Source organism: Coptis chinensis, chromosome 7, assembly GCF_015680905.1.
Source record: "Coptis chinensis isolate HL-2020 chromosome 7, ASM1568090v1, whole genome shotgun sequence".
In the NCBI taxonomy this organism is placed as follows: Eukaryota; Viridiplantae; Streptophyta; class Magnoliopsida; order Ranunculales; family Ranunculaceae; genus Coptis; species Coptis chinensis.
In genome coordinates, this window is record NC_141462.1 from 85,700,873 (window position 1) to 85,772,440 (window position 71,568).

General features: G+C 36.0%; 6 protein-coding genes and 2 long non-coding RNA genes across 15 annotated transcripts in view; 4 read left to right on the forward strand and 4 right to left on the reverse strand.

Annotated features, from left to right (window-relative positions):
* Window positions 1-1,655: 1,655 nt before the first annotated feature.
* On the forward strand, window positions 1,656-15,848 carry LOC147489555 (histidine-containing phosphotransfer protein 1-like). Of its 2 annotated transcripts, none has more exons than XM_086572981.1 (6): window positions 1,656-1,870; window positions 2,214-2,344; window positions 2,447-2,515; window positions 3,827-3,898; window positions 4,541-4,613; window positions 15,605-15,848. In XM_086572981.1, the coding sequence occupies exons 1-6, from the start codon at window positions 1,808-1,810 to the stop codon at window positions 15,698-15,700; spliced, it is 504 nt and encodes a 167-aa protein (XP_086429107.1). In that variant the 5' UTR covers window positions 1,656-1,807; the 3' UTR covers window positions 15,701-15,848. The 2 variants fall into 2 exon arrangements, with proteins under 2 accessions (XP_086429107.1, XP_086429108.1); XM_086572982.1 differs by having other exon boundaries at window positions 1,664-1,870; window positions 2,453-2,515.
* A 2,089-nt stretch (window positions 15,849-17,937) lies between these two features.
* LOC147489556 (uncharacterized) lies at window positions 17,938-18,420 on the reverse strand. Its single transcript, XR_015202168.1, has 2 exons — window positions 18,318-18,420; window positions 17,938-18,163 (listed from the first exon to the last, which is right to left on the reverse strand). It is a non-coding gene; the product is annotated as an uncharacterized LOC147489556 (long non-coding RNA).
* Window positions 18,421-19,220: 800 nt separating this feature from the next.
* On the reverse strand, window positions 19,221-30,979 carry LOC147489557 (uncharacterized). Its single transcript, XM_086574679.1, is given in 16 exon segments — window positions 19,221-19,674; window positions 20,065-20,184; window positions 20,279-20,317; window positions 20,424-20,582; window positions 20,686-20,870; window positions 22,319-22,345; window positions 22,347-22,397; window positions 23,243-23,419; window positions 25,316-25,393; window positions 25,797-25,916; window positions 26,009-26,182; window positions 28,925-28,984; window positions 29,066-29,344; window positions 29,836-29,899; window positions 29,990-30,204; window positions 30,680-30,979. Coding segments are annotated over 16 exon segments (2,139 nt in total). The 3' UTR covers window positions 19,221-19,583.
* A 2,363-nt stretch (window positions 30,980-33,342) lies between these two features.
* On the forward strand, window positions 33,343-40,509 carry LOC147489558 (uncharacterized). Of its 4 annotated transcripts, none has more exons than XM_086570747.1 (6): window positions 33,343-33,683; window positions 35,391-35,463; window positions 35,602-35,697; window positions 35,805-35,903; window positions 37,979-38,048; window positions 39,843-40,509. In XM_086570747.1, the coding sequence occupies exons 1-6, from the start codon at window positions 33,511-33,513 to the stop codon at window positions 40,178-40,180; spliced, it is 849 nt and encodes a 282-aa protein (XP_086426873.1). In that variant the 5' UTR covers window positions 33,343-33,510; the 3' UTR covers window positions 40,181-40,509. The 4 variants fall into 4 exon arrangements, with proteins under 4 accessions (XP_086426873.1, XP_086426876.1, XP_086426875.1 ...); XM_086570750.1 differs by lacking the exon at window positions 33,343-33,683 and adding an exon at window positions 34,622-34,705; XM_086570749.1 differs by lacking the exon at window positions 33,343-33,683 and adding an exon at window positions 34,629-34,748.
* Window positions 40,510-42,811: 2,302 nt separating this feature from the next.
* LOC147489559 (uncharacterized) lies at window positions 42,812-43,516 on the reverse strand. The gene has a single exon (XM_086574680.1). It carries the CDS (start codon window positions 43,514-43,516, stop codon window positions 42,812-42,814), a length of 705 nt encoding a protein of 234 aa, XP_086430806.1.
* Window positions 43,517-45,053: 1,537 nt separating this feature from the next.
* On the forward strand, window positions 45,054-53,549 carry LOC147489560 (uncharacterized). Of its 4 annotated transcripts, XM_086570754.1 has the most exons (6): window positions 45,250-45,392; window positions 46,023-46,067; window positions 46,138-46,233; window positions 46,349-46,447; window positions 49,376-49,469; window positions 52,911-53,549. In XM_086570754.1, the coding sequence occupies exons 2-6, from the start codon at window positions 46,041-46,043 to the stop codon at window positions 53,246-53,248; spliced, it is 654 nt and encodes a 217-aa protein (XP_086426880.1). In that variant the 5' UTR covers window positions 45,250-45,392; window positions 46,023-46,040; the 3' UTR covers window positions 53,249-53,549. The 4 variants fall into 4 exon arrangements, with proteins under 4 accessions (XP_086426879.1, XP_086426877.1, XP_086426880.1 ...); XM_086570753.1 differs by having other exon boundaries at window positions 45,054-45,278; window positions 46,023-46,233; XM_086570751.1 differs by having other exon boundaries at window positions 45,208-45,392; window positions 46,023-46,233.
* Window positions 53,550-55,735: 2,186 nt separating this feature from the next.
* On the forward strand, window positions 55,736-58,174 carry LOC147489561 (uncharacterized). The gene is made up of 2 exons (XR_015201752.1): window positions 55,736-57,059; window positions 57,703-58,174. It is a non-coding gene; the product is annotated as an uncharacterized LOC147489561 (long non-coding RNA).
* A 6,448-nt stretch (window positions 58,175-64,622) lies between these two features.
* LOC147489562 (uncharacterized) overlaps window positions 64,623-71,568 on the reverse strand; it is an 8,457-nt gene continuing 1,511 nt past the window's right edge. The window contains exons 2-9 of the mRNA XM_086574682.1: window positions 70,346-70,683; window positions 70,050-70,265; window positions 66,377-66,469; window positions 66,118-66,237; window positions 65,616-66,014; window positions 65,206-65,247; window positions 64,992-65,075; window positions 64,623-64,859 (exon numbers count right to left, since the gene is read on the reverse strand). Of these exons, the coding sequence (XP_086430808.1) occupies window positions 64,623-64,859; window positions 64,992-65,075; window positions 65,206-65,247; window positions 65,616-66,014; window positions 66,118-66,237; window positions 66,377-66,469; window positions 70,050-70,265; window positions 70,346-70,683 (1,529 nt within the window). The remainder of the gene's footprint in view (window positions 64,860-64,991; window positions 65,076-65,205; window positions 65,248-65,615; window positions 66,015-66,117; window positions 66,238-66,376; window positions 66,470-70,049; window positions 70,266-70,345; window positions 70,684-71,568) is intronic.

Consider the following 71,568-nt stretch of genomic DNA (forward strand, 5'->3'; position numbering starts at 1 on the left):
ATATTCTAGATCACAGTACTTCTTAACATACAATTATAAGGAAAACAATAACAATTTTAGGCAGGTAACTGGATTTTCCTATAGAATGTGACCAATGAATTTGTAGAGTGGTGGTCACAAATAAATATATGAGGCATCTCTAGGTGAAATCTAAATTAGGGACCCATAAATTCACAGATAAAACAAAAGTTGTTGAAGTAGATCATGTATTTTTTTTTAAATATTTTAATTTTCTATTAGAAAAGAGGGATCCGCCATTTGTTTAATTATCATTAAAACCATACCTTTCAAACTCTCCTAAAACAATTGAGTTGGGTTTACTAAAAAGTATGTGGCATAGTCCACACGACAACTCATGTGTAGCCTGACTCTCTTTCTATTGTGCAGGGCCCACACAACACTCACATTGTCGTGCCACATCCACAAAGTTTGGTATAGTAGCATATTTATGACCAATCCGGTTACCAAGCAGTGGATGTGACAATTCAACTATCTCATGTTTCAAAACCTAGGCCTTTCCCTTCCCCTCAAAACATAAGCTGGGCTAGGCCAGCCCTCAAATTTATAAGGGCTTGAATTTGAGAGCTTTTTCATCAGCGTATTGGCCGAGATGGCAGGGCGACCTTAGGGCTTTTTTTACATCCCATCTACCCATAAGCCCATGCATCCCACTAGTAATTAGTTAGAGGTGTTGTTGGTGATTGATGTAGCTATCGTATTATTCACTAAAACCACTTGTGTCATGATTTCTGGTGAAAATCTCACACCTAGACTTGATTTGAATCGGACACATCAAGGGGACATCTGATGCAGTTTATCATTAGAGACCTTTATGAATTTTATTGTTATTGTTATTTATTTTTATTTTTGTAATTAATGAGAATAACAAATATGCATAGTCTTTTAGTCGTTTTCTGTCTTGCTACATTTGTCTGGAGAATGTCAAAACTGCCCAATTATTATTTTTCCAAAGTACTTGCTAACTGCTAACTGTAATGATGAATTTGTCATTTTGTACAGCGCAAGGTGCGCTTGTCCTCTACATTTGTATTGCTCATTCCAGATACTAAAAAATGATTTATTCAAGAAATAAATCAGACAATTTATTGGCAATCCGCTATTTATTCTATTCTTATCTATTTTTTCTACCTACTTATTACTGATGATTGTTGATTTGTTTCGAAACACATGAACACGTGTATCTCAAATGCAAATCATCGTTATCCAAGTATGAAGTAGAAAAAAATAGGGTGCGTATGGAAGTGCTCGATCATCTTTAACTGCTTTAAATTAACACCCCATAAATTGTACAACATTAATAGTGTTCTAATCCTTGGATTCATAAATATAGAGAACTCTTTAGATTATGAGAAACACCCACAACACAATCTAAATGCCAATCCATAATTTTCTTTTCTTTTTTGAACGCGAGTTCCACCCGCTCAAAAGGGCAAGCTTACTCCGCTGGTCCTGAGACTATAAACACATTTTAATTTGTTCCTTGTTTACTTATTAGATGTACCTAGAGATATACACAGAGAAAGATCTTGTGGTGTGAACGAGATATCATTAAAAAACTTCCAAACAAACGGTCGAGGGAGTACTGGATAATGAGCTAGCACATTAAAGTGATTAAACTGACAAAATAATGACAAGTGTTTAACTCTGCCTCCGAGTGTTTTTTCCCTATAAATGGCGACCACACTCTCCCTTCAACTCACTCTCGTTTTCATCGTCTTCTTCTTTTTGCTTTCAATCTTGTTGGCTTTTCTTCTTTCTTCGTTCTTGTTTCGATTTTTCAAGAAAAATGGATCCTGTTATAGTTATCAAAAGGCAACTCAGGGAGCTCCTTCACTCAATGCGTGATGAAGTAATCCTTCTTATTTTTCTTGTTCTTTGCCTGAATATAGCTTTTGTGATTGTTTACTAGTTCGTTTTAAGGTTTTATAAAGTTTTCTTCGAATCTCATTGATAGAGTATGTTGGTGAACTTTGATTCATTTTAAGTTATAGAGACATTGTTAAACTAGAAAAAGCTGGCAAATTTTGGTTTGAACCTTTTTTTTGGATATTTCATGATTGAACATGAAGTACGAGTATGTAACTTTATTTAAGATCATAAACTAAAAAGTTAAAATTTATTTTAATTTGATCTTGGATTCTGCTAAGAACAAATTTACTTGTCTATAAATCATGTGGTTTTGTACCATGCAGGGATTAATTGATCACATGTATGAAGAACTTCAAGCGGCTCAAGACCACGAGGACCCTCTTTTTGTTGCAGATACAATCCTTTCATTTTGCAGGAAGCTTGAAGAGTATCTACCTACCCTCGGATTATACATGTATGTCGTAAATTCCCATTCCGCGCTTATGCTTGTTTTGTTTGTGTCTGGTATAAAACTTATGTGTTTTATTTTCTCTTTGTTTTGTTTCATTTTTGGCAGCGACAGATATATCAATGATGAACGTAAAATGGCCATTCTTATGAGCGATATCAAAGGAAGCATACAAGTGTAAGATGGTTTGATTTTTTGTAAATCTTGAGTTGCATATAAAACTGAATTGAATTTTGTGATTAGCTAGCTCAACCCGTCCCCCTCCCAAAAATTGAATGTCTTGCTTTAAGAGTTTGCCTATGTGGCTATGTACCTTATATATCACTTCTTTTTCTTTCTTTTTTTTTGTTTTTTTTTTAAGTGAAAATTTTATTGATACTGATAACAAATTTTACAAATAATTAGGACAAGCTTGCAACAATTTACGCCGCAAATCCTTTCTGAATAGAAAATCCTATCATTCTAAAAACAAACTCATTAGAACACTTACGAAAATGAAAGGGGTTTTATATCTAGCATGTCTGCATGTGAAAGATTCGTCTATGACACTTGGCAAGACCTTAACTCCAGCATCCAAGTCTGACTTATTCACGTATATTTTTCGATCTCTCAGGATATTCTCTTTTGTTTAAAAGAATGTTGAGGATTGAATCTTTTAACAATTAATCTGGATTTGTGTATGGTCCTGGATATTATCGAGTTGAAGACCGCCCCGTTTTTTCGTCTTGTACAGTTGTACCACAGGGGGCTGGGTCTGGGGATGCATCTTATACAGACTATTTAAATGCTTATCTATTTGCCGAAAAACTTAGTTTTGCTTCGGACAACACGTTCTCAGTTTTCTCTCTGATTTAATTTTATTCTTTTATAAAGAGTCCTCTGCTTTTGGAAATAAACTCATTGAACTTTTGCTGGTCAAGTCGTTGATTCGAGACAATCAATTAGTAGTGCGTGTCAATGTTGTCTAGGAAGGGTAGTATAGAACTTTTATGCTCGCCGACCCTTTGAGCTAACTAAGAGTGTATGACTGCATGTAAATGGAAGCTAGGGAATAAAATTACTTGGTACAGGATTTCCACGTATGTTATTTGATGTGGAGAATCTATCCTAGCTACCGGTAACTTAAGAGATGTGACAGAAAATCAAAACCATATTTATCATGTATTATTGTTATGTATGCTGTTTATCAAGATCCTCCAAGTACAGGGATCCTTTTAGGTCATGAACACAATGGGTAACACTAACTATTTAAATTCACTAGAGAATAGGTGTTGGTGTTTCAGAATGCTTTAGTTCTTCTTATTGAATTCCTTTCCTCTTTGTAGTCTAAGAAAACATATTACGTACATCTCTGCTATTCTGGTCACTCCAATGATGACTTGGACTCTGCTCACACATAGTAAACTAGCTGGTTTTCTACTTTCTACACTCTTATTATTGAATCAAATTTTCGGTTTCGGTTTACTGTTTTTGTAATTGGTGTTGCAGTGTCGGGGCATCTAAGGTGTTAGATGCGTGCTTGGAACTTCGAACTGCTGTGGAAGAAAAGGACAGGGTCAGGTGAGAAATAATTCACTTACTAATTAGTCATACTATGATGCTATCATGTCAGCCATGTTGCTTTAAAAAATAATTATTATCAGCCATGTTTAAGGTTTGAATGTTTTTGCTCATATGATGTTTATGAAGAGCATTTCTTTAGTCTCTATCCTTCCTCTGTTTGATATGCTTATGAAGGGAACGATGCATTGTCATATTCATCAATATTGGCTTTGGAAGGAATAGATTTGCTCAGGTCGATCTAGTAGATATTTCTCTGATCTTAAGACTTGCAGTAATTGCTATGTCTCACTAATCATTTTAGGAAACTTCTTTAGTAGAATATATACAAGGTATCAAAAACACGTACAGCTTGCAACTCTTCTACGGACAAATGGTGTCTAGCTATCATACCAATTAGATATGTTAGCTTTGAGTCAAGTAATCTTAATATAATGTCATGATAAATACTGATAACGACAGGATTTTGAATGTGTTTTCTTTGAACCATTTTCTGTATAGACAGTTTTGTCTACATATTTAAGGCATTGAAGGTTATTTTCTCCTGACACTGCGACACTTATTTGAGTTTATGAACTTTTTAGTTTAAATTTCATCTTTTCTACGGAAATCTGACTCTATGATGAATATGTTTGCCCTTAGGTGCATGCAGTCTATAGAAAGAATGAAGTATGAATTTCAATTCGTTAGAGGCAGATTTGAAGCCATTGCAGAGGTATTATTTGATCTGAGAACAAGTCTCTTTTGAAATATTCTTTAGGAACATATCTGTCCATTTCTCACAGTTTTTATGATATACAAGAAGTAGACTCTGTGAGACCCACGGTGATGAACTAAGTTCATTTATTTTAATTTAAAAAAGTAGTAATGGTGTAATGCACAAGAAAATCACCTACCAATGCACACGTGCAACTGGTGCAAGAAAATATGTATACATGAACTTCCCCAATTTTAGTACTAAATCTCGGTCAATCCAATCGAATTGATGGTCATACTCTATGGCCTTTTCTCTTCTCTGTTCTTAACCAAACACTGGATATAGATTCTAATTGGTCTAACCTACAATGAGCTCCTACTTACTAGTTCTACTTTACACGAGAGTTATGTTGTAAATTTGAGTTCGGTTCTTCTTATAGAAGCATGGAAATTACAGAAGGATGGACGTATAAGAGAACTGAACTGTATGTCTGTATGTAATGGAAATATGGAATATACCGTGATAGTCCTGCCTAAGACTTCTTAAACTAATCCATGCATTTGACAGACCATTGAAATTTATGTCGATAATTTGTGAAGTATTCTCACAACAATTACCGTTAAAATACACTCATCAATATAACTCTTACAGACTACTTATAGTGACTCCAATTTCGTTCAATCCAGCTTTTGCAATTACTCTGTTTTATTGAAAACAATAACTTAAAGTTGATGTTTGTTGTGAATAATACAATGTGGAAACAACGTTACCCACAACAAATAGATCAATCCTACACAAAGATCAATTTTACATACTAGACAAGACTTCAACACCCTCCAAAGTAATCCCAACACTTCTCAATGTCAAACAAACAAGCATATAAAGTAAAACAATTAATGCTAAAGAAGAACAAATCACATGACGAGATATATCGTGGTTCGGCAATTTGCCTACGTCCTCTTTGCAAGTTTCAAGCTTTACTAGATATCCGGAGTAACAGATTACAAGTCTCTCAATTCACTCACAAAGAATGAACACTCAACTCACAAAGAATTGTTCTCTTATAATCTCTCTCTTTCTTGATTTTGGTTAAGTTAGGTTTCAACAGAAAAAACCTATTTTTTATCTTGTTTGAAAAAACTTCCAAAAACGGTTGAATCTTTGCCGTCTGATTGGGCGGGGGGGCGCTTCGATGCAGTGCAAAAAAAGAGGCGGGGGCTTCAATCGCTGGAGGTCGATTAAGGCATGGCATGGTGGCGCCTCTTGTCAAGGCAAAAGTGAGGTCGGGGCCCGCCTTACACGTGAAAGAGAAAAAACACCTTTTTCTCTACATTCTCCACCTCGGTGAGGTTTTAACACATAAAATCGAGCCGAACACATCCAACAAGAACACATCCAGTAGGAGCACATCCAACAAGAACACATCCAGTAGGAACACATCCAGCAAAGAAAACTCCCAGTCAACTGCCCCGAAGGGTGCCTACAAAGGGCTCTTTCAAGCATGTAGGATTTGGAGCAAGTCCAAACAGTGTTGGAACTTAACTCCGGTGACAACTTTCGTCAGCATATCAGCAGGATTGTCATGGGTGTCCACTTTCTCAAGTGCTACATCACCATCCTCAACAACATCCCGTATAAAGTGATAACGAACATCAATATGCTTAGTCTGAGCATGATGAACCTGGTTCTTCGCCAAATGAATAGCACTCTGACTATCACAATACAAATCAACATTGTTATGTTCAATACACATATCATCTAGAATACCTCGAAGCCATAATGCCTCTTTCACTGTCTTTGCCACTGCCATATACTCTGCCTCAGTAGTAGATAGAACAATTGTAGCCTGTAGCATAAACCTCCAACTAACCGATGCACCATGCATCATAAACACATAACCAATAGTCGATCGTCGTCTATCTAGATCACCTGCATAATTTGAATCCACATACCCACTGACATAACAAGTGCCTTCACCATAAACTAATCTCACATCCAAGGTACCCCTCAAGTACCTTAGTACCCATTTCACTGCCTCCCAATGTTGTTTTTCAGGATTTGCCATATACCTGCTTACAACACTAACTGCCTGTGAAATGTCTAGGTGTGAGCACACCATAGCATACATCAAACTGCCCACGACACTTGCATAAGGAACATTAGCCATATGTTTTTGTTCCTCCACCGAACTGGGAGAGAACTTAGCTGAAAGCCTAAAATGTCCAGCTCAAGGTGTAGAAACCGATTTTGCATTCTCCATACCAAAATGAGAAATTATTTTTGAAGATATTTCTTCTGAGATACAACTATCCGTCATTTCTTCCTATCTCTGTCAATCTCCATGCCCAATATCTTCTTGGCTCTACCTAAGTCTTTCATCTCAAACTCAGAGCTAAATTGAGATTTCAACTTGTCTATCTCCACCATGCTTTTGGAAGCAATAAAAATGCCATCCACATAAAGCAGGAGATAGATGGAGTCATTACCCCGAAGTCTACGAAAGTAAACACAACAGTCATACTTACTTCGGGTGTACTCATGTTGCATTATGAATGTGTCAAAGCGCTTGTACCATTGTCTGGGCGATTGCTTTAACCCATGTAGTGACCGATTCAATTTGGATACATGATCTTCTTTCTCAGCAACAACAAACCCTTCAGGTTGTCTCATATAGATCTCTTCCTCCAAGTCCTCATATAAGAAAGCAGTTTTCACATCAAATTGCTCTAACTCCAAGTTGAAGTGAGCAACTAAACTCAATAACACACGAATGGAAGTATGTTTGACTACCGGGGAAAATGCCTCATTGTAGTCGACTATTTTCTTCTGTAAGAAACCCTTTGCTACCACTATTGCCTTGTATCCAGTACTGTCGGACTCAGGAAGGATCTCTTTCTTTCTGAACACCCATTTACTGCCGATAGTCATTTTGCCCTTCGGCAATAAAACTAGGTCCCATGTGTGATTTTTATCAAGAGACTCCATCTTTTCTTGCATAGCAACCAACCAATCTCTGTAATGAGCATCTCCAACGGCTTCCTTGAAGCTATCTAGCTCATCATCTTCGATATTCAGTGTATATGCAACTAAATCCACCTGACCATAGTGTTTCACCGGCTTCTCGTGCCCATACTTGTGCACTTCTTTAACTTGTCTCTTTGGCCTAGGGTCAGCCACTACAAGTTGCGGATGCTCTTGCTCTTCTTCCTGTTGATGTGTGGTTTCATGATTTGGTACCTCATCATGAACCAACCATCATCTCTTTGCATCGGATAACTTTCAAGCTCGGTGGCTTGAACCCATATAGACTCACCATTCTCGCCCGACTCCCGGGCTTACTAAAAGATAACACGGAAGTCTCATCAAACGTAACATTTCTGCTGACCAGGAACTTGTGGTCTTCTTAACACCACAATCTGTATCTCTTTACCCCATTTGCGAAGCCTAAGAATATGGTTTTCTTAGTTCTATGATCTAGCTTGCTCTCCCACACATGGTAGTAAGTAGTTGATCCAAACACTCGCAAAATACTATAATCAGCTGGGTTACCTGACCACACCTCATAAGGTGTCTTGCAATCTATAGCTGGAACTGGTGACCTATTATACAGGTAACACGCCATAAACACTACATCTGCCCTATATTCTTTGCCTAGACTGGCATTAGACAACAAACATCTCGCTTTTTCAAGCAAGGTTCTATTCATCCTCTCTGCCATTCCATTATCTTTGGCGTGCCCCTCGATCAAATTGTCCGGCAATTCCCTCACAGGCACAAAATTCTTGGAAAGGCCCATAGGTATACTCAATACCATTGTCAGACCGTAGTGTCTTTACCTTCTTATCTGTGCAATTTTCAACCCTTGCCTTCCACTTCTTAAATATCTCAAACAGTTCATCTTTCGTTTTCATCATATATACCCACACAAAGCGGGTATGATCATCAATGAATGAGACGTAGTAGCGGTTACCTCCTTTAGAAGCCACTCTGGAGGGTCCCAAACATCCGTATGCACATAGTCAAGGATGCCTGTTGTCGTGTGTTTGCTTGATTTGAACTTGACTCTGCACTGCTTTCCATAGACGCAATGCTCACAGAACCCCATACTTGGCTTCTTCAAGTCCTTCAAGAACCCTCGCTTGCACAACTCAGACAAACCCTTTTCACTCATATGCCCTAGTCGCATATGCGACATCTTAGTGCATTCAGAATCATCACTATATGCACCCACTGCTACATCACCTATCACCGTACTACCCATCAAAGTATACAAGGTTCCATGTCTTTGACCTTTCATAACAGTTAAAGAGCCACTGACAATCTTTAGGACTCCACCTTCGCCCACAAACTTGTGGTCTTTGGAATCCAAGGTATCAAGAGAAATAAGGTTTTTCTTTAGCGGGGAACATGTCTCACATCGGTTAAAGTCCTCACTATACCATCATGCATCTTGACCCGTATAATTCCAATTCCTACCGTTTTACAAGCAACGTCATTACCTAGCAAAACGGAACCACCATTAATACTCTCATAAGAAGTAAACTACTTTCTATTCGGGCACATATGGTAGCAGCATCCGAAATCAAGAATCCACCTTTCGGCCATATAGTCTTGTGTAGACACACATAGACTCAACTTGTCCCCTTCAGAGCCTGAAGCATAATTTGCCTCAATGTTTGCCTTATCTTTCTTCTTACCATCTCTCTTGTTCTCTTTCTTCGGGTGAGGACAATTACTTGTGTAATGTCCCTTTTCATCGCAATTGTAGCACTTCACATATGTCAAAGGCTTCTTTGACTTGGACCTAGACTTCTCATTGCTTGTAGAAGCCTTTTCATACGACCTTCCTCTTGCCACTAGCCCCTAACCTGCATCAATATTATTCTCTACACGTGTCTTCTTCATCAACTTATAAAAAAAAAAATGCATTCTGAATTTCGTCAAGATCAACGTCTTCTCTGTTCATAAATGTAGTCGTTAGATGCTCATAGCTTTCTCGCAAGAAGAATATTAAACATGTCGCTTGTTCTTCATCATCCATCTTCATGCCAACATTCAAATAATCCGTTAGACGTCGACGGAACTCACTAACGTGTTCTTGCATCGTTGAACAATCGACCATCATGTACCGATAAAGACGCTTCTTAAAGTACATTTTGTTCGTCATGCTCTTAGTCATATACATAGACTCTAGCTTTAGCCAAATACCAGCAGCGGTATTTTCTCTCATCACACTATACATGACCTCATTAGCAAGACACAACTGGATTGATGAACAAGCCTAAAAATCAAACTCTTTCCAATCATCTTTAGATATATATTATAGTTGTACCCTCTTGGCTCTATTTTTTGAGCATTTACAAAGTCTCCAATATTTGTAAAACTTTTTGACTAATTACTAAAAAATAGGAGACTAATATGAAAAATCAGACAATTGGAGCACTAGACTCCAGTTTTTTCTAAATTCTATTACTAATTAGTAAAAAAATATGATATAAAGAAGTAAACAATCCCATCTAGATTTTCATAGATTCTCCAACTTTTTCTGAACACTATAGCTAATTATGAAAAAATATGAGACAAAAAATTAAATTGTTAAAAACAATAATTTCCACCGAAAACGATTTTCCTAAAACCCTTACGCCACGAAGAATAGTTTACACACTAATCTTAGGTGAAGTTTAACATAACAAAGTTTTTTTTTTAGAAAAATACAATGAAATAACGAAGGAAAAAATAAATTGAGTTGCCTGAACATTTACTTTTTACATTTGTTAACCACACATGTGACTGGGACAAAAAGGAAAAATAAAAGTCAATTAATCATAAAATAAATAACAATGTACACTCAAAACTAAGCGGACAACAAATAAAATTGTATTGTATGCACTATATGTCTATATGGGCCTAAATAAATAAAGTTTGATAGATTTAATGTATCATTCACTTTGGGATTTAGACATTTAGTCATCGTTAAGGATTTCAAAAACCACAGTAATTATGACATATTCCAATTAAATTTTTGAATTTATAATTTTTTTTTCAATACTATAATGTAATTTCTAATTTTATATATATATATATATATATATATATATCCAAACCAAAACAAATTACATTGGAAAAATAAATTATATAAAAAATAACATCACAAAATATATAATAGAAAATTTTGCATTCATTCTAATGCAAGCTCACATGTATAAAAAAAAATTAAAAAAAAAATAACGGCAAACCAATAATGACAAATATTTTAAAATATATATAATACTACATGAAACTAAGCTCAAAGAACAATTAATAGAAAACCGAAAAATAGATGCAAATGCATCGAACTAACCTCAAATAATATTTAACGGAAAATTAGAAACTTGATGCAAATGAAAACATTAAACTAATCTTAAAAAGTAATTAATGGGAAATCGGACTATGGATACAACTGCATTAAACTAACCTCAAAGAATAATTAACGGAAAATCAAAACTTTGATGCAAATACATCGAATTAACATAAAAATAATAATTATTGTGAAATCGAAAGCTGGTTGGAAATGTATTAAACTAACCCTCAATGATTAAATTAATGGGAAATCAGAAACTGGATGCAACTGCATTGAACTAACATCAAAGAAAAATTAACTATAAATTGGGAACAAGATGCAAATGCGTAGAACTAATTTTAAATAATAATTAATGGGAAATCGGAAACCGGATGCAACTGTATTAAACTAATCTCAAAAAATAAATTGGATGCAAATGTATTGAACTAATCTCAAGAAATTATTAACGGAAAATCGAAAACTTGATGCAAATTCATTGAACTAACCTCAAACGATAATTAACGGGAAATCTGAAACTAAATGCAAATGCAACCTTATCGAATAATAAACGAGAAATCAAAAACTAGATGCAAATGCATTAAAATAATCTCAAAGAATAATTAACGAAAAATCGGAAATTGGATGCAAATTCATTGAACTGACTTCAAAGAACAATTAATAGGAAATTTGATGCAAATGCATTGAACTAACTGCATTGAACTAACTTCAAAAAATAAATAACGGGAAATCAAAAATTAAATGCAACTGCATTGAACTAACATCAAAAAATAAATAATGGGATTGAAAATCAAAAACTGGATGCAAATGTATTAAACTAACCTTTTGTTTTTGCTCGTTAAGTGTAAATTGAATTAAGGAAAGAAACGAAATAAAAGAACTGTACAGGAGTGGTAGAACCTACATGCTATACAATGTAGGTTCAAGATATTCTAAAATAGCAACCATGTGGAACCTCCCATTCATATAGCCATGGGGGTCTGCCATTTGATACAAAAGCCTCATTCTCAGCTAAGAAATATCCAAATTTTGCCGCCTGGTTTGCGGCTAGGTTAGCCTCTTTCCAGTTGTGCTACACATTCAAGCTTTGCACCTTCGTCGTGCAAATTTTCCATCTACATAAGAGTTGCCAAGGGATGCCCCATGAGTTAAAAGCTGTGACAGCTACTGCCAAATCTGATTCCACCCAGAGATTGCTTCATCCTTTTGAAAGGGCAAGCTCCACACTCTCCCATATAACCATGCACTCGGCTGTATAGTTGTCTGTAATTTCGATACCCCTTGCTCAAGAGTAAGACAAAATCACCATGAACATTTCTAAAGGATCCACCCAACCTAGCTAGACCTGGGTTCCCTCTAGAATCCCCATCTATGTTAATCTTAATTTGATCACCAATTGAAGGAATCATTAAACTAACCTCAAAACATAGTTGTGTTATATGTTATAGGAATGTCTCGATAAGTATAGTTTTGCATTTAAAATAGTGTTTATCTTATCTCTTTTCGTATGATTGGGAACGTCTTGCTATTCAAGTAACTTCAATATGAACTTCACCTTATTAGGCAATCTCACAAAACTTTAATCAAACTTCTATTATTAAACAACAAAATAAAATTGAAGGGTTTTTATCAAGGGTGAGTTCTTTTTTTTTAATGGATAGTGAGGTTTTCACGTCATAAGAAATTTGGATGAGTGATCAATATAATATTCATATATAATAGTTCTGCATATATAGTTGCAAATATTTTTCAGAATAATTAATATAACATCACACATTCGTAGATAATCTTTGAAGATCCCACATAGTGAGTCATGTATAATTTAAAGAATAATTAACTGGAAATCGTGAACTAGATAATTTTTTATAATCCCACATAGTAAATCAAACATAATTTATTTTTATGTCCTGTTTGAAGTTGATATTACACACCACATTGGATAATTAAAAGAAAATCAGAAAGTGGATTCAAATACATTGAACTGAGCTCAAAGAGTAATTAAAAGGAAATCGGAAACTTTATGTAAATACAATAAACCAGACTCAAAAAGTAATTAACTAAAAATCAGAAATTGGATGTAACTGCATTAAACTAACGTCAAAAAATAACTAACGATAAATTAGAAATTCAAATAATAATTAACGGGAAATCGAAAACTAGATGCAAATGCATTGAACTAATCTAAAAAAATAATTAATAAAAAATCAAAAATCGAATGCAACTGCGTTGAACTAACCTCATAGAATAATTGGCGGGAAATCAGAAACTAGATGCAAATGCATTGAAATAACATCAAAGAATAGTTAACAAAAAATCAGAAACCGGTTGTAATTGCATCAAACTAACCTCAAAGCATAAATAATAAAAAACTATATATATATATTGATGGTTGATGCATATATATTAAATTAACCTCAAAGAGTTATTAACGGGGAAGTCAGAAACTGTATGCAAATGCACTGAACTATAACGAAACATTGAAAAATGAATGCAACTGTATTGAACTAATCTCAATGAATAATTAACATGAAAGCATAAATTTGATGCAATACATTGAACTAATCTCAAAAAATAATTAACAGAAAATCGGAAACTTGATATTGAACTAACCTCAAAGAACAATTAACTATAAATCGAAAATTGGATGCTACTACATTGAGCTAACCTCAAAGAATAATTAATAGAAAATCAGAAACTTGATGCAATTGCATAAAACTAAAATCAGAGATTAACTAATGGTAAATCAGAAATTGGATGCAATATCTTGAGGAATATTTAACAGAAAATCAAAAACTTGATACAAATGCATTGAAATAACCTTAAAGAATAGTTAACTAGAAATCAGAAATCGGATGTAACTGGTCGAACTAACTTCAAAGCATAAATAACCAGAAATTTAAAACTATATGCAAATGCATTGAACATCGAACTAACCTCTAAAAATAATTAATTGGAAATCAGAAACTGGATGCAGATGCATTGAACTAATATGAAAGAGTAATTAATGAGAAATTGGAACCTAGATGGAAATGCAATGAACTAATCTCAAAAACTAATTAACGAAACATAAAAAACTGGATGCAACTGTACTAAATTAACCTTAATGAATAACTAACGAGAAATCATAAACTTGATGCAAATGCATTGAACTAACCTCGAAACATAATTGTATTATTTGTAGGGAGAATATAATGTCTCAACAAGTATAGTTTTGCATTTTAAATAGTGTTTATCGTAATTCTTTTATTATGATTGAGAGTGTCTTACTATTCAAGTAGTTTCAATATCATCTTCGCCACATTGAGCATTCTCATAAAACTTCAATCAAACTTCAATCAAACTTCAATTGTTAAACCTAACAGCTAAAAGAAGTCAATAGGTTTTATCAAGGTTTGGTGTTTTCTTTTTATTGAGAGTAGTGCAAGAAATTTGAATGAGTGATTAATATAATTATCATATATATCTCATAGCTATGTATAATTAATAATATTTTTTAGAATAATTTAATATAATGGCACCCGTTCGTAAGATGAGTTCGAAAACTAGTCATTACTCATATTCGCAACATTTGAGTTAATCCCTTTTAAAGCCTTATGCAAACCTTGTTGGATGAGGATGTCCCTAACTTCGATCCTCCAAATTCCAAAATTATTCTTCTCATTAAACTTCTCTACTTCAAACTTAACATTTTACATATTGGAAGCCATCTTTCAAGTTACACACAATAACCCAAAAAATAATTTCATTTCGGAATTTTATCGAACACCTTGTCTACACAAATTTCGAGCACTATGGTTCTTCACTAAAACTCAAAATCCTAGGTCGTAAACCTACGCTTTGATACCAATTATTGTGAATAATACAATGCGGAAACAACATTACCCATAACAAATAGATCAATCATACACACTAGACAAGACTTCAACACCCTCCAAAGTAATCCCAACACTTCTCAATGTCAAAAAAATAAGCATATAAAGTAAAACAATTAATGCTAAAGAATAACAAACCACAAGACGAGATATATCGTGGTTCGGCAATTTACCTACGTCCACACTGCGAGTTCCAAGCTTTACTAGATGTCCAGAGTAACAAATTATAAGTCTCTCAATTCACTCACAAAGAATGAACACTCAACTCACAAAGAATTGCTCTCTTATAATCTCTCTCTTTCTTGGTTTTGGTTAAATTAGGTTTCTACAGGAAAAACCTATTTTTACATTGTTTCATAAAAAACTTCCGAAACAGTTGAATCCTTGATGCAATACGGTAGGGTGCGGGCGCGCTCGATACCAGGCAAAAGAGAGGGCGGGGTGCGTTCAATCGCCTGGAGGTCGACTAAGGCATAAGCGCGGGGCGTGCCCTTGTCAAGGCAAAAATGAGGGCAAGGCGCGCCTTACACGTGAAAGAGAAAAAACATTTTTTTCTCTACAATGTTGTTTATAAGATTAAAGGTTTTCTGAAGGCCATGAATCTATTAAATGTTGGCTTCAAATTAACTTTTACAATGATTTCCAGTTTAGACCGATAAAAGAGGTTTTGACAATCTATCTATATATGTCGGTTATATATGTCCGAGGACCTTTTTGCATTGTGTTTTCTTGTTTTCTTCTTTGTTTTTTGCAGTCCCGACCTAATTTGTGTTTTTATAATGATGAATTTTGAGCTGCAGCACCAAATTAGAATACATGCCATTCTGATGGAGCGACGGAGGCAGTCCCAAGGGAGATTCCCAGCAGCTTCTTCCAGTGACCATAGGAAGCTTTGAGGCAATTCCTGTAGTGTTTGGTTTATCATGTGTACTGTGTTCAATTTTAATGGCTCTGAATTTAATGCGGGTTAATCAACTATTCTAGTTACTGTATATTTCTGAGATTTGGCGATTGTCTCAAATGCCAGTTTCGTTCTGGACCAAATCAGTGTGTTAAACTGCATTATTTTGGCGATTGTGTTAAACATGAGTAAAGTAGTAAACAACATGAGAAAACAAGTGACATTGAAAAGACAAGGAAACGCACCGGCCTGTCCTTGTGTCGCCACCCAATTGAACGTCAAACAGTCTGCGATTTATTACCAAATTTAAAGCATCTAAGAGCATCTCTAGGTGGTAGTATCACTTTCTAATTTCTCTAAATTTGCTTTGAAAACTCATAATTTTGCGGAAATCCAACTCTAGTTGGAAGTAAATTTGGTCGCATTACCTGTCTAGCCGCATCCGTGGAAGTAAATTTGGGATTTCGGATGCGGATGTGGCGCGACAATGGTAAAGCCGCGCTATTGCAAATGTCATCCCAAATGTTTTTTTGACTTTGACCAGCACTCCACGCCATTACTAATGTCATGTGCCATTGCCACTGTCACGTGCTCCAACGGGGAAAAAAAAAATAAGCAAAAAACGGTCAGAATTCTACATCCATATATACTCATTTCCTTATTCATTTTACATAGAGGTGCAAGTGGATATCCAAATATTCGAATCCAATTTGAATTCGTATTCGAAAAATTGGATATTATCTGAAAATTTCGGATTCGGATAATTTTTTATGTCCAAACTGGTTTCGGATATGGATTCGGATACTGCCATATCCACATCCGAAAATATCCGATCCGATTTAAAAAATTAATAGTTATTATATATTATTTATTTATTTATTTATTATTGTATAAAATATTATATAAAATTGTAAACTAATCACTACTAAAAGAAGGGCTTTCTGTGTCACTTTTTAAGTGACACAAGAAGTCACTTGTGTCACTTTTGAAACTAATTCTGAAGTGACCTATAAGCCCCCGACACATAAAGTTTTACCAAAAGTGACACAAAAGCCTTACTAAATGTGTCACTTTTTGTTAATAAAAGTGACACTTAAGAATAGCCTCTTGTGTCACTTTTAAGAAAGAGTGTCACAGTGCTTGTCTCAAAAGTGACACTAGTTGTATCCGTTTAGGACCAGAGTGGGACATAATTTAAGTTAAAAGTGACACATTAAGTATACTAGTCAAGTCACTTTTGGACCGAAGTGAGAGACATAAATGCGTCAAAAGTGACACATTAAATATCTTGGTTATTGTCACTTTTAGAAAATCAGATGAGACATAAATCGTCAAAAGTGACACATTAAATATATTAGTTGTGTCACTTTTGGACAAGAGTGAGACATAAATCGTCAAAAGTGACACATTAAGATATAGTTAGTTGTATCACTTTGGACGAGAAGTGAGACATAAATCGTCAAAAGTGACACATTAAATTATACTAGTTGTGTCACTTTTTAGACCGATGAATCAAAAGACATAAGTACGTCAAAAGTGACACATTAAATTATACTAGTTGTGTCACTTTTTAGAACTAGAAGTGAGTGAACATACATAAATCACGTCAAAAGTGACACATTAAGTATACTAGTTGTGTCACTTTTTGTTGAGATGATGAACATAAATCGTCAAAAGTGACACATTAAAGTATACTAGTTGTGTCACTTTTGGGAGAAGATGAGACATAAATGCGTCAAAGTGACACATTAAATTATCTTAGTTGTGTCACTTTTTGGATGAGTGAATGAGACATATAAGTACGTCAAAAGTGACACATTAAATATACTAGTTGTGTCACTTTTGGATTAAGAGTGAGACATGAAATCGTCAAAAGTGACACAAATGCCCCTTACTACTTCTTGTGTCACTTTTGGGAGTCAACTCCATATAACTCGTATGAAAAAGAAAGCGACACATAAGAGTAGTCAGTTGTGTCACTTTTAATAGATATTATGTCACTTTTTCCAAAAGTGAGACAAATGAAAATAATTTTTTTAAAAAACATTTTCTCATTTTTGTATTCGATCGTATTCATTTCTCAACCTGCATCCTATACGTCATAAACAAAATCCCATTAACCTGTTTTATGACAAACAACATCCACATACATTTATCAAAACATCACAACCAAAATAACTTTAACCTGCTTTATGATACAGAAACAACATCCACTCGAGAAGAAAGAAACAATATTCAAAACAATTAACTTCTATTGATTTCATCGATCAAACCAAGTATTTATCATCTAGTTTGACTCCCAACAAAAGAAGCCATTCCAATACCAAAAGAATCACAATTAAAAAAAAAAAACTACATAACGCCAATACTATCCTAGCAATATCTTAGCTTGTTCAGGCGACTTCCAACACCAAAAACCTAGCTGCAATCTATTCATATGTTAATCGATCCATGACACCTACATCATATCATGAAGTCGTCATTCCACTATGATTAGTATATAAAATTAAAAAGCAAGTGAATCAAAAAGAGTATATTGTACAAGTAAAAAAAAAAAACGATAAGAAAAGTATATATACATAAACAAAGGGAAAATATGGAAGCCCACTTACCCAAATTAACTACTCGATAAATTGTTGGATAAAAGTCGATGAATTCAAAGCGAAGTTCATCTATTTCAATGGTGTAACTCTTCTTGCTAGAGAACTCCAATACTGTTAAACGAAAAATATATTATAAATATTATGAAAATGAATAAATGCAGGCAATGCATTGCCTACCATATTTACAAATGCACCAATTTATAACTACCTCGAACTATACTCCAAAGGAGGTGCATGGTCTTCATCATTGGACTTGTGTCTAACTGGGAATTAACTCGAACAAAATGCAATCAAATGTGATGATAGTAATAATGTGGACAATCAAAATTCACCACCTATTTCACATGTAAAAATGGAAAATAGGCATATCGTTAGGGAGTTGGAAACAATCCGGCTCCATCTTCAATTCATCTCAAGTTGCAATAGCTCGGGCCTTCTATTTGTTCATTATCTTTGCGACAAGTCAAGCATAAAGACTACAACAAGTCTTATAACCAAAATTTACATAAACGTAATCAAATGGTCAATGCAAAAATGAGGCAACTTACATTGCAGACTCAAAGTTTCGGACCGAAACTCAAACTTTACTTGTATTCAAGGAACACCAGCCATACGAGAAGTGAGTCAAGTGACAGAAGGTGTAGTTTTATTATTGATTTAGCAAACAGTTACAATCAAAAAGTGACTTCCATAAAGGGACGCACGGTTAGCTCAAATCTAGGCTTCTGGAGAGGACCACATTTAATGTAACGTGTTCATGCACGCGCTTAAAAACCGGTTTCAACCTTTTAATAAGTCAACTGAAGAAAACATAGAAATTTTTTGTCCACTTAAGCACCTAAGCTTAAAGGCACTTTTATTATTACTCTATCAAAATTCAAAAGTATGGACGTATGATGTTTGCTTCTTCTCTTTTCTTTTGTTTCACCACAGGTTATTGGTTCTTAGTTACGCACCCCAAATGATAATTTTAGCTCTATAAATAATTATGAAATTACATTCCGTGATTCTTGATACAATATGAATGAAGAAAATAGGAATGTTAAAACATACTGCTTTTCTTGATACAAATAGGATTGCTAAAAGCTACACTTGAAGCAATAAGTGTAATTCAGCTAGTCCTTGGTGCATGCATAATACCACTGCCACATTGCGTTCGGTGACTACAATACAAGTTAAGACAGATGGGTCGATGCGTCGTGTGTCAATCATAATGTAAGTAGAAGACACCATTGTCTAAGCAACAACACCAATAACCATATTCGAACCATCTGTCTAAACATCTTCAGCAAATAAATGCATTTCCCCCCACAATTCCTTAACGCTCATTTGAAAAGATATGCTGGTTTTAGCGGTTTCCATCAATCTGATTAAGAATATATAAGTAGATATGAAAGAGAGATATTCATTTTACCTATAGTAATTAAGCTAACGTTTTTTTTTTAAAGAAAAACTCATATTTTCCACAAAGCTTTGCTTATATATAATCTATTGTCTACCAAACATTTGCTGTGCATATACTGAGAAAATTGATTGAAAGGTGAGATATCAAAATCATCAGATAGACTGCAGACTCTCAGCCGCTTAAAAGATGAAAGGAAAGTTGAAGAAATGGATTGGGCTATGAATTATGATACAAGTCAAGGTAAGTTTTTGCACCAATTACAAGATAATAAGTAACACAAGGGAGTCCTGAAATCAACTATAAAAGCATCATGATATATTCATTAGTGTCAAATAACTAACTGTAACTTACAAGATAGCGTTGATCTGGGGACAGAGATGTATCCGTAACAGTCCACCGCAAGCTTTTTGCAAGAATATCCTTCTGAACTTTCCAGTCCTTCTCCACATTGTAAATCTTAGTATGACTTCCCTATATATATATATATAAAAGGGAGTGAGAATACATAGTCGATATTAAGTTGAATACAAAATGAATAACAGCAAGAATGAATTAAATTCAGTACCTGTGAACCAGCAACAAGAAGTGAACCATCAGCAGAGAACTGAGAAACATAAGCTCGAAAGTATTAAACCTATCAATCTCCCAAGCTGTCTGACTTTTCTGACACAGACATATAAATGAAATAAAATGTATGGCAAAAGGTCTACCTATACGCCGGAGAGAAGTAACAACGTATGAGAGTACGCAAGACAGAGTGGCCTCTGTATGTGGATAAAGACTGATCACAAGGATGCTTCATATTTCTTGCCCTAGGTGGGTACTCCATCCATCTGTAATCCCATTCATAGTTTCTAAATTGCATACCACTGTCAATAGAGCAAAAGTATGTTAGCAAAGAAGATAAGATCAGCAAGCAAAGTATTATTTTTATCTTTTTATAATAAGTTTACTACTAGAAGATGCACATACCTACTACTACTACTACTAGCATTAGATGGCATTTTCCTGATGTCCCAAAGTTTGATGGTCTGATCTTTTCCATTTGATATAAAATAACGACCATCTCCACGACTATCAATAAATGTAATGCCTTCTAAATGCCCCATCAAGACCCCTGCTGGCTTTCCTTTTCCTATACAACGCCTGTCCCACACCTGAAAGTGACAGTAAGATTCTCAGTCCCTTAAGGAAATAAGGATCTAATGAACTTAACTTGCTTGGGAAAAACCACTTCACATAAATCAGTCATCTACACTGACCAGTGACATAAATCAATCAATTAGCATATACACGGTAACATAATATGGATCAAACACCTTCTACTTTTCTTATCAGTATAAAATGAGGCTCCAGTATTGATATGGCTCCTACAACATCCCATAAGGTGTTCATGTCTATGAGATGGTATGAACGATTGACAATATATATATATATATATATATATATATATATATATATATATATATATATATATATATATATATATATATATATATATATTACTAAGTAAGTTCCTTCTATTAATTGCAATAAAGTATGTCGCTCCTAGGAGGGAACCTATCCAAATGGTGATCTAAAATACAGTCCCCTAGCCATGTGTATGAACAAAGACAACACTGAAAATATGAGAAACTATGTCTCAGTTCACCAATAATAACAACCTTATTACATCCCTATGTAACATGAACTCACCATATTTCAAAACAATCCATGTCGGATATGTATCCACGTGTCCGTGTCTGCCACATATTGTATGTGATATACCTCAATTGTTTGACATTTTAGCCATGTCGGACACGGACACACCTATCTGTGTCAATGTAATTTAGTTATATACAGGTCAATCCTCATAAGGACCAACTTTTACCCTTCCCCATTTCTATGTTCTTGTTTATTAGACATAACCATGCCTTTCGTTATCCAGGAATATTCTGCTCTAGTCAGTATATGTACAATTAATCCCTAATGAAGTAACAGTGTTCAATAAAAGCAGCGGAGTGACATGTTTCATACACTGTATGTGCTACTTATGTAGGGACCTTGCTCTCTGATCCAATGGCTTCATCCACAGCAAGGACTACTTGTGCAGGGACCTTGCTGTTTGATCCAATGTTTACTGTATATTCATCCAGCTCATTTAAATTTTTCAATGTGAGGAATAATATATGCTGCATCTATTCCTCAGTTTACTTTAGAATGGCTAGCTACAATCTTGTCAATATGTGATTTGTATCTAAGAGTACACAAAGAGTGTGTCCGAAATCTTCACATGTAAGGTTGTCATCATCATTTACTTTCGGTGTCGTGTCTGTGTGTAGAAGAGTGTTAAATTGTGGTCAAAGCTCTATTTGAGACAGACAATTAGATAACTTGCAAACAGCTGTTTACAATAAAAATAAATCGAAGGCAAACACTATTTTTGTCGCAAAGAATGCAAATGATCGTAACAGTAGAAACACTCTTCTACAGATTATCTTTGCTTGAAAGTTAATGTGTAAACAAGACGGTAATAGGCTTTTTCACAGCTAGCACACCACATGGAGAGAACTGTAGAGTACTTCCTACTCTATAGCTTTAAACATGATGAGGTATTGTACATTACCTTGCAAAGATTATCATCACTTCCAGAATAAAATGAGATGGCCAGTTTCATCAGCAAAGCACACTGTATTAACGTCAGACTGCAAAGAAAACAAAATTAATATTCAGCTACTTCTGCACAGCTATTTCAAAGATATCACTGATATGCACTTCATCTTTAAGAATGGAAAAACTCTTACAGAACACCAATCCACCATACTTTCAAGCACCATTGATTAAACAAAAGTAGTTGAGATCGAACCACCGAAAACAGGATCACGTTATATACAAAAAACCAGAATAACTTAATTTGTTGAGCATAGTTACAACTGACAAAAAATCCACCTAAGACAACCCCACAGTGAGATCATGTAAGGCAATGTAACACGAAATGGGCCATTGCAGTTTCTACAGTCTGCATGGCATCAGGACATCAGGTTTTATAAATCCTAAGTTTTCGGTTTTCTTTTTTTTATTTACTTCTACAAGGGTAGGTTCGTATTCGGACAGTATTTTCTTACCAGGCATATGGTATACAAAACTTGGGTAGGTCATGAAAATTTACATTTTTTGCAAAAAAAAAAAATAATAAGGTATATGCACCAATTGTCCAGGTAAGACAAGAATTTCGTCCTGGAATTAAATTTGCAAGGCAGCCAATGAAATATGAAAAGAACCATCACACAAGCAGATTGGAGGGTTCCACAAGTCAAGTGGACAACTTGGTATATGGAATCAAGAACAATATCACTGCAGTATAGTTGATTAATATAATCACCAACTAGAACCAACTTCACCCCTTTGATTTATCAAAGGATGCATGTCCATGACTTCTCTTCTTTCGATTTTAAATCCTTCAAACCCCACCAGGCCTCACCTCACTGATGTCATAATTAACAGCAAAATTGAATTTAAAAATAATTTAATTAAAAATTAGATTGGGTACCGAGTGGGCCGCAATTCGCAGTGTAAGCTTATTCGAAACAAGATCATAAACATATATTGAATCGTCACTACTTCCAGCTACAAGCTCTCGCCCATCAGTTGAAAATTTCACAGAGAATATCCCAAAAGAGTATTCCCCGTCTCCATCAGCAGAGAAGTCCAAACCATCGTGAATTTCCTGCATGTGGGAGGTCCAATGTTAAACACTACTTGTGTTTGGCAAAGAGAAACACTTCAGAATCTGCTCAAAGGGCTCAAAGAAACAAATATGGATGCTCTGCGTGATGCACTTGAAAACAAACAACTTGGGTATCTGTGCGAGATAAATTTCAACATTTTTTATTTAAAGTAATCAGTATGCAGATGTAGTATTTGTATATTTTTATCATTATGTGAAGGTGATACTTGCTCTAATTCTAGCTCATGAATTTTTTTTTGTAAAGTTTGCAGGACGTTATCAAGTAGTTGACACCTGTTAGCAGTGTTATTGTAGAAATCAGCTAAACAACTAATACTAACGTTATGGTCATGTACATTCATTTAGATACCTAAAAATTCAACAGTGTCTGTGTGCTGCGCAGTGACAGAAATGGGAAAGGTTGGTCTGCACTTAGGGGTGTTAAATAGTGTCACTTGTCAAAGATAACAATCCCAGGCTCAACACCCTATCCTGTTTGGACATAGAAGTCCTCAATATTTTAAGACTGAATCAGGTTACAAAAGCCACACAACAGTACGAACAACACCCAACACTTTCAACATGATTCCATCACAGATGGGATGCATGTGAAATCAAATTTGTACTTCTATTCGGACTGGAAAAGCAAAATCAAGTTGATAGCTTCTATAAGAGCAGTTAACTTGACCTACTTGCATCCACGTTTCTCTCCAGCACTTGCCCCGATTTGCAAGTCAAATCGCAGTCATCTCTCTTGCAACTCATCTTACCGAGAACCCTTATCCAGAATATACTTATTCACTTTTCTGAACTGTTGGAGAGTTTAATTGAACCGTGTATGTGCTGGCATGATATTTTGGTCAAAGTAAAGCCTAAACCAAATCAAATTAGTAGTTGACTTTTTGGGTACCATATTTGATACATTATACCTATGTTACATGGACACGCCATATTTTGGAAAAACAATCTGTGTCGGATACATATCCTAGTGTCTGTGGCGTACACATACATATTGTATGTGATTTATCTCATTTTTTTTATATTTTACCATGTCAGACACTTCGCATCCGTATCGGATACGGACACACCTATCCGTGTTAACTTATCATTATACGTGATAGATAGGTTGTATAAGATTTACTCAGCAAAATGGAACCTTTGAGCCCTACTCTCACATTGACACTTTGAATCTCCTCTTTTCATCGTTTCTTTTCTTTTCATCCTATGTGTCTGTGGCGTACACATACATATTGTATGTGATTTATCTCATTTTTTTTATATTTTACCATGTCAGACACTTCGCATCCGTATCGGATACGGACACACCTATCCGTGTCAATGTAACTTATCATTATCGTGATAGATAGGTTGTATAAGATTTACTCAGCAAAATGGAACCTTTGAGCCCTACTCTCACATTGACACTTTGAATCTCCTCTTTTCATCGTTTCTTTTCTTTTCATCCTATGCATCAACGATGAGATTCACTTCACTCACAAGACTCCAAATGCATGATTTGGGTGTGACACATGTACACAGCTACATGTCTGTGTCTATATGGGTATGTCTATGTTTGTGTGCGTAGAGAGAGAGATTATAAAAAGAAACAAATACGATTAACTTTAGATGTGCTCAGGAGACGGTTCTGTTTTTGAGAAGTTCGGTCTTCTATGGATCCAAAGCAATGCCAGTATATCAATTAGGGAAATAATGTTAATTATAATGGAAATTTTGACAGCAGTGAAGAAAGGGTAAGAAATTACTAATTGGAGTTCCATGTGCAAATTTCGATGTTACTTCATAGTTGGTCCATTATATTCTTTCTACATCCAAAATGCAAGAATTAATTAATGAAAGTATTGCTCATCATAGATAATGAAGCAACAAAGTACATACAGTAACGTTGGCATGTGACTCTTTAGTGGCAGATCCAATATCAACAATATGGACAAACGGGGACATACTGGCATAAACCTGCAAATTAAACAACAAAGAGCGAATATTGTATATGCACAAGTCAGCAAAAGGATCAGCTTAACGTGGAAAAATAGTAATCATACAAAATCTAAAACTTAAGTTATTGGCAACCTAAAGCCTCGAAACAAGTAACATGTGGAGCTGATCAGATAGACCATCAGAATGGTAAAATGGTAAAATTGATTGAAAGGTGAGATATCAAAATCATCAGATAGACCGCAGACTCTCAGCCGCTTAAAAGATGAAAGGAAAGTTGAAGAAACGGATTGGGCTATGAATTATGATACAGGTAAGTTTTTGCACCAATTACAAGATAATAAGTAACACAAGGGAGTCCTGAAATCAACTATAAAAGAATCATGATATATTCATTAGTGTGAAATAACTAACTGTAACTTACAAGATAGCGTTGATCTGGGGACAGAGATGTATCCGTAACAGTCCACCGCAAGCTTTTTGCAAGAATATCCTTCTGAACTTTCCAGTCCTTCTCCACATTGTAAATCTTAATATGACTTCCCTATATATATATAAAAGGGAGTGAGAATACATACTTTGATATTAAGTTGAATACAAAATGAATAACAGCAAGAATGAATTTAAATTGAGTACCGTGAACCCGGCAACAAGAAGTGAGCCATCAGAGAACTGAGAAACATAAGCTCGAGTATTAAACCTATCAATCTCCCAAGGACCATAAACAGGCAAATACCTACTAACAACATGGCGACAATCCGAAAAAGAAAACCTCCTTTCCGAATAATTAAACTCTCGTCCGCCAACATTCTAACAAATTCGAAACAGATGGTGAAACCCTCTCGCCGGGTAAAACCCGTTTCAATATTTTACACATGAAATATTAGGGTGACACCATTTCGATATATCATAATATGTCGGAGATATCAAGCCACTACAGTCGGTATTTCCTCACCTTAACTAATAGAAAATTGGAGAACCGATTGAGGAGCTTACCAAATTGATCTTTCACTTTTGAGCTACCCACAATTAAATTGCGAATGGCGGAACTCATCACAAAGACTTGAAAAGCGAGGGAAGGGAAAGGTTTACCTCACATGCCCGACCCTAAGCGAAAGTGAAATAAGGGTGTTGAGAAGGAGGAGAAGATTCCACTTGGCACTAGTTGGGCAATAAAAATCTTCCGGTGCAGATTGGAGTTTGGGGAGTTAGTGTGTGGGAAGAAGACGGGTAACAGAGAGAGAACTTCGTGCCCTTATTTTATTTGAGGGATCGTGGATTTCTATACTTATTGGGATGATGGGCACTTTAAAGCCCGTGAGCTCTAGAAAACATTTGCGTGTGTCGCTTTTTGTTCAAATTCAAAATCCGGTAAAAAAGTTGACGTGTAGTTTTATCTTTAAGTGACACATTAAATTTCTCTGCTTTCGTGGGCATATGACCAAAGTGACACATTAAATATCTCTAAATGTGCCGCTTCTAACCAAAGTGACACATAAACCTGATTTCAATTGTGTCACTTTTTTAACAAGTGTCACAACTAGCTAAATGTTCTAAACAAGTGACACATAAGATTTTGGTGTGTCACTTTTTTTCAATAAGTGACACGAGGCTTAAAACAAAAGTGACACAAAAAGCCCTTCTTTTAGTAGTGAATAATATAAAACTATAATAACAAAATAATAATAATAAATGACAAATATATATATTTATAATAGTTTTTATAGTCGTATAATGAATTATTCAAAGCAAATAAAATTTTAATTAATATTAATTTTCGGATTGGATATTTATCCAATATCCGATTCGGATATCCGAAATCAGATTCGAATAAATTTTTTAATATTCGTCGGATTCGGATTTGGATTCGGATATCGATATAAATTTTCGAATTCGGATTCGGATATAGACATATTCGAATCCGAACCTATCCCTTTGCACCCTTAATTTTACATACACTCAACTCAAACATTCTTATCAAACAACTCAGCCATTTCATACACAACACTCTCAATGTCACAATCAAAGCAAGACAGGGGTCAAAGTTGGACAAATGAAGAAAATATTACTCTTACTAGAGCGTGGATTGAGATTGGAGAAGATCTTATAGTAGGAAATGATCAATCGAGAGAAGTTTATTAGGAACAAATTATAGTTAGGATGAATAAAATTCAAGGTTTTAACCACAACCGTAAGTGGAAGAAAGTCTCACAACATTGGTCGATTATTTTACCGTTCTTGAACAAATATCATACTATACTAAAAAAGCTTGAAGAACAACCTCCAAGCAGGTGGGGACGTGAAGATATTGTAAGATTTGTTTATACTTCGTTTTCTTTTATGTTTTTATTATATAATACTTGATATTGATTTTTTTTTTTTTTTTTTTTTTATAAACGTAGCTTATAGACGCGGCAACAACTTATGCGGCTACTACAGGGAAACCATGGATATAGCAAGATTGTTATAATCTAGTGAAACATACGCTAAAGTGGCAAAGAGCTCAGTTACGCAACGAAACGTCAAAGTGGCAAATAACTCAGTTACGCAACGAAACGCTTGCTCCAAGACCGAAAAAGAAAGCAAGATCCGAAGATCTTGAAGGCTTCGATTCTTCACCATCAACCCCTTCAACGCCTCACTCTAACCCTTCACCTTCACTGTACTCGGGCAAAGAAATTAAGAAGAACAAGAAAATTGTTTATACTATCGAGGGTAATGTTGCATCCACTGCTAAAAATATGGATGAATTTCTTCAGGCTTTTAAAGAAAGCCGAAGACATAGAGAAGAGATTCTAGATGAGCAATTTCAAACTATGATAAAATTGAAGCAAGAGAAGACAAAAAAAGTTATTTTTTAAGCAAGAAAAACTCTGTGTTAGAGAGGAGGAAAATGCAACTAGATTGTTGGTAATGTCACTCGACAAACTCAATCCTCATGCGCGAAGGGTTTTAGAGCTAAAACAAGAAGCAATGGTAACTAAATATAAAAAAGGGCTAGATCAAGTAGTACAAATGAAGTTTCCGAGGACGAAGGAGCCAATGATAACGAAAATGATGACTGGCTTGATAACTAGAGTAACTCTGTTAGTATGTAATAAGGGTGATATGTAATAGTTGTCTGTTATTTATTTATTTTTATTTTATGTTTTTGCAATCATGTATTAGTTAATTATGTATTAGTTGTCATTCTATTAATAAAAATTGCAATTCATTTGCTAAATCAAATTGATCAAAGGAAATAAATTAGAACTTATCAAAATGATCAAATGAACAATTCTAAATCACACAACATAATAATAATCGTCATACAACAAACTTAATATTATAAATCATCAAGTCCTCACTTCCTAAATATGTCTCCTCTGTCGTGAACTCCTCCTCGATTGTCCTGTGCAGAACTCTCCGTATGTCCATGTGATGAACTCTCATGATGTACAGTAGTGCGATCAAGCTGAGCCTGTAACTTATCAACCTGGCGTTACAAGTCGTCATAATCCACATAAGCCTGGGAAAGAAGTCTCTCTCTCTCTCAACACTGTAGGCGTATACCGAGGAGCGCATGCCATTATTTACATGAATGCTTGTCTCATATCTCATGCGTAGCTCATCCTGAAATAATTATTCATTAATAATTTATGACATTTTCATAATGAACCAAAATAATAAACCAAAACCAAAAAAAATAATTACCATAGGTATATGTCCAAGGTCAGGCTCTAATTGTACGGCGCGAGTGTCATCAATAGAAGAAATGGGATGGTAAATTGTCTGGTCACTCAAACTGAAAACCCAAGGCCACTCTAACTGAAGGGGATCTGGCGCTGGAACAAATGTGTGTACAGGAGGTCCCTGCTGAAACATCGGCTGTGACGGCTGGCCAATATGATATTCACGTCTGACACCCATTATGTTAGCCTTATGAATGTTGCATGTATGACCCACAGCTAGGAGCAAATGACCAATAGATATCTTAAACCAATAACGATAATATTGCTCATAAGTTTGTAATGTAACTAGGTCAAAAGCTACTAGCTAACTCCAATCCACGTTTCTTTCGATGACTTGATATAAGGTCATGTCTTTAGCCTCTGATACATGGGTAGGCAGATCAGGGGGGATATTAAAGCATGGTGTGCACTGTATATAACATCTATCCTCTAAATACCACTCCATATCATCACTCCCGCAAGTGAATACCATCCTCCAATGAGAAATGAACAATGCGTATCTACAGTCATTCGCGTCGATGTGCACAGATGTTCGCCAAGGCCAACCTCCAAACAATAGAAGCATATACGTGTGATAAGCTCGATATGGGTTCATACATAAGTTATGTTATGACTGATCTTACTGGTTAGATGAGCTCGACGAGGTCTGTGCCAAGCCTTGGGCCTAGGCCTCTCATCGATGTACTCTGTGAGGATAGGATTTGTAGCACGGAAATACTCATAAAACCATACCTCTAAGAGAATGACAAACCCTCCCAGCTGGGGACTAGTGACAACACCAGTCTGCCGAGAAGCCCTATCTAAACAACGCAGCAAATTACAGTATATGGCTCCACCAAAATCAATACCGCCCAACTCATGCAAGTGCTCAAAGTTGGCTAGATACCCCAAGTTAATTGTGGAATGGCCAGAAGGAAGAAACAAGGCGCTCATCAAATACATATAGAAAGCTCTTACATACTCATCAGCATGTGCTTGACCATCATCAAAATCAAGTGACAAATAGTTTATTAAAAATTGCAACCCATCATCATTAGTCAATGGTGTAATGTATGCAGCTTTGATATCAGAAATCTTAACACCATCACTGTCATATGACTCCTCGGTCAAATAAGAGAAGAAAGTACAGTCATCATTTGGGCACAACTCTGAAATTTAGTGCTACATCTCAACGGATGACCTAATCCTATACTCAAACCAGATATCATACAAAAATCTAGTGGAGTGAAACCCAACTCTCCCTAAGGAAAGTGAAAAGTATATGTACTATCCCACCATCTCTCAACTAAACCATTGATAACTCCCTGAATGTCAGTCTTATTGTAAGGTATATCAACTAGATGGCTGAAGGGAGTCACTAAAATTGCATCTCGATCTAACATGGTCAAGTGCACCGACTTTTTTAATATCATCCCACTACGTTTTAAGCGCACGTGGAGTGCACCGAACCCGATACATAATACATCTCTGATGTACGCAAAATGAAACTAAAATTAAAAAAAATACAAATAAAAATATACGTATTTAACTACTAAAGTTAAACACTACTGCTAATATATAAAATTAAAATACATACTTGTTGTTCAAGAACAACTCTTGACACATGCTTATCATGCCACCTCCTAAACACCAGTATAAGATGGCTGAAATTCATAGGCTCAGCAGAAAATTCAAAATCGACTTGCTGATACTGAAGCAACAATGGATCGTCTAACTCAGCTCCATAGTTTTCAGCTCCAGAAGTTCTTGGTTCATCATCTAGATTACCCATGGGATTGCTCCAAACCAATGTACTATTACCACTATTTTGATCTTTCTCACCGTCACCACTCCATCTTGTTTGGTTATTATAGACATATTCGTCGTCGGAATCCATTTTTTTGTTAGAACTAGAGACACTATGTTGAAAACAAATGTGTGAAATGACAACAGTCTGACTGTCGCGCAACATTTAAACAATCATAACACACGACATTGGTAATATTGTGTGACAGTACCAATAGTGTGTGACATTACCAATGGCGCGCGTGGTAGACCCTACAATCAAATTTGTGGTCGATATTTGCGACCACCTAGAGTTGGTCAAAATTTGTGTCCAATTTTTTCAAATTCTGCCTTCAAATTTGGAACTGATACTACCACTACCTAGAGATACTCTAAGTGCGTTTCACTTTTCACTCCAAAAAACTAAACTAAAGCTACTACATGTGCATGACCCATAATACCATAATTATCATATAACAAATGATTCAGGTGGGTGAAGGAGAGGGCATAATAGGAATAGGAGCAGAAAACATACCAAACTAGTCATGACTCGTGCCTACGGCACTCTGCTTTTACAAAAGTGCATACAACATTTTTGCACTATACAGTATCATGCTAAATAACTAAACATCTCAATATATATATATATATATATCTCCTCATGATCTCCTTGCAATTGATACTTTCACGATTTTACCAAATGAAGTTCTTTAAGGTGAGTTGAAATACAGTGCAAGAGAATTCATCACCCGTTCCAATAATATTGGATAATATTGCACCTAGGGCAACTCCGTATCAAAGCAATTATATTGGAAATAACTCATTCTAAAGCCTTCACCCGTAGTAAAAATAGTTCAAGAAGAATTACTAAATTTCCTTGGATAGAATGGTCGGGGGAGTTTCAAACCAAGACATTGTTTCATATATTATTAGATTGTTATTATATGGAACTCACAATTAAACATACATCAAATATGTGATTGGATACCACAGTTATATAAAGTTATAAACACAAACTTCCAATTGACCACTGCTCGTTTAAAGATCAATATTGGGGTAGTAGATGAACTACAACTATAAGATTGTATAAAATGAACATATTTACAAAATTGACCGGACTTAGAATAAAAATTAATATTGTCCCGTTCAAATTGGTTGGGGAGAAAATTCAAATACATCATGTACTTTGCCAAGATGCGTAAAATTGATTTTCAGAACAACTAACGCTCACCTTGCAAACTCAATCATTAGCTCTGATTTTCTCTTGAAAGAAACTTACCACTGGAGAAAAATGAACCAAATAATATAAGAAGCTTTACTTTTAATAAGAACTTAAAATAAAGTTATGAAAGAACTATCATTTGGGTTTCTAAATCAATAAAGATTAGCGAAAAAATAAAGACTCTTAAAATAAAGTTATGGAAGAACCAGTTTTCATTGTTTGTTACAACCAACTATTGATTTTTTAGTCCAACATCTAAGTAATGGTAATATTTTAGATGCCCAGATAATATTGCATTTAAAAGCCCAAGAGTTTTAAAAAAAAGCCCAATTTTTATTTGTTATCGAGTCTCATATTTTATTTCAAAAAAGCCCAAATTCAAATCTTGGATAGGATGTGTCGTCAACTTAAACTGATTCGTTGACACGTATGTGAGATGTTATATTGAGTAAAGTAAATGGTCGTCTTTTTCTTCTCACTACTTTGTCAAGAAACCAGTATCCCCAACGTCTTTTCTAGCCTCTAATCTCAGTGTCTGTCGTGGGACTGGCTTCCCAAAAACAGTTCCCTTTTTATTTAAGATTTGCATTATCAACAGCTCTCCACTCTTGTACTTTCAACATAAAAAGATAATAGAATTTATCAAACACTAAGTTTCACCAAAACTAATCTAATACTCATATAGTTAGATAAGCTAACGAACTCATTTTTCTTTCGTCCATCTGCCTTAAGAGAATTTCGGTTTTTGTTCACAGACTTTTCGACTGGTTTTTTTACCACACATTCTAAAATATTGTGAAGAAGAACTAATGTTGTTTTGTTATTCCTAAGGGTGTGTTTGTTATGATGGAAACACTATGGAAAGGAAAGGAAAATAAGAGTGGTCCACCTTTTCTATAGTTTTTAAGGCGTTTATTTACCTATGGAAAGGAAATGGGCTTTTCCATATGGAAACAAAATTATAGAAATGGAAAAGGTTTTGTGTCCTTAGCTAACCCCTAAAAATTTTGTGGAAAGGAAAGGAAAGGAAATAGATAGATAGGGTTTACTACTAATACACCCATGACCCAACAATACAATTATTCCTTTCTATAGCTTTTGCAAACAAACATGATTATTCCTTTATCCAGTTTTTACTTTCCTTTCTCCAGTTTACCAAACACATACCATTTAAAATTATTTCCTTTCCATTCCATTCCATAGTGGACCACCCATTTTATTTCCTTTCCTTTCCACAAGTTAAAGTTTAACAAACACACCCTTATTCTAACCATGACTGCTCGAATTTCTAGATTGTCTCCTAAATGGTAGGATTTTAATATTAAGAAAATCTAACAATAGGAAAATAAAGTCCACCACTTAATCCCTTATAATTTTGTTTAAAAACTGAGCTGTACTAGAGATATTGGTTGGACACTGTCATGCATTTGGAGGAGAAGCAAACTGGGCATTACACCTGTTTTTTTTCTTCTAACACCTCAAAAGCAGCAGCAGCAGCAGCAGCAGGAGAAAACATTTCAGACTTGTTCTCTTTGAGTCTTTTCTCTTCTTGCTCTCTTGGTGCAAAAAAAAAAACGCACGCAACATTGCAAAGGTAAGAACTTTTTCAAGAATCTGTGTTAAGGGTTTAAGCTTTGGGGTTTCTGCAGAATGTGGTTTTGGTAGGGGTGTCTCTTTTTGCCGAATTTCCGATTTTTCCGAAATCCGACCCGAAATTGGTCTGGCTTTGGGTGTAGTTTTTATGGGCCGATTTTCCGATTTTCCGATTTCCGAAAATTCCGAAAAAAAATTGGATCGGATTTGGATATAATTCTAAAATCCGATCCGATCCGAAAATTCCGAAATTTCCGATATTATTGCCAATTTATTCAGAAAATATATACTTCTCTCACTATCCACTTGATTAGATCTCGACCGTTCATTCATTTTCTAGTTTTTTACTTCCAAAAACAAAACAAAAACATAACCTAGCTGCTACTTCCCAACTTGAATTGGACCACTCTACTGTCATTACACCTCTGCCATAACAACAATGATATGAAAAAAAATGTCATTGAGCCATACAATGACTTCTAGACCAATCCAAAAGCCAAATTCCAATAGATAGAATATTATGTAAAGCTACTTAGAGTCCAAGACCATAATCCATTATTTATCAGACACTTCACACGCTTCAATTTCCACACACCTAAAAAAAGATTGAAACATTACAAATACCCGGACCTCAACGAGAACGCAATGCTTGTTATTGGTGGCTCTGTGTTCTTTTTTCGTTTTTCTTGGATCACTTGTTTGAATGAAAATGGGTTTTTCTCGGTTAAACAAGTCGCGTATTGTTGTTGGTACATTGGTGTTGTGGACGTGGTTTTCTCCCTACAAATGATGAACGTTGGTATGATATTCCAAAAATAATTGAAAGTAAAGAGATCTTTGAAAATTTACCAAGTATTCCGAAATTTCCGACTTATTCCGAAATTTCCGAAAGTTCCGAAATTGGAAATATATTTTGAATCCGAAAAAAAATTGGATCGGATTTGGCTAGCATCTTAGGTTCCGAAAAAAATTTGGAAAAATTCCGAAGGAGGTTAATCCGATCCGATCCGAAGTCACCCCTAGGTTTTGGGTTCTTGGAGGACATGTTTTATTTTATAGAGAACATGTATTTTTTAGAGTTGGGTTTTGCTGTTATATCTGTTGCATTAGTTGGAGTAAAAGAAGAAGTATTTGTGTTTGGGAATGTGGTTTGGGTTTTCTTTGTTTATGACTGTGGAGTTTACTTATTTGTTACTTGAGTGTATGATATGACGGTTTCACTTTTTGAGTTGCTTAGATTTATTATGACAAACAAAGAGGGGTTTTTGGGGGATTGATTTTTAATAGATTGCATTGTGCGTAATGGGCTGTGATTTTCTCTTTTCTTTTGTTTTTCTTCATGGTGTCTGCTTATTCGATGTGTTTAATGCTTGTTTGTGTAGTATCATGCTTTCCAGTTGTTTGTGTTTATGGGGTTTATAGGTTTTACTTCTTCTTGTGCTTATAAATGAAGTGGAATTTGTGGTGTGTTTTTTTTGGAAAAAAAATCACTTATCTTAAACTTGTTTTAATGGGCCGTGATTTTCATTTCTCATTCCACCTTCCACCTTTTTTTTACTGTTTTATACTTGTTAAGCTTGAAAATGCTTATGATCAGTTGAGTGTCGGGAGAGAGAGAGAGAGAGGGTTGAGGGGTTTGGATTAGTTGGGCTCCATTTGTGTCTTTCTTTTGCTTACAGTGTGGTGTTTGCTTGGAATGTTTTTACAGGTCTGAACTTGTATTCGGTCGTTCAGGTCTGAACTTATATCTGCCAATGGTGCGTAGAGGGAGACCAAGAAAGGTTTGTACTTTTGATTTATTTATTATTATTATTAGTTTTAATTTTAATTTTTAATTTTTTGTAATTTTTGGTACATCTTCTCAGGTTCTTAGTTTTGATTTTTTATCTTCCCATGTGTTTTGGAAAATATCATTGCAGATAGGTCAAGCGCGGATGGATGCTGCCATAGATGCACTACACCCTATGGGATATGACATTCCTTTAATACGACGCAAGGTGAATGAACTTTTGGAGGTATGTTTTCACTTGAAAGTGACTTTGAATGTTGTAAGACTATTTTTGGTAGCCTTAGTGTTACAAGGATTAATTGGTTCTTCTTCTTTTTTGATTTCCTTTTGTAGATTTATCAGGGACACTGGGAAATTATTGAGCAGGGACCTTACATTATTCTTATTGAGGCAATTCTAGAAGAGCAGGAACAAGAACAAAAAATGATCACGGTAATCAGTCATATTTTTTCTTATCCTTCTAATAGATCACTTGTAGACATCAATAATCCTACGCTTAAATTAATTGGTTTTGCTTGCATTCACCTCGTTTCCAAATCTATATGAAACTTGGTTTTAGAAGCGTATGCAAATTTATAAGAGAAAATTGTAGTGGTAGTGGGTAAAGTTTCAATTCTGTAATCGCTGTATCTTACTTTAGGTCTTATCAGTAAAATAAGTAATTGGTTAATTTGGATTCTACTTAATTACTTTTCCTATTACTTTATTGGTTTTGATTATTTATAAGAATTTGAATTTTCTCTTATAAGAAAATTGGATTTTTCTCTTATAAAAAAACCAGAATGGCAATATTCTGATTTAGCTTGCATCTGTGCTCTAAAAAGGATTCACAGGCTTTACAATTCTTTGGTTTAGTTGGAAGTTTACTTTTTTTTCGGTCCGGATTTTCTAGCATTTTAGTGAATAGACTACACCATTTTATTGTTCCTTGTAAGAACAAAATGTGTTGTTTTCTGAAGTTATCGATTTTATGTATATAGGGATTCATGTGAGTATACCAATTAGGAAGGGGAGATACTATGATAGTACAAAGGGAATACTCTATGATATCTCATAAACATTTCCCTCCCCCCCATAAAAAAAGACAGACCTTGCACAAAATGGCTGTACCTAGAAGTATTCCTCGATGCACTATGCAACTTTAGGTACTGTCTGATACGCCTTCTTCCTTCCCATTTAGCACAAAGTCAAATTTGTATTGTGTGCCTAGAAACAAGATAAGAGTGTTAAGCCATGTCTTTTAAGATTTAGTTGAAACAATTTCCAAAATTTTCACATCTTTCTGTTTGCATACTGATTCAATAACTGCTTCAAACTTTATCCTCTTATTTTCTTGTCTAAGAACAGCAGTGCATATGACTCCTAAAAATCACCCACCATCCTGAGAATTCTCTGTTTTCTCTCTTTTAATCTTAAACTTCGTTTTATTTTGCTCGTGGGATGGGTTAATTGATGGGTTAATTGATACGGAAGATGAGGAATAAGCTAAGGAGGAGCATAGGACCTATTAGATTGGTGCTGACCCTTTGATATCAGACATTTGTTTTTCTCTTTATTATTTGTTTTATGTTTATTGAATTTGTTAATTGAGTTCAGCTGGGGCTATGCATATGTTAGAACAAAATTTCTTAGCAAGACAATTTTCAGTTACAACGTCGATATGGAGTAACATTAACCAATTCATTGGAATATATGCTTACAAGATGAAACAAATGTACAAACTTGCAAGTAAGTTTTGTAGAGACAGGGAAGAGAACTAGTTGAAAATTTTGAGGAGAGGCACATGCAAACTGCAAAGTGCATTGGTCTTGAGCAAGGACATTTTAAATTCCCTCACTTGCGCTGTATTTTTCAATTTACCTCGTTCTCTTTGGTTGTGTTTTACAATTTTCTTATACGTTTAAGTCTCTTTAGGGGCCTTACATCTCTATAAAAACTCTTTCACCTTCCTTATTTTCCTGCTATTTGAAGATGAATTAGTATTTAATCGGGATCCTTTTGTATGAGCTATTTTAAGAGCTAATGACTCCCACGTAGTACATATGCAAATTCCATGTGAAACATTTTGCACTGGGTCTTTTCAGTCGAGTCCCTGATTCAGTTTCTTTGTGAAATATCTTTTTTTTTTTCTGTCTAATTGGGAAAATAAATGCTCCAAAAGATTCTCATTTGGTGAATCTTATTATATATGTATATACAGTCGAATTTGGCCCCTAAGTTTTATTTGTATTATATATTACAGGAGAGCATATATGAAACTTTTATAACCCTTTACCTTTTTTCTTTTGTTAACAAGTAACAACTAGAGTGTTGACGCTATTCTGACCACTTAACCTGATAATAAGTTTTCTTAAACCAACCTCCTTTGATCATTTTTGAATACTTGTTATTATATATTTTGGGAGCCGTTGGTTTTGTGGCAAGTAAGACTGTATATCCATTTTGGTTGGCACTAATTTATAGTAGGGCTAACAAACAGCTATTTTTGGTCTACTGTGTAATTGCAGAATAATAAGGACAATGAAGACTCTAATGATCATGATGATACTGATCCCTCTGATGCTCATGCTGGTAGAGGTAATAAGTATTTTGATAAGTACTTTCTTCTTCATTATATTGCCTCTATTGCTAAATATCTTTCTGCATCTTCTGGGGGAATTGGAATGCTCTGCTTGGGTAGCCATTGCATAATTAGAGGAGTGTGTGTGCATTTGTGTGTGTGTCCTTTTCCAATTTATATAAAGGATGACAGTGACCTAACATTGCTAAAACCTCTTTTAATCTTTTTGTGATATTCCTTCTAAACATCCTTGGAAAATAAGCGACATTGTGAAAGTTCTTTCTGGTTGAGAAGTGGAATATTGACCTTGCAAGAAGGTACTCCATAGTCCATTCATGTGGTGAATGGGAAAAAAAAAAAACTATTGGGAGGTTGATTAAAAGATTTCTTTTGGGAAGCAATGGTACCCAAAATTAGGAAGATTCATATCAAGCAGCACGAAATCTGTCATCCTACCCAGGAGGGTTGCAAACTTGTAGAGGTTATGAATGAGTCCTGGCTGACCACGTGTTATGAAAATGTGAAGCACAAACTAATAGTTTTTGGAGTAGAAAATGGTAAAGTATGGATCTCATGAGAATGTATCACTAACATTACCTTATACATGCCTTCTTGATATATGAGTTGATAGAGGCTCAAATTAGGCTTTTTGTCCAAGTTAGAGTTCTTTTGATATGAGTCTTGCTTCCAATTCTGGTAATCTCTTTCCTCGATTTAGAAGTTGATATACATGATGGATATCGTTTGATTCAGTTTCCTTCTTCAGTTTATGGACTTTTACCTCAATAGATGTATACTCCAATTTGGAAATTGGTCATTATCCTTCAAAAAGACTTCTGAATGCTTTAGAAGTTTTCTGTGAGAGATTGATCCGAGTTCTGAACTGGTCACAACCACTGAATTATGCTTTGACCGCATATGCCAGGCACGCGAATCTGTTACTTTCCTGATCCAATATTGCGTTGCCAATCTGATGACGGGCTTCTGGTGCATTCCTGTTGGCCACGTGTCCATAAGGCACTTGACGAGAAAATGTGCCCACGTATTTCGTGGACAACATCAGAGATATTCTCTTCAATTGGTTTAAGGAAACATGTCCTTTTGAGCTAGTCTAGTAGGGACTTCTTTGGAAACTGGGATTCTTTGATGTAGCCTTCGTTGTTTTGTATACTAGATGATCCTTTTGTTATCTTGCTAAATGGATGCTTGTATTTGCTCTCTTTTGTGGGCGGTTTGTCACTGACCAAATGAATAGCTTGAGTCTGATGCTAATATATCTAGGCAAAAAGGAAGAAAACTAGAAGAGGAAGAAAAAAGAGAGAGGCTACTCTGGTGCTAATACTTCACAGGAATTCACAAAAATGATCTCCTTCCTAGAAAAGAAAATAGCTTCTTGAGTGTGGTGTGTGGCAATGCTACTGGTCATTAAAATGGATCACAATATAGATAGTTTGTCTTGAATGTGAAGGAATATTGTATTCAGTTGGTCTTGGGTTGTATTATGTTTAAAGACTACAATGCTGGGGATTCTTTACGATGGTTATAGCTACTCATGCAAGCTTTCTTGTTGTTCCATGTTAACATCTTGCTGGGATGGAGGACCCTCAACACCATTAGTTGATTGTCTTTGTTTTTCTTTAAGAGAGCTGGGTTTTCGAAATTCCATAAATGAGACTTTTTGTCATAGAGCGAAAAACATTTCTGCTTGCTTATGCACTGATGAACCACCCGTGTGCTAGATGATACTGTAATATTATATATCATCTAGAATTTGACGTTCTCTTCTTTTGGTTATGTAATTCCTGATGCAGATGTCACTTGTCTTCCACCCGCTGAAGAATGGAAAGATATTTCATGTATGGATCATGACTGTCCACAAGACATGGAGATTGTGACAGCTTGTAAGACTAATGATGGTCAAGAAAATGGAGTGGGAAGGCTTGAAGAGAATGAATTGCAAGGACCAGTTGATCTTCTTCCACCCCGTAGACGTAAGCCGTGTTACGGGTGGATTAGGGGTGATTCAAGTGATAATGAAGAGGGCTTAGTATTTTTTGAAACAGAAGCATCACGGAGAAAGGAGATGACCCGGAAAGTAGGGTATGCAAAAAGTCGCAAAAGCCGATGGGACATGCGAGAACCATTATAGATCTCTCTGCCGCTCTCCTTGTGCATGGATGTGCAGGATATAACCAGTTCGTGACCCAAACCCACCAATTGACTCAGTTTGTTACTGAAACTTTGAAATGTAACTTATGTAAGTTGTGTCTGTTAACTTGTTACAGTAGAAAAAACCTGTCAGTTAGCATATGTATGGTAATGTAGTGTGATATGTTGCTGTAGGCTTAGAATGCTTCAATTCCTCACAATGTTTTTATCTCAGCACTGTTTTGATGGAAATAGATTATTTCCTCGCACAATTTTTTTATCTCCGCAACTTCTTGTGAAAATTGATGAAAGTAGCCATTTTGTGTGTTTTACATTCAGATCCAATGAGTAGTTTTTTAGAAGAATTTCACATTTTCACACTTACCCATATGCATTGAATAGTTTTTCATAAACTCAGTGGCCAGCTCAGTAGCCTTAAATAATTTGATATTGTTGCAAGAGTGCTGCACATCGTTATCGTTGAGATATTGGGCACGATTAGAGCATTTCCAATGCAAGCAATTTTTTTTCACCTTCATGTATGACTATTTTTCCTATTTACTATTTTTGTGGTGAAAAACAAGAAAAGGTTGCCCAATGCAGAAGTGATTTTAAACCTCCGACGGAATGTTTGATTCTGTCTGAATGTAAAAATCGAAAAAACGCGTCGAACGGAATGAAACATCGGTCTGTTAAAAAAAAAATCGAAAAAAAAGTTAACAAAAAAAACTGAAAAAAAAAATCTAAAAAACACGCGAGCTCGGTCGAAACAGAATGTTTCATTCCGTCCGGAAAAAAAAAACTGAAAAAATTAAAAAAAAAACACACACACACAACACGGAATAAAACATTCCGTCCAAAGCTCACAACTTAGTGAAAATCTCAGTAACAAGTGCTATCATTGTTGTGACTTAGTTACAAGTCACTGACTTTGTCAATCTTGCATTGGGCAAAGATTTTTTAGTATTCAAAGATGAAAACTCTCAATTTCTCTTCATAATGACTTGCATTGGAAATGCTCTTACCAGCGAAAATTGCCAATCAAGAGTATTAAGGGACGATCATAGGAACATACAGTTGTTCCGCCTCTGAAGTTATTCCCTTCGGTAGTTGGTGCATGCTATTTCTGCGAGGCAAATGATACTGCAATGCCTTTTCTGTTTTTAGAGTATCTCTAGGTGGTGGTAGCATACTCTTTATATTTGATGAAAAAGTTTGGAGAAGCCGGTCGCAAATTTCGACCAACTCTAGGTGGTCGCAAATTTCGACCAACTCCTCTTCGACCGCAAAATTCATTGTAGGGGCCACCATACGCGCCAATACTAAAGGCGCGTGCTATCGAACCGGAATTTCAAGAAATTGCTTCATTCTCACCCAATACTCCAAAACTATCTCCACAACTATGACTTCTTCTTTATCATTGTAAAAAACTAGCCAACATACCGACGTTCTGAATCAACTCAACAATCTTGTTATTTTGATACACTCGATCAAGAGTGTATACTCATACACTCTTGCGTTGTCATGCAAGTATATGAACAAAATGTGTCCTAAAGCACCACATTGTCAAGGTTATATACTCATACATAGAAGTTGTAACGAAGATGGTGAAGAAGTAAGATTTTTGAAATGCATGTATGATATATGTCCTGGTATGGAATATATATATATGGAGACAGTTTGTTGATATGAACGTGTTTGTGGCGAGGATGATCATTGGTATATGTATTGCCCCTATGCACAGGTATCATGCCCAAATGGTTGTGATAGTGTTAAAGAGCTGAAAAAGTTTGCAAACCTTGAAGGAAAATGTCTTGATCTATTGAAGTGTTAGTGTGTGGAAAATGTGAGTGGTTAGGTGCTGTAATAGAAAAGGTTAAGAGTGGTTAGAGTGTTGCAATGTGAGTGGTTAATGTTAATTATTTTATTTTCTATGATTATATAATTTTTTTTAATATGAATAAACTTTAATTTTATATAAATATATATTAGTTTAAATTTTTTATATATATATATATATATATATATATATATATATATATATATATATATATATATATATATATATATCAAATAGAAATTGATTAACATTGTTTATTGATGATTAAAAATAAAAATGCATCTACGAAATTAAATTACAACAATCAATGTCGGTCACCCCTAATGCTCCATAGATGCTCGACAAGGTCGTTTTTAAGTCTATCATGCATAATCTTTGATTGAACTCGTAGAGTCCCCTCAATGTAGTGTTCCCGAGTAGGTGGAATCTGTGGTTGCCCTTCTGGATCAGGAATGGACTTCCTTATTTCATAATTTTTATTCTTAGCTCCGATTATCATATTGTACAGTATGATACATACTCTCATAACAGTACACATTGTCTCCACATGCCATAATTTGCAAGGTTTTGCTAAAATCCCAAATTTAGCTTGCAAAACCCCAAAAACTCTTTCAATATTTTTTCTTGCAGCTTCTTGCATTGTTGTGAACCACTTCGTCTTTAGAGCATTAGGGTTTGAAATTGTTTGTATAAATGCCGCATAGTCAGGATAGATACCATCAGCTAAATAATAACCCATATTATAGCTATGCTAATTTACATCAAAATAAATAGGTGGAGAAGTATCATTGATCACGTGCTCAAATACTGACGAGTTGTCCAACACGTTGATGTCATTGTGTGACCCTGGCATCCCAAAGAAAGAATGTCATATCCACAGGTATTCGGTTGCAACAACTTCGAGAATAACAGATGGTTTTTCAGAACGACCACTTTAAGCACCTTGCCATCCAGTTGGACAATTATGTCATACCTAATGCTTCCCAACATACCCGGCCATCCATGTATAGCAGAATGTGCAAACAAGCGTTCTGTATCTGCAATATTTGGCCTTCGCAAGTAGACTGAACCGTACAATTTGATAATTGCATCACAGAAATGCCTCAACACCTGGTTTCCAGTTTGCTCGGAAATGTATAATTGATCGTCAAGTTGATCAGCCACCGTACCATAACCAAGAATACGCAAAGCTACAGCCACCTTGATCAGAGGATCTATACCAGGTTTACCAACATTGTTAAATTTAGGCTGAAAGTACTTAAAATGAGTCTGAACATCGTTGAAGATGTGAAGAAATAAAGATTTTTTCATACGAAAGCGCCATTTGAAATCTTCTATCGGAAAGACAGGACGATCGACGAAGTAGTTGGCCTTCAAAATTTCCAAAGTCAGAGTATAGTTTATATGTTTCACTTTTCGACCCTTCTTTGAACCACCATGTGGTGCCTTCGGAGCATGTACTTGTGCTTGTGCAAGTACAGCCAAATGGTGTTTCATAAGGGGAATGACGTTAACAAATTCTTCATAAAGACTATCTACTGAGTCTTCTGCTGAAGAAGATGAAGAAGAAGACGACGATGAAGATGAAGATGAAGATTGAAGGGGAAACATCTTATACATTTCATGATCCATTTTTTGGCAATGTGTGTGTTGTTTGTTAAGGATTGATGTGAAATGGTTAAGTTGTTTGATAAAAATGTTTGAGTTGAGTGTATGTAAAATGAAAAAGGAGATGAGTGAAGATATAGGAGGTAGAAATCCGGCCGTTTTTTGCCCGTTTTTTTTTCCATTGGAGCACGTGCCATTGGCAATAGCGCGCGCCAGTAGTAGTGGCGTGCATTAGTAGTGGTCAAAGTCAAAAGAAAGTCGGACAACATTTGTAATGGCGCGCGACATTACTATTGTCGCTCCGCATCCGCATCCAAGTTGCCAAATTTGCGAACAAGAATGCGAACAAACATGTGATACAACCGTGAATGAGGCCACCTAGAGATGGAATTCCGAGATATTCCGAACTTTTTCTTCAAATATGAAGAAAAAGATATGTTATACTACCACCTAGAGATGCTCTTATGTACTTTATTGGTGCTTTTCTTTATGTAAAGTTGTAAAGTGGGTAACAAATACACAATTTTATTGGGAATGTTCTTTAGAGCAAAGAGCCCATTGGACACGTATTTCAGATTTAATTGTAGGATAACAACTGCCTTATTGAAGAAACTTTCAACATCCCATTCAAATAATCGACTACCTTGTTTCTTTGAATAAATTTAGGGGCGCGGTATTGGCACCCCGATAAATGGGACTAGTACCCCTTTGACAAAAAGTAAAACAATAATGGTTATTTTTTATATGTCTTTTTACACCCTACATGTCTATAGTTCTATGGCAGGCAGTTGTCGCGAGATCTCATATCCCACGGCAGGCAACTGCCGCGAGATTACACAATCCACAGCATCGGGTTGCCGCAAGATCGCATATCCCACGGCAGGTAGTTGCCGCGGCATATTTTTTTTTGTGTTTTTTGTTTTTTTTTTTACTTCAAATTTTGTGTATTGAACACACACGACATATGAATACCTTATTTTCTTCTTTAAATTTTTTTTATACACTCTAAGAACAATACCAAAACCATGACAAAAAAAATATACAATCGAGCCATAATTTTGCTATCTCGCGACAAATATTTTCATATGCTATAAGAAAATTTTGTGATCAAATTAATGAAGAAGAGTTTTGATAATTAACACAAGTAAAGACTCCATTTTAGTAAACAAAATCATCTCGCAGCAACTAACTGTTTTTTATGGTAGCTATTAAATTTTTTTTTTAAAAAAAAAGACCCACGACAGCCACCTTCCGTGGGATATGAAATCTCGCGGCAACCCGATGCTTTGGATTGTGCGATCCCGCAGCAGATACTTGCTGTTAGTGTTTTTTGTTAGTGTTTTTTGTTTATTTAATAGAAGGTGCTAGTATCCTTAAATTGGGTGCTAGTCCCATTTATGGGGTGCCAATCCGCTGCCATAAATTTAAGACATCTTACGTTTGCCATTTGAGGTAAAAAGACAAAGCTTGGAAACGACGTTTCATCTCTTCTTAGCCTAAGAATTAAACAGAGAACCTCACGACTAGCCATATGAGGACTCATCACTAACCACTCATTGTGCCTCGAAGTACGTGTCACACTAATGTTCAGGCGAATGTGCACCCTTACGTTGACTATTTCTAAGACTTACATTACTTCACGGCACAGCAGGTCCTGCAATCTTTCTCTCCTCTGTTTTCTAACAAAAACAAAAACATTTCAAAACTTTGTTTTCTCTCTCTCTATATGTGCCAAAAGCCCAAAACACACATCACATTGTAAAAGGTAACAACTTTACTCTCTCTTGTTTCTTTTCTTTTTGAAAAAAAAAATTCTGTTATATGGTTTAACTGTTTAAGCTTTGGGTTTTGTTTCTTGGGCATGGTTTGTTGAGTATGGTAGTTAAATCATGTTGTTGTTGTTTTTTTTTTTTTTTTTTTTTTTAAAGTTGAGCATTTGTTGTTTTTGCTGTTTTTAGGCTTTACCAACAATTTGAACTAAGTGAAGTGTTTGGTTCTATAGAGTTGGTGGTTTCTAGACTTTGGCAAGAATCATTCTTTTGCCTTCATCATTATTTCTTCTTAGCATGAGTACTAGAAAATAATGGTTCTTTTGTGGTTTTGTTAATTTACATTTTGATTACATACATTTTTACTTTTGTATGTAAGTTTTAACTTTCAAGAATTTGGTGAATTAGCATTTATGGTTTCAAAGTTTCTTTATTTTTTGTGTGGATTACTAGTTCTGTTATGTTTGGAGAAAATGGGACTGAGTAGAGAGACAAGGGATCAAATGTATAGGTAGAATAGTGATGGATCAACTTCTGGTGTTTGTTAAATAGACAAGTAAATTTTGGGTATTTAGCTTAACGGTATTTGTATTAACACTTTGTTGCTTTCTTGAATGTCGTTGTAGGTATACTAGTATCTGCCGATGGCACCTAGAGGTAGACCAAGGAAGGTTAGTACATCTTCTCGGGTTATTATTGAACATTTTTCTTCTCCATATCTTTTGGAAAATATCATTGCAGGCAGGTAATATGCGTATTGATGCTGCCATAGCTAAAGTAAGCTGTTTGGGATATGAAACCCCTTTAATACGACGCACGGTGAATAAACTTTTGAAGGTACGTTTTCACTCTGAAATGACTTGGAATGCTGTAACCTGTTATTTGACAACCTCAATGATACAAGGATTATTTTATTATTATTTTTTTGTTTTTCTTATGTCTCCTTTTGTAGGTTTATGATGGAGAATGGGTTTTTATTGAGGATGACAACTACAAGGTTGTTGTTGAAACACTTCTGGATGATCAGGAAGAAGAACTGAAATTGCTCACGGTAAACAATCATATCCTGTCTTATACTTCTGCTCAATAACTTGTACTTGCAAATGAGCGTAGGGTTAAATTATTTGGTTTTGCTTGCATTGACTGTCATTTCTCAATCTAAACGGAAGTTACTTTTGAAGCGGGTAAGAGTTTGGAAAATATACATATCTTTGAATTTCTAAACGAAAATTGTAGTGGTTGTGAGTGTAGTTTCAGTTCTGTAATCACTACATCTTGCTTTAGGTTTTTTAAGTAAAATTAATCGGTTTATTTGGGTCCTAGTAGGGTTAGTTTTCTTATTACTTTATAGGTTTAGATAACTTAAAAGAATATGAGTATTCTGATTTTGCCTTACATCTATGCTCGAAAATGAAGTCACAGGCTTCACAACCTTTTACCCCAGAGTGTTCCTTAAGGTACTGTGTTAAGTCCTTGCATAGGTCTTTACCCATCCCCTTTAGCACACTGCCGGGCATGCATTGTGTACCCAGAGAAAAGATAAGAGTGTCAAGCTATGCCTAGCTTCAAAAAACTTCCAACATTGTCGCATGTTTCTCTTCATGTACGCATCTAATTTCTGCTTTATATTTTCTTTTTCTCTTTTCTTGCCTAAGAACATAAGTGCATTGGACTCATGAAAATCACCATCCATCCCAAGAATCCTCTGAATTTAATCCTTTTCAATCTCCACTTAAACTTTATTTTATGTTGATATTGTGGGGTGGGATAATTGACAAGGATGATGAGGAACAAACCAAGTGAGGAGATAACTTAAAGTGGTGGAGATCGTATTCAAGCTTCTGGGGAGGTTAAGAATGTAGAAACATTGGGGGAGGAGTGGTTCATATTTTACTACTTGTTTTAATAAGCTTTATCTGGATTTGAGATTTGAGGAGAGGACAGACCTATTAACTTAGTTGTATTAGAATGATGTTGAGCTTTATTAGCTGACTGTTGATTTCTCCTTTATTATATATACATAAAATTTATTATTCCCATTCATCTTGTGGTATGCATATGTTTGAAAAAAAAAATCTTAATGCAACGATTTTCACTTGTATTGTCCATGAGGTAACACTATCCAATATAATGGAATATGCACTAGAAAAAATCTTACGATCTTGCAAGTAATTGTTGTGGAGCTAAAAGAGAACTTGTTGGAAAGCTGTGAGCCGGGGCACATGCAAAGCTTGTTGGTTTAAGCAAGTAATACCCTAAAGTTGTTATCACTGCTTTTTATTCTTCGATTTTCACTCATCTTTACTGCCTTTAAGCTGGTGTGGGTGACTTGCTAAAGTCACCTTCGTCTATCTAGCATATTGCTTCTTTTCCTTGGGATTCATCTTTCCTTAGCTTTCACAATTTCTTAGATTTTAGGTTCATACAAATGGGTATGATTGTTTGATTTACTTTGGCTGTCTCTTTAGGTCTAATAACTCTATAAAGACTTCTGTCTTCCTTTATTTTTCCACTGCTAAAATTAATTAAGATATGGTCAGCATCCTATTGGATGACGGATTTTAAGAGCTTATAACTCTAGTGTATATCTATAAAGAAGAAGAAAATAAATAAATAAAGAACTTTTGTAGTACATATATGAGGTCTTGTGAAACATTTTGCACTGGAATCTTTTCAGTTGAGTCCTAACTCAGTTTCAGTATGAAATTGGGTTCAAAATCCTTCCTCACTCTAAATGAGATTATTTTTTTTCCTATATATAAATAAAACACCTCAAAACACACATTGTTGATCCTTATTGAAAGAATAGAAAAACAAATGGGTAGAAAATTTTCAGCCATTGTTAGTAATTAGTGGGCGCCCAGGCCTCTAGTCCGTAATGACCTAGCTGGTTTTGTTGACTTCAGGAGTGTATTTATGGTGTTGGTTACTTGCTATGAAGCACGGACACTCCTCTATGGGCAACGTATCCGTGTCGGACACATATCGGACACCGACACTCCCCGACATGTGTCCGATACTCGATTTGGAGTGTCGGATTTATTAATTAATTTTTAGAATTTCCGACACTCCGTGGACACGCTAGGGACACAAGGGGACACTTCTACATTTTATTCCTATTTTTTTAAAAGTGATTAAAATACTTAAAAGAAGACACAACTTGGGTAGGGGTTTTATTTCACTCTTGAAATAAGAAAAATGATGCACAATGCATGACTGCGCTTGATGATTGCCAAGTCCTTTTTATATATATTTGTTACAAATCTTCTGTAATTGTTATTTCTTTCGTTACCATTAATTTGCATTATTAGGCATGGGCATGCATGTTGTTGTTTAATACTTTAGAGTTGGACATGTTCAAAACTAGTGTTCATATTTTGATTAAAATTTGGTGGAGAATGTTAAATATCAATTATATATATATATGGGCATATGGCTATGATGTGCACATAAGAATGTGGCTCTATCCCTCCTATATATATATTTACACGTTAAAAAGAATTATATATATATATATATATATATATATATGCCGTGTCCATGACGTATCCGTGTCCTACTTTTTTGAATTATGCTGTGTCCGTGTCGTATCCGTGTCGCGTGTCAGTGTCCGTGCTTCATTGGTTACTTGGATGGTCCGCGTCATAATTTCAAAAAGACCCATGGAGCCGTGAAATTAAGGGGCTACTACACGGCTCTTCATTATTGGATAAAGATGCCTAGGTCAGTAGGTTGTTGACAATATTCTGACCACTTAACCTAATAATAATTTGTTTTTAATTCTACATCCTTAAAGTGATCAATATCAAAGAAGTCTTTAGATTACAATTTTTGGGAGCCAAGTGATACTTTTAATGTTGGTGTTGTGGCAAGTAAAATTGCTGACTGTATCTTCATTTTGTTCGACATTGTTAGGAATTTTTTTCTTCTAGTGATAATTTACAAATAGCTATTTTTGGTGTGTCGTCTGTAATTTCAGTATAATGAGGAAGACAAAGATTCTTCTTCTGATGGTGCTGGGCCGTCTAACACTCGTGATGATGCGGGGATCTCTGATGCTTATGATGTTAGAGGTAATCAATATTTCGATGTGTACTTTCTTCTTTGTTATATTGACTCTTTACTGGTATATATCTGTCCTCCATCTTCTGGGGTAGTAGCCATTTATAACTATTTATTTATATATTTATTTTATTTTGTTTATTTTCTGGATTGGCAAGCCTGTTTTAATTGAGATCAGTAATTCATTGATGCTGGCGGGGTTTGATCCCCCCGACCTTTGGTATCATCACCCAAAGGTCTTACCAACTTTGCTAGTTGGCACATGCAATTTATTGCTTATCTCTACTCCTTCCCTGTGGGGGTGGCAGAAAAATCTTGGGAGGTTGATAAAAATCTTGGACTATTGATTTTGGTAAAAAATATCTTTTGGGAGATGATGATAGCAAAGTTCAGGAGATTCACATCAATTCCTATCATGGGGGACTGGGGTTATAGTCTCATAAAGCTAATGAACGAATCCTTGCTTACATGTTGAGGAAACTAATAGTTTTTGGAGTCGTTAATGGAAAACTGTGGCTTTCATGATAATGTATCACTAGGACAGTAAGACTTCTACAGGTCCTTAAGGTAAAACGGTTGATGGAAGAACAATTACTCCACGAATTGTAAATATGACCAAGGCATCTCTTTAGGTGGAAAATGGTCACATCAGCAATTCAGCAGACCCTCTTTACAGTTCTCGTCCGAACATTTAGGGTATGGCCATAATTTAGAGAGCCTTCATCGCTGATTATTCGAAAAGAAATGGTAGCTATGGGTCGTCTTCAAGTCATGAAGCCCGAGATAGACATATTTAAGGACTTTGCATTCTTCTAGGAATCATTGACGGTGCAGGTTGGATCTGGGAGGAGGAATTAAGGACCAGAAAGCAAGATTCTTGCATAGTATACAGTAATATATCCAATATTACTAGCTAAGGAGCATTCACATAGGAGACTTGACTATGCATCTAGAGGCGTAAGCGCCAGCTTGGTGCCGGAGTGAGCCTAGCACCTAGGCTCTCATTCCTCCGTACTGCTCATCACTTTAGGTGTGTAAGTGTGTAACCAACCTCTTATGATCACGGTATCTACAACGTCTCCATACTTGGCATAGTGTCGATTTGTAGTGTTCTCTGTAGTTTGTAATACTTATTTAAAATCTCAAAACATGGGAAGATGGAAAACCTCTTACAATGAGCTTCCTTTGTTCAAATTTCATTTGAACTGAAAACTTCTCCACAAACTCTGAATTCCTAATAAAACACTAAAAACAATTATTATTAATTTTTCCCGTCCTTTATTGAAGTTGTAACTGGTAATAGTGCCATGCTCAGCTTGGTGCAAGTGAGCATGGGTTGCCTTGAGCGTAGGCTTACTTTGGACAGCTTAAGTATTGAGGTTCATTCCTCTTAGCGTGGTTTTTCCCAATATGGAGCATCACTTGATATAGATTCTTACAAAGGGTAAGGTATGGAAAAGTTGCATGAGTATCCCTAATCATTGTATCTTGCGTAATAGTGGAGGGTTACATCAGTTGCATGAGTGTCCCTAATCAATGTATCTTGCGTAATAGCAGAGGGTTACATCAGCCTTTTGTTTTTCAAAGGTTAGATACGTATGGAGATTATTGAGCTCTCTGTCAATTAGCAGGTGAATTTCCAAGCTCGGTGCAAGATTTTTCGACAGTGAGACTCCCCTGATTTGCTGTCTTTCAGAAGATATTGTTTGGGCATATCTTTTTTGCTCATCTGGGGGGATTATATTGAAGGAGAAGAGTGATGTTTTCAGTAATGAAGAGAAAATTGTTCATCACCTTGTGGGATTTGTTTCAAGAGTCAAGACCTCTCACAATCCCCTCGGAAATGATTATCGAGAGAATGTCTTGATGAATCCTGCAACAACCGGCAATGGACGCCACCAAAATGTGCTGGCCAAAGCGTCTCCAATGCTTGAGAAGAACTAAAGAACATACAAATCAAACTTTATGTTAATAGTTTGATACGTTTACCTGATACATGCGTTCTTAATTGAGAAATCGATAGAAGGCTCCCAAATTGGTTATCTTGTCCAACAAGGGTTCTTTCAATACAAGTTTTCTTTGATATTATGGTAACACTTATACTCTATTTAGAAGTTGATTTTCCTGAAGGATTTTGTTTGATTCAGCTTCCTTGAGTTCTTTAAGTCGAGAAGTTGAAATCATTGTCCCTCTAAAAGACTTTTAAATTGATTAGGATTCTTCTGTGGGAGTACTGATCGGATGCGTTCAGAACTGGTCGCGATGTGGGCACCCGAAACAGTTACTTGCCTCTTCCAATAGCCTGCGGCCAATCTAGTTATGTGCTTCTGGTGCATTTCAGTTGACCACGTGTCGTTAGACATTGGTGGCATTTGTACCCACACCTCTCATTCGGAACTTCGAAGATTTACTGTCAATAGGTGTAAACGAAACATATCCTTTTGAGGTTAGTCTAGCTGGGACTACTTTAAAAATTGGGGTTATTGATTGTAGCCTTTGGTGTTTTATGTTTCGAATGTTACTGGTAACCAGTCCTGTCCAAGGATGGCTAGGCCTATAGCTTAAAGGAGATGATAGGGTTTGCACTTACACGGGAAGTGGATATCTTATTGCACTGTATGCATGATTTGATTATCAACAAAATCTTACTTTACTGATCAAAGAGAAACAAGAAGAAGAGAAACGAAGATACACCTACTTTGCTGCATAATGCTTCACTTTTAACTTGAAGTCTTCCCAGCTGAGCTCCTTCATTGGAAAGAAAATGGCGTCTGTGGTGTGGTGATTTGATTTGTCATCAGGGATGGAGAAGATGAAGATTGAGATAGTAATCTCTTTATTGTGAATGAATTACATTATTATCGTCCCTCCCCCCCTCCCCCCTTTTTGATCTTCGAAAAGTTTTGTAGGTGGATGAATTGTATCTAGCTTGCAATGGGTTGTATAATATTAGAGACTTCAGTACTGGGATGTTTTTTATGGTTAAGATGTCCTGTTTCTTAGTCCCTCAGGCCAAGTATTCTTGTTGTTCTGTTTATCCCTTCCTTAACATCTTGCTAGGAAGCCTGGGAGGGAGGAGCTTGGTTTATCGTATTTGATTTGGAATGGAAAATTTTAAGTGGGATAAGTGATGTCAACCTTGGTTTGGTGTGTTAGTTTCCATCTAAATGCGTAAATGCTCTCATCTATAAATAACAATAATAATGATAATAAAATGCGTAAATGCTCTCTTCTTGCATCATGTACATTGTGCTTTTACTTGATTTTATGGTTCTTTTATTCGTCAAAAGACAAAGAGAGTTGGTTTGAAACATTTCAAAGTTAAGACTTGTTATCAGTGAAAACCTGTCAGCTTGCATCTCCTCTGATGAACCACCCTTGTGCTAGATAATACTGAATATTCTCTAGAATTTGACATTCTCTAATATTGGTTATGCAAAATACCAATGCAGATGATGCCTGTCTTCCACACGCTGAAGGATGGAAAGATATCTCATGTATGGACCCTGACCGTCCACAGTGCAGGGAGATTGTGACAGCTTATGAGGAAAATGATGGTGAAGGTAAAGTGAGAGGACTTGAAGCGAACGCTTTGAAAGGAGCAGTTGGTCTTCTTCTTCCCTGTAGACGTAAGCCATGTTACGGTTTTATTGGGAGCGACTCAAGTGATGAGGAACCAGACTTGGTTTTCTTTGAAACAGAAGCATCACGGAGAAAGGAGATGCGCAGGAAAGTGAACTATCTAAAGGACTGCAAGCGCAGCCGTTGGGACATGCAAGAACGACCATAGATCTCTTAGTTGCTCTCCTTGTGCATGCATGTGGAGGTGATATTTGTAGATTTCGTACAGGATCTGTAAAGCGTAAGTAAGTTATCGGTAAATGGAGATACATTAAAAACAAGTTGATCCACAATTGGCTGGGTGTGTTACTCAAACTTTGAAATGTAAACTTGTTCACAGTTAGCATGTTGTATGGTACTGTAATATGATGTCTTCCTGTAGGCTTGTTGTTAAAGATAATCTCTAGCAAACTACTGTAACTATGCAATGTGTTTAAAAACATTGATGAGAATCATTTTGTTGTGTGTTTTACATGTAGTTCCATTCGTCCGGTGATTATCTGTTCGGTTTATGTGCAGTGATTCTTCATTCGTTTTAACAATGTGCGCAGACAAATGAAGACAGAGAGAGAAAGAGACCCAGAGTGGGGGGTGGGGGGTAGGGCATCTAAGGTTTTGTGAATTGAAGACATGTTGGATTTGGAGGAGTAGCATGTTGGAGGTGTATGTTTGTCCATGGATTTGCATATCCTACTCGGTGCTTTTTTATTTTGGATTTCAGAAAGTGATTCTACTATCTGAAAAGGACCATACACATATAAGTATACAACCATGTGTATGAAATTAATTGTTATTCATCAATTATGTATCCTAAATAAGTTGGCAAGCGTTGAAAGAAACATATCACGTGGAGGTGGATGGTTTGATTATTTGGAAACCAAATATGTGAGAAAAGCTGATGTCTAGAACTTTTTCTAAAAATCAATGGGTTAAAAAGTTTTGTACAGCTAGATTCTATATGTATGTATATACTGGTTGTAGCTAGATCCTATTTTGTTCCTGAGCAGTCGTGAGTTTATCTGGTTCTATGGATACTAATTTCCTAACTGATATCTTATTGCTAGCAATCTAATTTCTTTCTTTCATGTAGTTATGTAGATATCCGTCTTTCAAAAGATATCTTAGATGGAGACTTGGTGCAAAAGTTACCTCATGTAGGAATGGCACCTTCACAGACTCAAGACATGGAGGTTTGCAGATTATGAGAAATACTTGGGAAAAGAGATGTGGTCAGGACATGACAAGACAAGACCATAAGTAGATGTCTTGGTCAAGAAAGTGAATTGCAAAGGAGAACATGGCCTTGTTCCCACGCCATCGTAGTAGTCGTGAGTCTTGCTATTGCTATGGGAGGATAAGCAGTGACTTCGATCAGTAGTTTAGTGTAACTAGCCAATTAGCCCGCCTGTATGCTACATTGATAATTTACGATTCAAAAGCCCAAAATCCACTTGAATAAATAATATATGCACATTGATAGCTAATGATTCAATAGCCCCAAGTCCACTTGAATAAATAATAGAAACGGAAGTCCTAATGAATTCACAACACATATATACTCTAATTCTGTCAAGAAAAAGAACCAAAAAAAAAAAAAAAAAAAAAATATATATATATATATATATATATATATATATATAATAATAATAATAATAATAATAATAATAAAGCAAAAGAAAACGAAATCATGCCTCGTTAAAACAATTAATGAAGTTTGAAGTTGAACATAAAGACAATATCTTGGGTAATCTACATTAATAGTAAGGATCAAATTGTTTTGTTTAAAGAAAAATTCTATTTAATGTTAATGTGATTTTTCACATTCTATTATTATACCGAATACATACTGTTTCAGCAAGATTTGTCAAAACACATCAGTTGAGGGTCGGAAGTAATGTTTTTGGAGATGGTTGTTGGGGAAAGATGAGACTGGACTTCAGTATGAAGTTGCCTACGTACCCAAATGTATTGCTTGGGATCAAGTCTCGATGACGTAGTTCTGGAAAATGATGAAGGTTGGATTTTATATGTCGGATTGGTGATAGTTACTTTCTCATCCTCCAATATTCCAATTGCGGGATAAAGTTGGAGAACTTGTTGGAGAACCGTCACACGATTTGAAGTTGATTGAAGTGAATCTTGAATGTGAACGAAGTTGTTGACGAAGTTGTGGAAGTTGATTGATTCGGTCAAACAACTTCCTCGCAAATGTTCAAGACACTTGTTTAATTGAATAGATTTTACGTTATGCGGGTAGGTAGGATATAAATTAAGTATGAGCATGGGCTCTGAGCGTGGGCTTTATTGTAAATAAACTCTGAGCATGGACTCTGAGCATGTGCTTTATTGTAAATAAGCTCTGAGCATGGACTCTGAGCATGGGCTTTATTATATATAAGCTCTAAGCGTGGGCTCTGAGTGTGGGTTTGTATTGAATTGGGTTTTTATTAGGCCACATTTGTGGGGGGTCGGAACATCGCCCTTTTTTTGTTACATGGGCAAAGACTGTGTGGCAAAGAAGTACTTATTTATTTATTTTTATTTTTATTTTTTTTATATTTTTTTTTGTAGGTTTGTAAACTGTTATATATTGTTTCTTTTGAGGTACATTAAGTTACCATCCAGAAGCTGGTAAAATAGTAAACAAGATGTAATTTTGTTTTCTGCAACTGTTGGACAGCAAGAACGCACACCTAAGGCATTACAAATGAAGGTGGATACAAGTGTGGAAAAGCGAGTTTGGGCTACAGGCATGGCTAAGGACATGACGGACATGAACAAGCGCTTGCAATCATGGCTACTAGATTTAATGCAATCCAGATTGTCTTGCGAGTTGGGATATTCAACCACTGAAAAAAGAAGGAAGTTCGGGGCTTCTTCTAGTGGACTGTCAGGGGAGGAACACAGAGAGTATCTAACATAATGGTTTGGTTTTGTGTGTAGCTGAGATTCTTGTGCATTTCTCTCTTTCCGTTCTCTGTAATCATGTAAACAAATCTTTCCCAACTACAAATCTAGTTTAGCTCCAGTGAGTATCCAGTACCCAGGGCTGTCTTGTGGCCCCTTGCATAATTGTGACATGTCTACAAATCTTAAATGCTTTCGTGTTTGCCATGGCAAAGGGGGTGCCGTTGGGTACACACCTGAGTCTATCACCATTGATTTTGGTTTCTCTTTCTTAGAATTATTTCCTAGAATTGACGTACTAATTGTCGTGAATAAACTCGAGCTGTGTAACGATTCCGTCGGACCTTACTCCCAAACTGATTGTCCTATATAAGCACCATAGACTTTAGAATACATCAGTCGAAGGTGAAGTACATTCTTAGACTCATTCTTAATCATTTTTCTTTGCTTATGTTGATTAAAAGATCACGGAAGGAGTACGAGACAAACAAACTATCTATAGCTGTTTTTTGTTTGGAGCTGATAATCCCTAAGATCCATTGAACTTATGGATATGAGACATTCATTTCGGCCAATATAAAATGAGGGCCACTTAAGAGTCTGGACTGTAGATTGTGAGATAAAGAAAGGATGGGAAACCATGGATGTGCCAATGGACCCTTAGATGATATCAAGTACTCTTCTCCTGTTCCTCTAATTGGCTTATACATATCATTTGCCACTTCGGTATGCGTTATACTCATGGCATGTGATATCATTTATGGATTTCGCAGTAGAAAGCCATGGTTACCTTGTTGATTTTTCTCGCTCAACTCAGTGACATTGACTCTTCTTATTTTGTTTCCATTTGCACTTCTGCCTACAATGTTTAAAATATGAAGCGGCATCGGCAGTTCTTAAGATCGGCAATCAAAGGATCATCGGCAAGTGCGGCAATCTAAAGGATTGGCAACTCATTCAGCAGCATACAACGGCAATTAAGCAACTCATTCAGCGGCATACATCGACATACATCGGCGATTAACAGGACTGACAACTTATTCAGCGGCATACAGCGACAATTCTTTCCAACGGTAGTTCAAAGGCTAGAATAGATTTTCTTGTTCTTTTATTGTTGAATAGGGTCGGCAAGTTCAAACTGATCGGTTTATACTTGCAAAATTGATCGGCTTGAGTGATCAGTTTGAATTGATGGGGTTTAAATTGATGTGATTGGGGTTTAAATTAAAGCTTTGATTAAAGCCTATTGGGTTTTATTTAAAAAAAAATGGGGTGTTATATTGGGTTTTAAAAATTAAAAGGATCGGCATTGCTTAGTTGTTGAGAAAAGCAGGTGCGGCAAATATAATGTGTCTTAATAAATGGCAAGGGCAGTTTCGTAAAACAAGTTATTAGATTCAAAACAAAACCATCGGCTGTTTAGAAGTTTGAGTTTAAAAATCTGGTAAGTTTAAAGAAAATATAGCTGCCATTGGTTGTTTTTTTTTTTTTTTTTTTTTTTGAGCAGCACATGAAAATTTTAGAATTGTCTACCCAAGAGGGTCGGCAAAAGGGAAAGAATATGAGTAGAACATTACAAGCTTAGAGCAAACGAATCAGCAAAAAATAGATCAGACTAGAGAATGCGCTCTCTCTACTGCTGTTCTGTTTTCTTATAAGCTATTTTCTACAGCCTTTTTATCAGTTGTTATGCTGTTGCTGCTACTGCCTCTACAGGTGGTGGATTTGCAGGAGCCGTGGTAGGAGGATTGGTATTCAATCGGTTTGAATCGTGTCGAAAACTGATCAGCATGGGCAAGTTCAAAACAAATGATTTCAATTTAAACCAAATTGATCGGCATGTTAATTGGTTTTAGATGTTTTAGTAGCAAAGATGGCAACAACAGTTGTAAAAGAAGTAATGTTGAAGCAAACAAATGGGGTTAACTAGAGATTGTTGATTGGTAAATTGATAGGGAAGTCTACCTTTTCGGCAAATTGGGTTATCAAAATCGATTGAGAGATCGGGTTGGAAATTGTAATTGATATGCAATTGTCATTTATCGGCAATTTGTATAGTTTATTTATTCGATCGGTTTTGAGTCGTAAGTTCGCAACTTGACAAACTCATCGGCAATATTATAAAGTGATTGAGGCTATACAAATTGTTAGATTTTTCAATGGGTAAGCAAGTTAATTGGTTTGATCAGTAAATATTTTAATGGATTAGTGAATTGATCGGGCTAACTGTTGGGTATTCAATACGCAATTAATGTATTGATTTGAAACAAGTAGGTGGGCTGTGATCAGTAACTTGATAGGATCGGTTTTGATTTTTTTTTTGTCTCTTGATTGATCGGGTTTGGGAAATAATTTAATTTGTTGGAGTTGGTTCTGCAAGGTTGATGGACAATTTAACAAGGCTAAGCGAACTTGATCAGCAAGTTGATCAATCGGCAAGTTGACTTTTCAAAGCTCAAAATTGAGCATTCAAAGTGATTTGCAACAGTATTGAACTGCAAGTTCAAACTGATTGGGAAGTGAATCTTTTAGGACTAACACTTATACAATCGTATAGTTGATTGGAAGTAGAATTGATCGATAATTTAAAAGAAAGGAATTGGTATTCAATACAATATTGGAAACGCAATTAGTGATTTGATCGACAAATTGAATGATTGATCGGCTATAAGCAAGATCGGGCAAACGAATTTTCTGGTTTTAAAACATGTCGGGTTGAGAGAATTGATTGATTTTATAAATTGTTTGGGTTTTAGATAGGTGTTATTTATTAGATATGGCTTGTAAAATGGTTAGAGGATCGGGTAGCTAAAATTAAAGATAGGATTCTCTTTTGTTTTTCTTGTTAAGCAAAGGATCAACAAACCAATGGTTAGAATATAGGGTCGGTCAAAATATATAAGAATTAAGGATAACGCAATTGGGGTGTCGCCGCCCCCATAATGTATTGATAACGTAATTAAATCTTGGGTGTCGCCGCCCCCATAATATAATGATAACGTAATGGAATTTGGGGTGTCGCCGCCCCCAAAGTGTAATGATAACATAATGAAATTTGGGGTGTCGCCGCCCCATAAAATAATGATATCGTAATGAAATTTGGGGTGTCGCTGCCCCCATAATGTAATGAAATTTGGGGTGTCGCCGCCCCCAAAGTGTAATAATAACATAATGAAATTTGGGGTGTCGCCGCCCCCATAGTGTAATAATAATGAAAGTTGAGGTGACGCCCCCAGATTGTAACGATTATATATTGAAAGTTGCAGTGATGCTGCCTCCATAGTGTACTGATAACGTAAGAAATTTGAGGTGTCGCCGCCCTCATAGTGTAACGATAACGTAATGAAATTTTGGGGTGTCGCCGCCCCCATAGTACAATGATTAAAATACTTTGAATGAAATGCTAATTTAAATGTATGCATGTATGAAGATTAGAGATTAGATAAATTATAAATGTAAAATGATATTTAAGATGCCCTTATGTATATATGGTCTTTCATTTTGACTATGTGCGACTCTGCCCCACTTTTGAATGTCGCCATTCCTTATAAATTGCAATATTTTTTGCAGTGAATCAATATGACTTTGAGGCAGAAGAATTTTAAGTATCATCATTCTTTGAGCAGTGGTAAAACACTTCTTATTGTATGGCTGATCCATTCTTTATTTAGGTTATAAACAGAAGAATATCGATATCATCATATAGGACTGATCAGCATATCGATGAGCCATAGGCTTGGTATGTTATCAATTGTGTGAGTTCCTTAATGAGATCAATCACTTCTTATTGTATACCAATCCATTATTCGGTGAGGCAACAAATAGAAGGCTATCGACATCATCATATATATGGATGGATCAGCATGTCGATGAGCCTTAAGGTTTGGATTACTATCGACTGTGCGAGTTCCATGACGAGGTCAATCACTTCTAGCTCCGATCCTTTCTTTAGTAAGGCAACAAATAGAAGGCTATCGACATCATCATATAGACAGATCAGCATGTCGATAAGCCCTAAGGTTTTGGCTACTATCAACTGTGCGAGTTCCATGACAAGTCAACCACTCCTTGTTATATGTCGATCTATTCTTTAGTGAGGCAACAAATAGAAGGGATATCGACCATCATATGGACAGATCAGCATGTTGATGAGCCTTAAGGTTTGAGCTACTATCAACTGTGCGAGTTCCATTACGAGGTCAACCACTCTTTGTTATATGTCGATCCATTCTTCAGTGAGGCAACAAATAGAAAGTTATTGACATCATCATATGGATATATCAGCATATTGATGATCCCTAAGGTTTGGACTACTATCAACTGTGCGAGTTCCATTATGAAGTCAACCACTCCTTGTTATATGCCAATTTCTCGTAGTTACTGAAGTTTCATCTCTATCATCAAGCTACTCAAAATGATTGATATGCTCAATATAGATTCTGATCTACTTAATCTAAGATGATCAGAATAAAAATGAGATCTAATTAATATTCTTTTTTCTTGCCGACCAATTAAGTTGAATAAACTTTTTCGAAGTAAAATTTGTTGGAGTGTCAAAATTGAAAAATCAATTAAGACAAAAATCTTCTTGCCGACCATTTGGATCGGGCAAAGTGAAAACCTTTTAGATCATTTTTTTTTTTTTTTTTGTTTGTTTTTTTTTAAGGTAGGTATTAGATATTGCAAATTGTCAATGAAGAGGAGAGCCAACTATAGAGATCGGTTATTCCGTATATAGGGCGAACATCTAAAGAATATGGACGAAATGTTGGAATCCAATCACTCTTTTCGTAGTCCTATGTAAGTGAGTCACCTTATACAAAGCTACTACCGTCAATTGACATGTTATGTGGAGCATGCCTTAGTCAACTGGAGAGCTCAAAGGTTGGAACTACTACTTGCAAAGAGACCCTCCAGAGACGTTGAACTACTAATGCGTGGCAACTGAAATCGGCATCCTGGCAATAGACTGCATGTCGACCCTCCATTTGTGGTCTGTCATGCCTACCTGCTATATATATAGTGGTCTGGATGTCCAGATAATTTCTTCTAGGAGAGAGCTGACCTCTTATAGCCTTTCGGCTATGATCGGCTACACCAACATTATTGTTTTTCATATCTTCGATGAGTCCAGATAATTTTTTCTAGGAGAGAGCCGACCTCTTATAGCCTTTCGCCTATGATCGGCTACACCAACATTATTTTTCTTCATATCTTTGATGAGTCCAGAAATTTTTTTCTAGGAGAGAGCCGACTTCTTATAGCCTTTCAGCTATGATCAGCTACACCAACATTACTTGTCTTCATATCTTCGATGAGTCTAGACAATTTTTTCTAGGAGAGAGCCGACCTCTTATAGCCTTTCGGCTATGATCGACTACACCAACATTATTGTTTTTCATATCTTCGATGAGTCCAGATAATTTTTTCTAGGAGAGAGCCGACTTCTTATAGCCTTTCGCCTATGATCGGCTACACCAACATTATTTTTCTTCATATCTTTGATGAGTCCAGAAAATTTTTTCTAGGAGAGAGCCGACTTCTTATAGCCTTTTAGCTATGATCGGCTACACCAACATTACTTGTCTTCATATCTTCGATGAGTCCAGACAATTTTTTCTAGGAGAGAGCCGACCTCTTATAGCCTTTCGGCTATGATCGACTACACCAACATTATTTTTCTTTATATTTTCGATGAATCCAGATAATTTTTTCTAGGAGAGAGCCGACTACTGATAGCCTTTCGGCTATGATCGGCTACACCAACATTATTTTTCTTCATATCTTCAATGAGTTGTCAACCACTCCGTTAAGTGATTGGCTGCAAAGTTAACGTGCAAAGTTAGCAGAAGATTTTCTTCACGTTTAGACTTGTTATCTCATAAAACAATTTCCACTCATCGAAGAAGTTGACGTTGAATCATCTTCGAGAAGTTGACGCAGTTGTTACTTCAGATTGTTATTCTTGCGCTCCAATTGTCGGAGACGATGGTCGACCTGAGTTGATGGATCAGATACATGAATACCCACTCTCTCAGTCGCAGATGGCCGAGGACCATCAGACTTGGAAAGTGAATTCCCAGCAGAAGGTGAGTGTTGAACTTGTGCGGTAAGAGGGAAACTTTTACCGTTTTTTGTTTTTCGAGAACCCATTGACGTAACTTTTGTTTTGTAGTTGAGAGTAGGAGCACAGACGGTGCCAAATATGATTCAGCAAGATTTGCCAAAACACATCAGTTGAGGGTCGGAAGTAATGTTTTTGGAGATGGTGAAGGAGATGGTTGTTGGGGAAAGATGAGACTGGACTTCAGTATGAAGTTGCCTACGTACCCAAATGTATTGCTTGGGATCAAGTCTCGATGGCGTAGTTCTAGAGAATGACGAAGGTTGGATTTTATATGTCGGATTGGTGATAGTTACTTCCTCGTCCTACAATATTCCAATTGTGGGATAAAGTTGAAGAACTTGCTGGAGAACCGTCACACGATTTGAAGTTGATTGAAGTGAATCTTAAATGCACTACTACAGAAAAGCTCATATACCACTATTATTTACAGTGGTAAAAGCCTTTAGCCACTGTTTTCATACCGTGGTAACAACCACCGTGACAAATACTTCTAACAAAACCGTGGGGAAAAATATCTCTTATATACCACGGTTTTTAGTAAAACAGTGGTATTAGAATTTACAAACCGTGGTTAATAGCCCGAAAAGTCTGCTATATTCGATGTGAACCGTGGGAAATATCTCTTATATACCACGGTTGGATACAAACCGTGGGTTATATAAACTGATATATACCACGGTTGGATACAAACCGTGGGTTATATAAACTGATATATACCACGGTTGGATACAAACCGTGGGTTATATAAACTGATATATACCACGGTTGGATACAAACCGTGGTTTATAGTTTTTTTTTTTTTAAAAAAATAAAATCCCCTAATTATTTGATTCTAATCATATTCATTCAACCTGCAACCTGTCCATTTTCACCATATATATCCACACTGGATTTAAAAACACATTGCTCAAATAAGCAATTCATAGTGCAACACAAACAAAAGAAATAAATTTACACATCCAACACAAAGACATTGAATTGCTAAAAGAATTTTGAACTTTTTTGAGTCATCAATAATAAAAGAAACATCCAAATTTACTTGTTATATCAAAATAATAATGACCTAACTTGTTGCATCAATAAAAAAAAAACAATCTATTTGTTCTATCTAAAATATCAAAAAAAAATGGTGAGACCAAGCACCACACCTTAATTGGAAAGGGTCAAAACCTAGCTAAGACTCGACGCTTGGCTCGAACGCTCCATTATGCTGGATGAATCTAAGAATTTCAAGTCGAACAACATCAAGTTCCTCTTGTGTGTATGTATCTTTGAGGGATAGATTTGTCATCTGCGATCAAAGATAAAAAGTATATAATAACTAAATAATGAAGAGTAACACAAAATAGAGAATGCTAGTGTATGACCTAAATATACCTTATTTTCAAAAGAATTATCTAAACAAGCTTCCATTATTTCTCTCATAAACTTCATTCGTAATACCCACACTCTTTACTACGAGGGTTGGTAACGGGCCCTAAGTACAAACATGGAAAATATTCATAAGCATATATTTTTCCAAACACACAAAGTATATATACATAAGAATTTGTTTATTACCATAATCTTCTCCCACTTCACTTTGGACCTTTACTTCCTTTCCCTTCAAGTCTTTCTATTTTCATGACCGTGACTTCAAAATAAGATCAATGTAAAACCTAATTAGCAAGTAAAAGATAAGCACGTAATGATCTAATTATTTCATATACATACACAATCATGACAAACCTGTTAAAATAGATATCCATATCATTAGATGGTAGATTATGCATCGAATCCAACCAATTAAAAGTCATTCAGCGATAAATTAATAGCAATCAAAACCCAATGTCCACTACAAAAGATCGAGAGGCATGTGTGGTTAAAAAGAAAAATTAGGCATTAAAACTATAATATACATTCCAATGAAAATGATAAAACATGGATAGTATTAAAAATATAAGACAATATCCTTACCGGATTATAAGGGATAAGAACAACTCTTTTTCCACTTGTATTCTGCAAGCTCTCCACAATAATTTGAGTTTTCTCATTCCCATTAGCTCTTGTGAAAGATAAAGGGTTTACAAATCCGACGACATCACGACAACTCACAAATTCGTCATAAAGAATCCTAGAGAAAGAAAAATAAAGCAATCATAATTACTAAAACTAAATATGAATATCTAAGATTTACGATAGCACCAACAATGAAATTTTGCAGATATTCTAACCTCATGTATACCACCAAAATAGCAGCATCTAACCAACCCATGTTACATACATCCATTATATCGCTTTTCTCCATAATGAAACTACCCATATTATCTCCAAACAATTCTCCTCCCTCTTTGGAAAATGTATCGAACCTTGGTCCCTGGGCGCCATATTGAGGAATCCCACAAACGAATCTATTGCACCTTGATTATGACTATCACTAGTTTGATTTTTACTTCCCTAAATTAAAAATTCAGAACAACCAATTATTAAAAGAGAAGCCAAATTCAGAAATCGATCATATAACTTCATATTAAAGAATCTTGTTATTTACCTCAATGTCGTCTTTATAATAGACATGGTCCTTTGGCCAAGGAACTTGTGTGCCAAGAGCATCTGCGACATATCTAAGCTCCTCATTCACTTGTATAGGAAGAGCAAGGCGGCCGACTTCTTCAGAAACAAGCGATACAACCCTTAACACTAACATTATTGAGTCCCAAAGAGTAACCGTGAATTTCTTTTCGTTTATTTTCCTCAGATACCAAGCCTTCAAAGAACAATATTTGTTCGCCAACCGCAGCCAAATAACATTCTTTTTTCCTATATAAATGTCTAAGTATCATAATAAGCACACAACATTATATTTTTAATAACATATTACGTGTAAACTACAATTTACCTCCCCTAGACCAAATGTTTGACCTCGTGTTTTCTTATTTGCCTTGTTCACATGATCAAATTGAGCCAAATTACACTCTAGGCCCTACAATTGAAGTATAAATCTTAGAACCATTTTAAAATTATATATATAATGTGTAAAACACTACTTACCTCTCTGGACCAGATGTTGGACCCCGAAATGATGTTTGACCCCGTGTTTTATTCTTATTTACCTTGTTCACACGATCAGATTGAGCCAAATTACACTCTAGGCCCTACAATTGAAGTATAAATCTTAGAACCACGCAACATTATTAAAATTATATATATCACGTGTAAAATGCTACTTGCCCGTCCTAGACCGGATGTTGGCCTCAAAAATGGTGTTAGACCTTCTTGTGTTTTCTTATTTGCTTTGTTACCATGATCTGCTTTGGGCTTTGATGGAGGTTGGGCTGCCTTCCCATTTTTTTTCAGCTATTAGTCAGAAAAATAAAATTTGTAGTTAGAAGGTCGGAATGTATAAAATGGTTGGGTCAAACTGTTGTTGCACAAACACTAGACTTAACGATGAATGATGCACAAATAGATGGCGGGTTACCAATAAAATAAAATAAAATAAACATTCACGGTAGTAACTTACTTTGTCGAGCATTTTTACTAGTCTACTAGATTGATGTTTGTCAGATGAGTGTATCGTCTGATCAATATTGACACTCGTATTCGTTGTTTGAAGAGATTTTTTCAGATGGTAAGGAGTTATCTTTGTCCTCCAACCTTCTGACTCTATCCAACAGCAACCTAACGTCTTCCCATGAAGACGGTAGTTTTGGTCCCGTTGCTCTTGAATTGTTGATTCCAACTTTGTAACATGTTCCTTTGAGCCACGTTTGTTAACATGGAAATATGTGGTGGGGGTGATCCCCTTTCCAACTGCTCGAGTGCGACCAGGATGCTCGGGTGTGCCCAATGCTAGAGTTAAGATGTCTTTACTTCCTTCAATAACTACCTTTCCCTCCTCTACTTCCTTAGTCAGCACATCCTTCAATTAAGTTTTGAAGTAAACAAGGATTTAGCAAATCCAAATCACAACAAGCATTCATGTCTAACATTAAAACATAATAATAAATGATTAGAAAACTTACAATCTTTTCAGCCACTCTTTCCGTAGCTACTTCAATATATTTTCCTTTTTTTGAGTAAGCTCTTTTCCATATTGAAGGCCTTCGATTTTTTCCATTAAAGGATGGTCCCAACTCTTTTTTCTATGGTTACAAAATAATCACACAAATGACAGGGTTAATACGATGCATGTCTTCGAAACTCTTGGTTGAAGGTTTATCATACCCAAACAAATTAACAAGTGCCTACATGTATAAATGTTGAGACAGACAATGTACTCACCAATTGTTCTCCAATATCAGCAAATCCCGTCTTGCCCGTCCTATGGTTATATACTTTTGCTGCTCGCCGCTGTGAATTAAGTTTGCTAATTTCCTGGAAAACATGGAATTAGTCGTCTTTAGGAATAAAAAACAATATATAGGTTTAATATGATTGGATGTCTTTAATAGTCGAGGAATTAATTATCACAGCACACGTCAAAGGCAATTTGGGGAGGTCACATTCCTATTAACAACCTAGGTTGGCACACAATCCTAGACTATCAAAGGGGCTGCCTGAGTTTAGATGTGCAAAAATACCGCTTGTAGATGACATCCTATGACAGCAGCAATTTGGGGAGGTCACATTCCTATTAAATGGACAAGTAAAAGAATTTTTAGAGGACCAACTATTTAAAGGTGCTTACTTGTGGTGGGTTTGTGCGCTGATTGATTGCCATGTTGTTAGGGCCTATATTGACAACATTCATTGTGTATTTGGAGAACAAAAGAGTGAATGAGACATTTCGAGGAGGCTTAGTCACATTATTTTCATGACTTAATGTTGGCGGCATATGCATTTTCATGACTTAATGTTGGCAGGAAGTCACTACTTAGCTCCTAACTCTCCCTGCGCCTAGCTCCAACTCTCACTTGTCATAATGATTTTCATGACTTAATGTTGGCGAGGAAGTCACTACTTAGCACTAGCGATAGAGAAGGTTCTATTTACACGCCAGTAGTAGCTACCCTACAAGGAATGCATATATAAAGATAGCAGTCACTATCCATAGCTCCAACTCTAGCTCGTCACTCAAGCTCGACAAGACCTCGACTTTAGCTCTGTTATCCTTGTTCGAACATTTCCTAAAAGTCGACTACAAGTTATAAATCGGAGGGGAAGGCGGCGAAGTCCTTTCCTCAAACCGGCAATGCCCCGGATTTCATCGAACCGGAAGGAGAATCAAAGGTAAGCCAAAGCTTTTCGCGATAACGTCACTACCCGTTCCCTATAAGCCATAGCTCCTCACTCTTCATCGACGCAACTATAGCTCCTAACTCTCCTCCTCGCCTAGCTCCAACTCTCACTCGTCATAATAGTTTCGTTTTCGTTCTCTGTTGTAAACAAAATTTTAGTGAGCTTACGCTTGGGGCCCTGTAGCTAATTAAAGCTTAGAATATAATGGAAGAGCAACCGAGGGAAAAACATTCTTTGGAAGCATTTGTAAGCGGATAAGTGTATGCCGGCTTGTGAACCAAGTGTATGCCGACTTGTCAAGTGTATGCCGGCTTGTCAAGACCCAAGACTTGCTAATCAACTACAGTCGGTACATTTTCATACAATAGCGCCTGTGTTAAAAACAATCATCAAGCATTATGACTGGTGTATAACACTGATTAAAGTGTATGTCAGTTTTTCCAGTTTTTCCAGTTTAAAGTGTATAACTTGCTTTTTCCAACGGGAAGCGGTGTTTGAAATGTAAAATTTTCAGGCACCATCTCCATTTTCCACAGCGTCAGAGAGTACACTGATGAAGACTAATAAACTGAAGACCCTCTCTACTATCACCATCATAGAGTAATCGAAGGTCAGAGTTTTCAGGCAATCGAAGGTCGAGTTTTTGAATACCGTCAGAGTGTACCATCAGAGAGTACACAGTTTTCAGGCAATCGAAGGTCGAGTTTTTGAATACCGTCAGAGTGTACCATCAGAGAGTACACAGCGTCAGAGAGTACACAGTTTTCAGGCAATCGAAGGTCGAGTTTTTGAATATTCGATCTGCTACGACTAATAAACTGATGAAGACCCTCTCTACTATCACCATCATAGAGTAATAGTGAATTAAGAGAACTGCAATGTTCAGCTAATAGTAATAAAATTCTATCAACTAGGAACATACAGAACTGGAAGTACTTAAGTAGTACCATCCCTTCCACATCAACAAGAGCCTCTACTACCTTTACAAAGACTCTCTTTCTCTTTGGAATTGCTTGCCAACTCCAACTCTGCACCGTTTCCGCAGAAGAGTCAGATGAGGCGACAGTAGCAGTATCGTAAGTCCCACCCCGTAGGGTGAGACAGCCAACGCCTTTACTTCACGCCGCGGATCGCCTCCTTGTACCGAAAGTGCATTTCAAGATAACTCATATTGATAACTTTCCCTGAATCCTGGGCTCCACTCGAGAATGGTTCTTGGACAAGAGCAGGGGTTGGCGAAGTCCCTCAAAACATAGCCGAACCGAGGAGGTACCATTTATCCTTTTAACCCGATAGAACTATGCTAAGTTATTTTTGCATTGAAAAATCCGAAAATGCTGGATTAAATATAATATCCATACTTCATCATTTTTAGTTTGATTGGGATGACCTTCATGCATGCTTAGCTAGAAATTGTCCATCATCTTGAATTTTGCCTCACGCTTATATATCACTCTCCCCAATCCCCATCTATACCCGAGTTTGCTTTGGAACCAAAGCCGGTGAATGTACCGAGGTAATTGAACTTTTCAATTCAAAGCCACAAAGATCGTGCGTGGTCTCAACTCTCTCCCATGTGATTCTCCCCCATTTTTATCAACTACTTCGTTCTAGTCTTAAATAATCAATCATGATCTTATAGATAGAATTGCAGACCATATATATCATTCATCAATAACATTCACATTAAATGACATACATTGTTTTCTTCAATAGACGGTTCTCTTAAATGTTAGTAATGCTAATTCTAAGAGCACAAAATCTTAAATTACAAATAAAAGGAAATAGGCAAAATGACAAAACAAGATCTGCCAGTAAAACATAAAATTTCTTTCTAATCGCTATACATTTATCGTTGATCTCAAAATAACTAGCTAACGTGGTGCTAGTGTACTACACACTTGGCTACATTTATCATTCAACATATATTTTCCCCTAAGCATAGAACAAAATGCAGTTTTCATTTTTATTGTTTGCGAGTTTATTTTGCCTGTAAATAAAATTTAATTTCAGCAACCTCCAAAATCTCTGACTGAAAAATGACTTTTCTCAGGCAGATTTCCAGCGTGTCGAAGTCTCAAAACTTAGCATAGTTCTATGTAGTGAATATATCTTTTGCGTCTCCTATTCGTTCCTCCTTGAGTTCATTCACTCAAGAGGAGAGCAGCGGTCTACTGGGATTTTATGGCCTGAACGTGTGAGATACGCATTTGATCGGAACAAGTTCTCGTGCATCGATCTTGACACCTTTGAACGGACTTCCCTTTAGCTGCAGCTACAAACAACTCCTTACTTGCTACCAACTCCTTAATGCCCGGACTTCGCTCCTTCATCGACCGGACTTCGCTTTTGAAGCTACAAACTAGGGACTTGGAACTTGCTAGAGAAACTTCGAATTGGCGGCTTCACCAAGCAGATAACAAATGGGGACTACTTGCCCTAGCCACTAGGTATTAGGATACCTTTACGGACTCTTCTAAGACACTTGGCTTCCTGGGAGTTGACTCTTGCATTCGGCCGGACGGATAGCGACTAACTCATAGATACGAGATACCATACACTAACTAACAGAAAATCCAGTAGAAAGTAAGAGCACATGGGCTGAGGTTTTAGAGAAGAAGGCAGTAGGAAGTATCAGAAGATAGAATGCTTGTTAACCATAAATGAATACAGTTATCCAAAACCAATCAAACTAACAAAAATAAGTTATCCTAACCTGAAATTTTGGTGTCAGTCTTGACTTCACAAATCTTTCCCAATCTTCCTGTCTAATATTTTTCTCGTGTTTTTTAGGCGGCTTCAAAAGCTTTTCAGGTTGGTCTTTGTAGGGAGTGATATAGTACCTAGTCAACCGACTCTTGAATTCTTTCCATTTCTCACCAATATCTGAGACAACACCCTTCTTTTCGTCTTCTGTCAAGTTGAATTTGGCCTATAAAAAAAGAATAAGCTTTAAAGTTACAATAACCTAAGACTAATTAGACAATTAATAGTACAACTGGAGCTATTTACCTTTATAGTATCCCATAACAAGTCTCTCACTTCATCTCCGACAGCATGCCAATTTTCATAATCAACAATAGAGATTCGGGACTCCGCTAACAAACCTGAGTAGCTTGCCAAATCCTTTCCGCCTTCCCCTATACGTTGACCATCTTCATTGTATTGAACATTCAATAGTTCACCCTCTCTCATTTTTGTTATCCTTTTGCATTGAACTGCTCCTCTTCCTGTCCTTTCTACACTTGAATCTTGTGTATTGTTAACTTCCATTGGTGTATCGGAAGTCTCGTCAACTCCCATATCTGAATCAGAATCAGAAATTCTCTCTCGGATCCATCTTTGATTTCCTATATACCGAGTATAGACATGAAGACTTTAACCAATAACAACATATGAAATAAGCTAGGTATCAATAACTTGGACAATATTAATTAAACAATAATAAGACAAATGATCATCCATAACATGAATTAAAGTATTAAGGCAAATATAAATATCAAAGTAGGTATGAATTCACATTTAATAACAATATTCAATAGTCAAATAATAAAGGAACAAACTTGTTCAAACATCCCCATAGAAAGAAAAAAATCATAACATGCTCTAACTTAATCGTTAGAGGTAGGGTCGACATAAGTCCCTCACAATCTACGCCAAGATAAGATGATCTTGATGCACCTGAACTAAGGAAGTCGACATCCGGAAAGACTTTACTACTTGTATGATCTAGCTCATCCTCATTCCCTTCCTCAAGGTAGTCTCTTTCGGGGAGTCCTCAAAGCTATTGACCATTTTGGATCGAGTTGGTCAGGTACATAAAAGACTTGCTTGGCCTGAGAGGCCATCACAAAAGGGTCTTCCTTATGTCCAATTCTACCAAGGTCAACAGAAGTGAAACCCAAATCGTCTACTTTGATGCCATTTCTGTTGTCAACCGGTCACACTTAAATCTTTGGGACTTTGAGTACCGGATAGTCGAAAGCGACCATATCTCGGTTATAACACCGTAGTAACCCATTTCAAAAACAACGGGTTCTTATCCTTGGCACTTGAAATTTGCACTGTTGTCGCCATTAAACCCACACCACTATTTTGGTTTACTAGTGAAGCTTCATGATTCTTCGTATGAAAACGGTATCCACCAATAACATAGCCTGAACACTTTAGAACGTCTCGACGAGGTCCTTGAGCTATAACTTTCGGGGTGTTTGAAAGTTTGTTACCGTAACTGC

Coding starts and splice junctions, on each gene's coding strand:
- LOC147489555 (XM_086572981.1), top strand. CDS start 1,808: ATGGATCCTGTTATAGTTATCAAAAGGCAACTCAGGGAGCTCCTTCAC. Junction 2,345..2,446: donor CCTACCCTCGGATTATACAT/GTATGTCGTAAA, acceptor CATTTTTGGCAG/CGACAGATATATCAATGATG. Junction 3,899..4,540: donor GAAGAAAAGGACAGGGTCAG/GTGAGAAATAAT, acceptor GTTTGCCCTTAG/GTGCATGCAGTCTATAGAAA.
- LOC147489558 (XM_086570747.1), top strand. CDS start 33,511: ATGCATTTGGAGGAGAAGCAAACTGGGCATTACACCTGTTTTTTTTCT. Junction 35,464..35,601: donor GTAGAGGGAGACCAAGAAAG/GTTTGTACTTTT, acceptor ATATCATTGCAG/ATAGGTCAAGCGCGGATGGA. Junction 35,698..35,804: donor AGGTGAATGAACTTTTGGAG/GTATGTTTTCAC, acceptor TTCCTTTTGTAG/ATTTATCAGGGACACTGGGA.
- LOC147489559 (XM_086574680.1), bottom strand. CDS start 43,516: ATGAAACACCATTTGGCTGTACTTGCACAAGCACAAGTACATGCTCCG.
- LOC147489560 (XM_086570751.1), top strand. CDS start 45,211: ATGTTCAGGCGAATGTGCACCCTTACGTTGACTATTTCTAAGACTTAC. Junction 45,393..46,022: donor CACACATCACATTGTAAAAG/GTAACAACTTTA, acceptor ATGTCGTTGTAG/GTATACTAGTATCTGCCGAT. Junction 49,470..52,910: donor TGATGCTTATGATGTTAGAG/GTAATCAATATT, acceptor ATACCAATGCAG/ATGATGCCTGTCTTCCACAC.